The following is a 65,120-nucleotide window of genomic DNA, read 5'->3' as shown; positions in this document are numbered from 1 at the left end:
CAATGCAGGGGCAATCATGGTTTCAAGTTTGTTTATCACACAATGCCAAACGCAATCAGGAGCCATCCTAAACACAATCGGGGGTCATTCCAGGGTTAGATAAAGTTTCACGTTTGTTTATCACATGATGCCAAGGCCTCCAAAGGGGAGTTCACCACTCCCTGAGGCAGTCTATTTCACTTATGAACAGCCCTTGCAATAAAAGTTTCTGCCTGATGTTTAGGTGAAATATCTTATAATTTGAATACATAAGCTCATGTTCTAGTCTCTAAAGCAACAGGAACAAGCTGGCTTCTACATGGCATTCCTTCAGATATTTAAAGATGGCTATCACCTCTCAGTCTTCTCTTCTCCAAGGTAAACACACCCAACTCACTCGGTTGTTCTTCATAAACTTGGTTTCCAGGCCTTCTCTAGATGCGTTCCAGCATGTCAATACCCAAAGACAAGAGATATATATCTGAGTTGCTGTTGGCTTTATGTTTTCAAAAATGGAGACAGGCCATGGTTCTTTGTTCCAGTAAGTGTTGCATTGCTAGGTGTAACCTGATAACTACACAACTACCAATGAATCATTCACCCTGGAATGGAGTTTAACTGCAGACTTCATGGTCACACACCTAGTCAAATTTTTTGACTTTTCTGCTTTTTCCTCTTTTCCCTCCCCTGCTTTTTAACAACTTAGCCTGATTAAGAATCCTGGAGAACTTGAAAGCTTGCCTAGTTTTGTGGCATTTTGGTTGGTTCTAATACAGCTATTGTTCAACTGTGAAAACTGAATGAGCCAACTATTTTAGAATTTGGTTTGTGTGACATTTTAGGAATACCGGTGGGAATCGTGGAAGTGGACTTCAGCTTGTTTTCAATCAGCTAATCCTTTGCTTCAAAAACTATGCAGATCTCATCTTCCTGTCTTCTGCCCATTGCTGCAGGAACAGAACGAAATGGTGGGTTTTGAAATGTAGAATGCAGGCAGTCTTCCCACAAAGGTAGTCAGAGAATTGTAAGTCTCTAAGATTTCACTGCAATTTATACTGAAGTATATACCCACCTTGGACAAGTCACATGCTCTCAGCCTCAGGGGAAGGCAATGGTAAACCTCCCCTAAACAAATCTTGCTACCCTTGTTCTTGTTCTTGTGTGCCTTCAAATCATTTCCGACTTATAGCAACCCTAAGGCAACCGTATTGTGCTGTTTTCTTGGTAAGATTTGTTCAGAGGAGGTTGGCCATTGCCTTCCCCTGAGGCTGAGAGAGTGAGACTTAAACCCAGGGTCACTCAGTGGGTATATACTTGGGTATAAATTGCAGTTAAATCATTGAGACTTACACTTGTCTGACTATCTTTGGTGGTGTGCACTATCTTCAGGACAACTTCATGCTATTTTGTCATATATTTGAGTCCCACGCAACTTCTTTCAGGAAAAGCATGGCAATCCTGATTATTCTGATTTCTCAAAGATCAGCCATGGATTATCATAGAATTCCAGCGGCTGTAAAAGCCACCTGATCCAGTCTCCTGCCATGCAGGAACATACACCTGAAGACTCCCAAAAGATAGCCACTCAATCTCTCTGTGTAAAGGTTTCAAAAGAAAGAAAGTCCACCACTTTCCAAGGTAGTGTATTCCACAGTCAGATTGCTCTCACAGTCAAGAAGTTCTTCCTAGCTGTATTGGCAGAATCTCTTTTCTTATCATTTGAATCCATAGCGCTGCAGAAATTTGAGTTTGGGTCTATGATGAACTGACATTGGAGCCACTCCATGGCATTATGCCTGTGATCCTGTTTCATATAAAATAATAGGCAGACTGTCCAGCCCTATCATTAGGGAGAGTCAGGGAGTAGCCCCTGGTAGCAAGTTTTAGATGTCATTAAAGGGAGACAAATGTAATCGTTTTGTTTGATTTGTTTAATCTAATTTCATTTGTTATTGTATGTTTAGTACCAGTGATGGGAAGAACCTAAATAAATTGGCTCGCTTTGAGTTCTATGCAATCTAGCTTGGATGGGGCAAGATTTGCTCCTCTTCTTTAGGCACCAAATTGTGCTAATCTGTCTGAGACGTGTAGAAAGATGTAACTGTATATAGATTTCTTTTCTTCCTTATTGGCAAGAGTTCTTTGGGCAGTGTTCAATGGAGATGTTCCCAAACTTGAGTGCTCTTGTTCATGACAGGAGGCTAGCACCACGGCCTCATTTAACAAAGCTGTGATCCTCACCCTGACCACAGCTGAGGACCAAAGTAATGGAAACATAAACAGGTATTAAGTTGTCACTCTGATCCCGTTGCTAGCAGCTGGCTACCAGCTCATTCTCTTGCTCTTGTGATTTTTTTTAACTGTGAGGCACTTGGGATAGATTGCCCAATATTAAGCCAATTAGAAATAATCCTTAATTAGGATTCATGAGTTTAAAGGAAGTAATTTAAGGTGGAAGAGCCAGGAAATCAGATTCTTAGTCACAGGTTCCAGGGAAAGAGATGCACTGATTTGTCAGTAAATAAGCTATTAAGATTATGAATAAATTGCTTCAGTGAGGATTGTTGTTTGTCATGACCCACAGCCATGGAACTTTCCAGACACCTAGAAAATTTATATGTTTATATGCATGGTGTTGTTGTTGTTGTTGTTATGTGCCTCCAAGTCTTTTTTTTTTTAATTATTGCAAGCCTAAGGTGAAACTATCATAGGGTTTTCTTGGCAAGCTTCAACTGTCATCATTTGAGGCAGAAAGAATGTGACTTGCCCAAGGTCACCCAGAATGTATGTTTTCAGGTCAACAATGTGATGCAGCAGCTTAAAAAGCCAATATGATTCTAGGCCACATCAATAGCAGTGCAGTGTCTAGAAGACTGAGGAAAGTAATAGTACCACTCAGTTCTGCATTGGTCAGACCTCATCTCGGAAAATGCCTATTCCTGTGCCTTGAGTCTTCCCTTCTCTGCCAACATATTCAGTACGAAGACAACCCAGGAAAAGATAAGTTAATTTATGTCTGGCATTCTGCTATTTAATAGATAGATAGAATAAACTGTATGACGTTAGTGGGATGGGTCTCATTACTGCAGATTACTGAATGCATCTTTTATGGAGTTAGTACAGTTGCCCCTCCATTTGCGCGGACTTCAGATCCGTGACCCTCACCCATGAGGGTTAGAATGGGGCACACCCCCCATTTAAGCCTATGGGGATTGAATATCTGCGAATTTCTGTTTTCCGTGAAAACGGAGGGGTGACTGCATTAGAAAAGTCAATTTTCCCTTTTCACTCTTGCCAAAAGTGGTTTAGTCCCACTTTTACTGAGCCTACATGGTGCTGTGCTTTCAGTTCTGGATTAGGCCTCTGGGAGATCAGAGTCTGAATCCCCGTTGAGCCATGGAAACCCACTGGATAACTTTGGACAAGTCACACTGTCTCAGATTAAAGGAATGCCCAATGTTCTAAAAAAAAAAAATCCTTCCCAAGAAACCCCTATGATAGGATTGCCATAAATCAGTGTCAGTTTGAAGGCACAGAACAACAACTACAGTACTAGATGGCATTGCTGCCTTATTCTGCCACTTTATATGCATCTTCTTGGAGTATGTTGAAGCCTGCCTGAGAGGCTATGTTTCTTTTTTCTTTTTCTTTCTTTCTTTCCTTCTTTCTTTAAAAGAAGCTGCTTATCAGCCGGTTCTTATCTGTGTCTGCCAGTGATAGCTAATGGAATCCATGTTGGGTCTTATCCTGATTTCTGGAAGAACTGTCCAAGGTGTTGAACCTGTTTGGGAGTTGGCATTAAGTTCTTTGGATACTTCCTTTAATGGTCAGACTAAATACTGACATCTTGACATAGATGCCCATGGCTGCCACTGAGCACTGACTGGAGAGCAGAACGTATTGCTGTCATGGAAGTTTGATTGAATGTTCATCCTTAGAACCCATAAGCAAAATGAAAATATTATAATTGCACAGAAACCAAGAACATTATCAGACAAGGGAAATTGGAAGTATAATCCAATGGCAATCCGAAGGCAATCATGGGGTTTCACGTTATTGTGTGATAGACTACCACATGCAAATTCGGGCAATGGCATGCTATCTTCAGGCAATGGGAAGCCAGTTCGAACACAATTCGCATTCACATAAATTCGCTGAACTAACGAATTCACATGAATGCGTCCTGGCCCCACTTTCTTTTCATTCAAAATTAAAAGAAATTCCTCACATGTGATAAAGTCCCAAGGGACCACTAATCCAAAAATACTGCAAATTCAGAAGTAAAATAAAATAGTTCCAGTTAGACTCTGTAGAGTCAGCATAGTGTAGTGGTTTGAGCAATGGACTACGACTCTGGAGAACAAGGTTTGAATTCTCGCTTGGCCATAGAAACCCTCCGGGTGACCCTGGGCAAGTCACATACTCTTAGCCTGAGAAAACCCTGTGCTAAGTCAGAAACAACTTGAAGGTACATAACAGCAACAAAGTTTGAGTTCCATAAAGTAGATATTTCAGGGAATTATTTCAGAGTCTACTCACACGAGATAATCCACTGGAAAATCATGCAACATGCAGGATAAATTATTTAGGGAACCCTTCTGAATAAACTTTTTGAGTTAAGATTATTCACTAGAAGGAGCACATCACCTAAAACCTTTGGAAGAGAGAGGTATTGCTCCTCCTTGTTCGAAAGCTATTATATGATGTGATACTAGCTGATCTCATATAAAGCTTTCAACTCAAGGTATATTAAATCATATTTTATGGTTCATTTGCCAGAACAAGATGTCTGAATATTAATAGTAAATAGATTATGGAGGGCAGGACGTGTATGTGTGTGTGAATGATGACTTTACTAGATTACCAAACTAGGCCAAAACTAACAAAATGAATTTCAACAGAGGCAGAAAAAAATGAAACACATATATAGTATGGGGGACCCCTGTCTTAACAAGTCTACATGTGAAAGGGATCTTGGAGTCCTAGCAGACCACAAGTTGAACATGAGTCAACACTGTGATGTGGCATACAAGTTACTTTACTCACCCTCTCCATATTCCTTTTTTGTCATGCTGCTCTTAGACATGTGTTTAGGTTGTGTGCTCTGGATGCTGTACATTGGGGTAGACAACTTGTGGCCCTTCAAATGTTGTTGGACTTCAGTTCCCACCAGGCCAAGCCAACATAGGCAATGATGAGGAATCATGGAAGTTGCAGACCAATGAGGGTAACAAGTTGCACACTGCTGTTGCATATCTTATTTCCTTTTCTCATTCCCCCATACTTACAAGAAATTATGTGTGTGGGTGCCATGCTAGTGTGGAAACTCTGCTGGGTGGCAAGCAGGTTTCTTTGCCCCAAGCCTGGAATGGAGAGACTGACACCAGAACAGCCTGAAACATCTGCCCATGTATTTCTGTAACCATTTCAGGCCTCCCTCCTGAATAGTTTCAGTCATTCCAAGGCTCTTGAAAATCCACTTCAGTGTTTTCCCCCAAAGAGGGGATGGATAGAAATCAGATGTCTGTTCCAACTGTTTCAGTTTGGCAAGGATTGTCCTGCTGAATCCTCTCTCATCCCACTTTTCTGCTCCTTTTATAATCTCCCAGTTTCTATCTTCTCCTTTCACCTTTCCCATTGGTCCTCAGCTCACTCCTCATGCTGCAAATTGAGTTCAAGGTGCAACAGTGGTTTGCTCTTAATCCAGAAATGGGGAGAGAAAGGGGCAGAATCCTGCCCTTCCCTGTAGACCAGGGAAAAATCCTGCATGCTCTCCTAGCTTGTGTTTACTTCCTTGTTAATAACTCTTGCCATCTTGACCACACTCTGAAGTTACCTAGCCACACATGTCCTGATTTTGATCTATGAAATATTGGGAAGGTATGCAAATAGTGACACCATCAAAGATGAGAAGACATCACAAAGGACAAAGTACTTATACAGTGGTACCTCGGGATACGAAATACCCAGGTTACGAATTTTTCGGGATACGAAAAAATCCCATAGGGATTTATTGTTTCGGGTTACGAACGTTTTTTCGGGTTACGAAAAAACGCCGGCGCTGTTTAAATGGAGCCGCGGCAGAGCCGCGGCTTTTTTCCCCATTAGCGCCTATGGCAATTCGGGTTACGAAGGTTTTTCGGGTTACGAAATTAGCCGCGGAACGAATTAATTTCGTAACCCGAGGCACCACTGTATAGACCAGAGCTGGGAATGATCAGCCCTTCAGATGTTGTTGCATTCATACTGTACCAGTTCTAGGCAGCATTGCCAATGGTGATGGATCCTGGAAATTGTAGTCCAATATTGGATTTCAGTTGATGACATATTCCATTAGCCATTTCTGATGTCGTATAAAGCATTGTTTACGATCAGTGTATGACATCATAGCCACTAAAAATATTTCTGGAAATCAAACCTGCTTTTGACATTGTATTTATTAATTGGTATAATCATTCACTTTTAAATGTAACTGCCACATGTATCCCAGTTTTCATCTGTGAAATGTTACAGGGTATGACTTTACAATTCTCATCCCGTCAATGCAATCTTATCCTGGGAAGCAGAAGTAAATCCTGACACCCCGCCTCCTATTTTTCCATACTGTATTTAAATACTTTCGCTGTCCTACTGATGTTATGAAATAGAGACTAGCTCCCTGCTACGACTGCCAGGTTCCTACAGGTGGAACACTGGATGGATTCTTGCTTAACAAAGAAAGATGTGGCAATGGTCAACTCCATGCCAAGGGTATTCCTTGCTGCTCTTGTAGCACTGGCACAATTTGTAACGGCAATGCTGATGAGTATCTAGCGAGCCTGTATAAACACCTGAGAAACAGAAAAGACTTATACCTATTATTATTTCATCTGACATTAGTGAGCTGTGTTGCTGATGATTTATTTACAAAACAACCACCACGGGAGAGAGAAACATAACCTTTTAAAAAGATGTCTGTTCCCTGCCATGTGGTACTTAGAATTATCTGAAGCATGCTGTTTATACTCATGTATAAGTCTAGAAACAGGTTAAAAAATTGACCAAGAAAACCTGAGTCGACTTAGCCATGAGTCAATGTAAGTACTGTACTTTAACTCTATTTAAAAAAAAAAAAAAAAGGAGCCAAAGCAAGAATGTAATCTGTCCTGGAAGCACTGACTTCCCCATCTCTAATTTTTCATCCATCCAGACTTCAGTGTGAGCACAAACAGTTATGCCTGCCGGAATTTTGTAAGTTCTTTGGCATCGTTTTCCTTTGCTTCGTCTTTTACATCCTTTATTACACGCCCCTAGGTTTTCCCCTCAACTTATTCACGGGTCATATCAAAATCCATAATTTTGGTCATAAACCTGTCCTTGACTTAAACATGAGCTTGACTTATAGTTGAGTATGTATGGTACTTCAGTTAACAATGCCTCTGATAAAGAAGTCCTTTTTATAAAGGCCTCTTAGGCTTGCTTAGACTTCAGTGTGGTGTAATGGTTTGGGTGTTGGTCTGGGGCACTGGAAGACCATGGTTCGAATCCTGGCTCGGCCATGGAAACCCACCAGGTGACCTTAGGCAAGTCACACATTCTCAGCCTCAGAGAATGGCAATGGCAAAACCTCCTCTGAACAAATCTTGCCAAGAAAACTTCATAATAGGGTCACCATAAGCTGGAAATGACTTGAAAGTACACAACAACAATCTGCCTAAAACACTGCCCATAAACTTGAAAACCATGCACCGGCACAGTAGTTATCCCCTCTCCTACCAAACATCCTAGAAAAACCATGGTTCAGAAACCAGGTGAAAATAGAAACCAGAAGTGATATTGTGTTACTTCTAATGTGCAGGTATGGCCCACGAAGGGATGAAAAATAGCCCCTGCCTTTTTACAGTTTCCTACCCCTGCTGTAAACCATCTTGAACTCACTCCTTAAATCATTGCTTTCCCTGCTTCTCAACCAAAGCACCAGAGAACCACCTTAAATCACCTCACTTCCACCACAAGGTTAATGGCTCGGCTAATAGGTGTGCCGTCCTGCAATGACAACATGCATGGAATGCAGCATCCCAGTCCTGCCTTGGGATGCTCCTGCCTTATGATCAGGGTAGGGTTGGGTCCAGGTGATATAAACCCCAGAGCATGGAGGAGGGAGCCACATCCTTCCTTCATCCCAAGGCAGAGTAGTGGAGGAGGGTGGAACAGCTGCTCCTCAGAGGCCTCCAGGATGAACTCTGGTTGCCGTGGCCGATGGCCCTTCCTTGGAGCAACTCCAGTGGTCCTCCTTTTGGTTCTGTGCCTCCATTTGCAAGGTATGTTGCATGGGGAGAGGTGTGGAGGAGAGGCCAGACCTTGATGGATTTTCTAAATTTGGAAAAGTTAGCAGAGCTTGGGAAAGTTGCTTGTTGGACTAGTTTAAAAAGTATATTTTGGACTAGAGTTGCCAGAATTTCAAGGGATTGCCAGGTGATCTTTGAATTTTAGTCTGAAAAGTACCTTTTCTGACTTCTGTTATTTATAAAACCATTTTGGCCCATCTTTTGGCTCAGAGAAAGGCCTTCAAGGTGCTTAAATTTAAAATGTAATGATTATACCACTTAACTAATTTCTACAATAAATACAATACAATATCAAAAGCAGAAGTTTGACTTCTAGAAACACTCTTAGTGGCTGTGATGGTACCACTGATTGTTAACTACTGCTATATATGACATCATAAATAGTGAATGGCTCCACAGTATGAGTTATCAATGGGAATAGTACAGCCCTTATGATGTTGGACTATAGCTCCCAGAATGCTTCACCATTAGCAGTGCTTTCTAGGACTGGTGGGACATGCAGTTCAACAACATCTGAAGGGGGTCATGATTCCCAACCCTGATCTATGTGATTCCATTGCCCTTCATGAAACTTTTCCTTCTCTGATGCCAGTACCATTTGCATACCTTCCAACATTTCACAGATCAAAATCGGGACATTTGTGACCAAGCAACTTCAGAGTGTACAAAAGATGACAAAAATTATTAAAGATGAATAAAATACAAGGTACAAAAAGCTGCAGCAGTTGGCTTTTGTCTGAGCCTACTAGGAAAGGAAAGTCAGCCTCCTTCCATACCATCCAACTGTCCCAATTTGGCAGGAACAATCCTCTGATGAATCCTCTGCCATCCCACTTTTCCTGTTGTTTCTACAATGCCTCAGTTTCTCTCTCCTCCTCCCAGTTTCCTCTTTTGTCTTCAGCTTGAAAAATGAAAGCAAATTGAATAAATAAATAGCAAGAAACGTGCAACTGTTGATTTCCCAATAGTAATTTCTGATCCAACAAGTCTATTATGATGTTTGGGGTGCACTAAATTAAAAATGGAGTGATAGAAGGCTGTCATATGAATTGAAGGTGGAGTAGAGGTGCATTGGCTGGGTGTGAAGAAGATACATTCAAGGTGAGTGAATTCTGCCCCCAATTAAATTTTCCTTCAGTCATCAAATTTCTAGTGTTACAGAGTCCAACACTTAAACCACTGCACCGCACTGGCTACTAATTGAACCTGGATACGTGACAGAAAGTCATGGAGCTGTTTTAACCAGGGAGGTAGACTTTGGCTGCATCTGAACTGCAGAAACAATGCAGTTTGTCAAAACTTTAACTGCCATGGCTTAGTACTGTGGAATCCTGGGATTTGTAGTTTTGTGAGGCACTTGTGCTATCTGACAGAGAAGGAGAAATGTCTTACAAAACTACAAATCCCAGAATTCCAAAGAATTGCACTATGGCAATTAAATTGGTGTCCAGCTGCATTATTTTTGCAGTGCAGAAGCAGCCTTTGGCTCTCCAGATGGTTTGAACTACAATTCTCTCAATCTCAGCAAACTGAGTGTTGACAATAGCAGTTGTAGACTAAAACACCTGGAGCATCCTTTGAGCTGAACATGTGCAACAGAATGGCAAAGGGAGGTTAGTGTGGGAGTGAAAGATAATGGAATCCAATGTTGCTTGCTTCTACAATAGATCTAACTTCCTTCCCAAGGCTGCATATGCAGTGCAGAAATAATCCAGGTGGACAGTGCTTTAACTGCCATGGATCAATGGTATGGCATCCTGGGATTTGTAGTTTTGTGAGCTATTTAATCTTCTCTATCAAATTGCTCTGGTGTCACAACAAACTAATTAAGGTGGTGTCAAACTGGATTATTTCTGAGATGTACAGAGATCTTGTAGCACCTTTCAGACTAACTGAAAGAAAGAAGTTGGTAGCATGAGCTTTTGTAAAGTGTACTTCCCCAGATGCATATCAGACGGATTATTTCTGTAGTGCAGATCAGCCCAAATGATATAATAACCAACAAACAATACTCAGTTTGTGCTCTAGATGAGAAAGAAAGAGAAGTAGAAGCAATGATGTAGATGGGGTGTGGGGGGAGGATTAGAAACTTGATTGCTTGTGCAGAGAGTGGCAGGTTTCCAGTAGGGAGAGTTTCTTCCATCTTATCTTCTCTCTCATTTGCCTTTGCTACAGTTTCTGCTACCCATCTGGACATGTGCGAACTGACACGCCTTGCCTGGACATTGCCAGAGGCAAATGTCCCATCAGAAGAATGAGCCAGGGCCTGCTGGTGGAAGCTTTCTTTCTTTTATTCTTTGCTATCTGGGGAAAAAACATTTTGTCTCACAGAGTCTGAATTCCTAGGTCTTGCTCCAAACACACTCAGAGTTTGGGAATGAGAGGCAGTATCAGGTATCACTTTTGGGTGTGCCAGAAGCAGGAAGAACAAAGGAGGTTATTAAGGATTGTGACATACATGGCAGCTTGGAAGCCCTTTAAGTTCAGTCTGGTGCTGCTGTAGCTACTACTACTTCTCATCACCGGTTTCTTGTTTCAAAAGTATCTACAGGTCCTTCCTCATCATCATTTTACTCCACTCAGCACTGGAGGCATGGTCAGTCTTGGACAGCTATAGCTCAGTGGTGAGCAAATGCCATGCATGTTCATTCCTCTTCATCTCCAAGGAAGGCTAGGAAGGAAAATTTCCTGAAATCTTGGAGAGTGGGTGATTCTTTTCCAAAAATAGAGCTGAAACTGGTTTTTTGTTTTTTTTTTTGAGGTGCAAAATTTCATAAGGGAAATTCTTAGATCTGTCTGATACTTCTGAAACAGACATTTAGAAGTTTCTTCCAGTTTCCCCAAGATCTAGTGTCACATATTTTAGCACAGAATGGAATATAAAATGAACGCTATTGGTTGATTTGTATCTATGCTCTAATGCCCATAGAACATTGTCCTAAGTGGCAGTGAACTTAGGACAGTGAAGAGAGATCTTGTAGCACCTTTGAGACTAACTAAAAAGAAAGAAGTTGGCAGCATGAACTTTGGACAAATGCATCTGAGGAAGCAGACTGAAGTCTATGAAAACTCATGCTGCCAACTTCTTTCTTTTTAGTTAGTCTCAAAGGTGCTACAAGATCTCTCTACATACTTATTCTACAGACTAACATGGCTCTATCTTAGGAATGTGAGTGAATTAGACAGTAACACAGAGGCCTTGAAAGAAGCAGCAGCACTTGCTCTTATGTCTTTTGGTGCTTCTCTTTGTCCTTCCCATCATGTGTCCCTTTCTCCAGCCCATATACAAGGAATGCTGGGACCTGTAGACCCTGATATGATATACAATCAGCCCTCCATATCCATGGATTCTTTATCCACGGATTCAACCACCCACAATTTGAAAACATTTCCAATAATATAAATTCAAAAAAGCAAAGTTTGATTTTACACACAATTTTACGCACCATTGTATTTAATAGGATTTGAGCATCCACAGATTTTGGTATCTATAGGGGATCCTGGAACCAAACGTCAGTAGATATCAAGGGACCACTGCATCATGTAAAACAGAAAACAATATCTAAGTCTTGAACATTCCTAGTTTAACAGTATGAGGGCAGGCTGTCTGTTCCAGAGAAGGGCTGTGCCAGGAGGCAGAACAGATCACAAGGTGGTTTGAACTTGCTTGTGCACTGCTTCTGATTGACTCCAGCTAATCTAACATGGTCTGGACAATTAGTATAAAAATAAGTACGGTATCTATAAATATCATCAAGCATGGTCTATAATTTATGCTCATCTTTCTCTTTGGAGTAATGGAAAACTGTATCTCTCTAAATGAGCAGGTCTGTGCTCTAAAATCTGCAGGGAAAGGCTTTCTTTTGATTCACTACCATCCCAGGCTTTTAATAAGAGGTGTAGTGTTTTTATTTTATTATGTTTTAAATGTCTTCTAATGCTGTGTTTACTTGTTTTTTAAAAAGATTTTTTAAAATTAAGAGTTTTAAAATTTGTATTGTGCTTTAAAAACATTACTTGCTGCCCTGGATCCCAAGCTGCTGAAAAGGCAGATGGATAGCTAGATAGATAGATGGATGTTTCCTCCTGCGTTGGTCTTCCAGGCTCCTCTCGAAATCTCAGTAAAATATATTCTTCCCATATCCTACTGCTGTCCCAGTTCAGCAGGGATAGTTCTGATCAATCCTCTGTCATCCCATTTTCCAGCTTCTTTAAAAATGTCCCAATTTCTCTGTCCTGCTCTCATTTCTCTCCTTTGTTCTCAGCTTACATCAGTTGATACAAATTGAGTGCAAAATGCAAAAGCAGTTTGTACTCATTTGATTCACAAGGACAGGAGAGGAGAGAAGTGGGCAGAAGCTTGCCCTTCCCAACAGACTGGGGCATAAGCAAACTGCGACAGCCTCTCCTACCTTGCGTATTTTTCTTCATTAATAATTTTTGCTATCTTGACCACACTCTGACATTGTTTGGCCCACAGGTCCCAGATTTCATCTTTGAAATCTTGGAAAATACCCAAGAATTTAATGGAGCCAAGGCTCCACGGTTGAATAGCTAGGACTTTTTGATTTGTAAATAGTTTGAATTCGTCTATTATCCCCCTTGGCCAGCCTGCTTCCCTCTGAGTTTAGCTGCATTACCAATAAATGGGAAACTGATTTCCTCTAGTATGTATGGTTATAAGCTATCCCTGCTGTGCTTCAAACTATTTGAGCTTGCCTTAATAAAAGACCTCTTTATGGTAAAAATTGTGCCCCATTTTTAATCTGTGAAATGTTAGAGGGTGTGGATTCCATAAAATCTGTTGTGAGGGATGCAGCCAGGACATCCCAAAAATGCACCTGTCATTTGTAGTTCTCTGAAATTGGTCTCTCTGTCTTCCTTTTTCCAGGCTCAGACTCCCGATGTATTGACGTTGTGCTCGGGCAAGACCTGCAGCCATTGCCTCCTGGTGTGCAAAGGTGTTCCTTGCCTAGTGGGCTCCTCCAACCTGATGTCTCACTGCCTGGGCAAGGAAGAGATGCTCCCGATGGGGGAGACAGTCGTATTGTGGGGGGCAGTCCTGCAACATCTGGGGCGTATGGAGGAGGAGAAGGAGGCAGCACTGGAGGCAGTGGTTCTCCTACATCTCGGCCCCCTTCACAAGGGGACAGACCATTCCAGACTGGGAAGCCAAACAGACCAGGACAGGCTGGCAGACCAGAGGGGGCTGTATTTGGGGGAAGGCCTGGTCAGTACAGTGGGCCAAGACAACCTGGCCCATATGGGAGCGGACCTTCCCAGTATGGTCCAGGTCCTGTGAGGGAAGCGAGGCCAGGGAGTTCTGTTCAATATGGGGGTGTCTCTGAGCAATATGGAGGTGTCTCTTATGAAGGCCCAGCCTCCGGCATCCGGTATAATTACCCCCAGGGTCACCCACGCCCAGAATGGAAGGCCCCTGGCATACCCTATATCCCATCTCCCAAGGAGTGGGGTGGCGGCTACATCCCAATACGAAAAGGCAATCCCAATGCACCATATGAGGTTCCCTATGGTGGTGGAGCAGGTTCATACAACTCTGGTCAACGGTACCCTTCAGCCTATGGTGGTGGTGGTGGTGGATCCATGGACTCAGGGCCAAGGGGCAGGTATGATGGCAGCTATGGACCCATCCCTGAAAGCTTGCAACCTGGTGGTGGGCAGCGTGGCAGAGAGGGTGTGGATCGTGGGCCCCCTTGTGATCCAAACTGTTAAGAGGAGAGAGTGTGCTCTAAATCAGGGTGGACAACCAGATGTTGGGGGCCTAAATCCAATTGCTACCTAGAGTAGACCCACTGGAATCAGTTGTCGGATGATGTATCAGCACTTATATAAATCTCATTGCATCCATGGAGCAGCAAATGGATTTAGGCCACAGGTGACAACTCCCATAATTCTTGAATATTCGCCATGCCAGCTGAGAATGATGGGGTTCGTAGTGTAGCTGGGCTGGGCTGTCTGTTCCTGATTTTGACTCTGAGCCCTTAAGGCAGATAGGGGACGTTCCCACTTATGTTTGGTTTCATTGTTTGGGAAGGAACTATGGGTCCAGGTACACTACACAATTATAGTGCTATGATTCCACTTTAACTGCCATGACTAAATGCTGGGACTGGCAGCTGAGGAAGACACTTACAGGAGCTCTCTGGCTGAGAATCTTAATTATTCCTTCCTAAACGGCAACTCTCAGGATTCCTCAGGACAGAAACAGGGCAGTTAAAGGGCTTAATGCTATAACTGAGACAGAAGCTAGAAGCAAACAGTAACTTGTTGGATTATTACTTCCAGTATCAACCAACCAGCATGGCCACACTGGACTAAGGTTATATATGCTCAGCTGTTCTGTAAAAGGCTATTTTTTCCAAGCTGTGAAAACCTGGTAATTTAACTACCCTGGGAAGGGTGCAACCGTGAACAGTATTTTTTCAAAATTTAGGAAATCAAACCTTTCAGTCTACTTTAACCCCCCCCCCGCCCCCCGCCCCCTGCTCCAAGTTGGATCTAGTGCTACTAAAAAAATAGCCAAAGTTCACATCTGGAAATGTTCGTTCATGAAGGACAAACTAACCCTGCCTCATGAAAATACCCTGCAATGTTATAAAACTATAGTTCCCAGATTTCTTTGAGACGTGACACTGAAGTTTAAAATTTGCATTTTAACTATATCCTAGTGTCCCTTTCAAGAAATTTGTTGTATTGAAAAACTTAGATCTACACCACCTATTTCATTTTCTCTTCTCTACCCATCTAGCTGTTACAGCATTTCTTCAGCACCCTCTCAATCTCTTGTACCTGCCTTCCCTCAATCCCTACCCCCCAAAATATGCTTCTGCACTTCTTCTGCTTGGCAGCCTTGCCCACAACTGTCATGAACGTCTTCCTTCCAGCTATATTCTTTGGGAAACCACCTTGTGCACTGATGGCCTCACAGGTTTAATCCTTCTGTAGTTTGGGCAATATGATCTTGGAACAGGGATGGGGGTAGGGAATATGTGGCCTTCCTGATGCCATTGGACTACATCTCCCAGCAGCCTGTGTGAGATGATGGAAGTTGCAATCCAAGATGTGGATTGCTTTTGGTTCCCTGTCTGTAGTCTAGTAGGCAAAAGGTATAACATTTAAAATGAGCTTGCTGATGTTCAGGTTTTCTGAGTTCTTTGTTCAAAAGTTAGACAACTGCTGGTTCATTGTGACTTTTAAAGAACCAGTTCACCCAGCCCACCTAGGGTTGCCATATTCAAGTGCCTCATATCTGGGCATCTGATCTGCATATTATGCAAATTATTATAACTATGCATATTATTAGTTTGCATTCTGATTGTGCAAATTCAGCACATTAATTATTGCGCTTTTTCTACCATTATGTTTCAGCCTTAGCACTAGTACCAAGCTAAGATCTCTTTTTTCTTCTTCCCCTTGCAAGGCTGTTTAGAAGTGAAGTTCCACCTTGCTGCCCAGCCCTAGGGTCAAGCCCCAGACACAATCACCACACAACACAAGGCCATCTCTGCTTGCCTCCTTTCCTTTCCTGCCTTCTGGGGCTGTTGGGGGAAGTGGGGATGGAATGGAAAACTAAGGTGGCAATGCTACAACTGTGCAGCAGCAACTGTAGCCTGCAGAGAGGGCTGAGGTTCCTGCCAGTGCCAGTCTTCTTGAATAGTTTCTTGCTTCAGCACCACTGTCACATTTTAACCTACCCGTCAGCCTGTGACGAAGGAGAAATCAGGGATTTACTGCTTTAACTGGTGCAGATGGCTGGGAGGTTTTCTTAGTCCCTTCAAACTGGGACTTTTCAGGTTTTTCGGGACAGATGGCAACCTTAAGTTGGCCTAAAATGTTTAGTGAAGGTGAGCATGTCCATTACTCACACCCTAGACTGGATCACCAAGCCTACCTGCACAGAGTGGTTTATCAAGACAAATTCAACCCATCAGCCAAAGAGAGAGTTCAGCTTGCCCCATGGGTTAAGGGCTGTCAATCCACCAGACTTTGGCCACTGCTAGCTCCCATGTCAGACAAAAATAATGTGTGCATTGACTCTAAATCATGAACTTTCTCCTCCTCCCCAACTTTCATGTTTGTATTTTATAATTGTTGTCATGTCAGCCTGATTGCTTTGTGTATATCTCTTTCTGAAGAACTCAAATGTATTCACTATGAACTTCTGCCATTTGTCTCCATGGCCCCATCTCTGCCACCTGGATTGTTACAGTGCAGCATCTTTTTGTAACCAGAAGCAGCAAAACCATCTACATTCTTGTTCAGCCACCACATTTGTATTAAAAGCCTTTGTACTGTAACACTGAGTATTGTTCTCTTTTTTGCTTCGTAATACACTTCTTTTGGGGGTTCAGATCATCAAATCCAAGCTTCCAATAGATGCATTTGGTTCCTTTGGTGGGCAAAGTGTCACCCGGGGACCATTTTTGTGCCCCTTGCTCCTCAGGTGCTAAAAACATTTGCATTTTAAAAAACACTCATGTAAAGGTAAATTCATGCTTCTTAGTCATGCTCAAAATGAAGGACATGTTGGAATTTCTCTGGGGCAGAAAGTTGAAATGTAGAACATATCCTGGAAAAGAAGGATGTCTGGTCACCCTGCCTGGAGGCAGTTTGACCATGGTCTCCCCCAGGCATTTAGGGGCAGGAAACACCTTTAAAAAACAAAAATTAAACAGGCATCCATAGTTTTTTGTGGGTTTTTTGGGCTATGTGTCCATGTGCTAGAAGAGTTTATTCCTGATGTTTTGCCAGCATCTCTGGCTGGCATCTTTAGAGAATGCTGGTATGGAAGAGAGTGGAGTATATATATATCCTGGGCATAAAATGCTATTTGAAAACACTGAAATTCTGGACCATGCCAACAGCTATCAGGTCAGAATGCACAGGGAAGCCATTGAAATACACAAGCACCTGGACAACTTCAACAGGAAAGAAGAAACCTTTAAAGTTAGCAAAGTTTGGCTACCAGTCCTGAAAAACACAAAAATCAAGACCCAGCAAAATGCAAATGAGAACCACCCAGGGTCAGGGGTTTTCCCAGCAGACAATGGATCTCTAATTAAACAGACACTAATCCTCTTTGCATACCCTGAGGCTATGCCACTTGGATTAATGCAATTTAACCAGTATGATATAGTGGGCAGAGTGCTGACCTGGGACTTGGGAGAGCCGGTTCTAGTCCTCACTGAGTCCAGAAACTCACAAAGCAACCATCTTGGGCCAGTCAGTCTCTATACAACAACATCTGTCACAGGACTGCTGAAAGGAAAACATGAGTAGAATGAGGATCATGCCCATCATCTTTAACTCCTTGGAGGAAATGTGTAATAGAAAAAGCAAACCAGCAAATCCATCCATCCATCAGCTTATAGTTGGGAAAGGAAACAGGTGTTGTTGCCTGGCTACATTCCTCCACACCTCTGAACCAAATCATGCGGTTCCCATGCCACTTTTTCACAATAGGAAGTTGTTAAAGCTAGCAGCTTGTTTTACTTAAATACAAGGGTAAAAAACAGTAGAATAATCAACAGCTATTGACTGAAATGAATAGGCAATGCCACCCAACAGTGGTCAGAATGTCTCTAAACCTGACTGCCAGAAAATTGAAATGAACCACAACAAATTATTCATCTCATAATTGATGGCTTCAGATGAAGACAGGATGTTGGGTTGTCCCCAGAACAGACTATTTGTTTGACTCAATTAGTGTGTTTGTGAATTAGTCTTTATGGTTTCCCAAAGGCCAGGAACTAATGCCCCAAAGCAGCTTCCCCTGTGTTGCTAACCACCATTAGGTCAACTTCAGCCTATGGCAACCCACCCCATGGATGAGAGACCTCCAAGTCACCCTATCTTCAGCAGCCCTGTTCAGGTCTTGCAGAGTCATGGCTGTGGCTTCCTTGACTGAGTCCATCCATCTAAGAGGATCTTCCTCTTCTCCTATTATCTTTACCTTCTCAGGTATGACTGTCTTTTCTGCTGCATGGCAGTCTCAGTTTAGTCATTTTGGCTTCTAGGAAGAGATCAGGCTTGATTTGTTCCAGTCCTGTTTATTTGTCTTTTTTAGCAGTCCACAGTATCCATAGAACTCTTTCCACATTTCAGATGAGCTGATTTTCTTCCTGTCTGCTTTTTCCAGTCTAACTTTCACAACCATACCTAGAAACTGGAAATACGAATGCATGGGCCATCCTAACTTCAATATTCACTTATATATCTATACACTTCATGATCTTGTCTAGTTCTTTCATAGCTGCCCTTCCAAGTCCTAGTCTTCCCTTGATTCTTGACTGCACTCTCTGTTCTGGTTAATGATTTAGCCAAGGTATGGAAAAACTTTAACTATTTAAATGTCTTCATTGTCTAAAGTTAAGTAAATCATCTTTGGTCATTATATGTTTTCTTAATGCTTAATTGTAAACCTGCCTTTGCACTTTCTTCCTTGACTTTCTTCAGTAACATCAATAACTTGACATTCTTCAGCCAGGACTAGGCTGGAAACTGTCAGCCAGAGGACTTTTTCTTCAGCTACCCCTAGACTGTGAAATGACCGGCTGGAAGAGATTCAATAGCTGAACACACTGTCTGAATTTCAAACAGCATTAAAGTCTAGTCTGTTCCAGCAGGCTTATCCAGATGATTTTTAAATTGTGATTTCAAATGATAAATTTTAAATGTGGTTTGTTTTAATATGTGTACATTTTATTTGTCCTTTAAATTGCTGTGTGTTGCAACTGATGTGTTTTTAATTCATGTTGTGTTTTTGTTAGTTGTCGTTATCCCCTGCCTCAATTCATGGGGAGAGACAGGTAAGAAATAATAATAATAATAATAATAATAATAATAATAATAATAATACCAAGTCTTTGCTATTTTGTCAGTAGTGTGGTCTCATCTGCTTATCTTAAACTGTGGATGTTTCTTCCTCTAGTTTTCACACCTCCTTCCTTCAGGTCTAATCCTGCTGTACATATGATAAGCCTACTAGAATAGATAATTAAATAGAGAGTCTGTGAACATTTAGAAGCAAATGCCATAACCACAAAAGGTCAACGTGGGTTTCTGAAAAAAAGTCATGCCAGACAAATTGGATATCTTTTTTTTTTGATAAAATTACAAGCTTGGTAGATGAAGGGAATGTTGTGCAAATAGCATATCTTGATTTTAGTAAGGCCTTTGATTTTCTTTTGATAAGTTCCCCATGATATTCTTGCAACAAGCTAGTAAACTGTGGACTAGACAATGCAACTGTTAAATGGATTTGTGATTGGTTGACCGGCAGAATCCAAAGGGTGGCTCAGCAATGGCTCCTTTTCATCCTGGAAAAAAAGTGACCAGTGGGGTGCCACAGGGTTCTGTCCTGGGCCCAGTGCTATTCAACGTCTTTATCAATGACTTGGATGAAAGAATAGAGGGCATGCTTATCAAATTTGCAGATGACACCAAATTAGGAGTAGTAGTTAGTACACCAGAAAAGAGGAGTAAAATAAAAAATGACCTTAATAGATTAGAAAACTGGGCCAAAACTAACAAAATTAATTTTAGCAGAGAGAAATGTATGGTACTTCAATTAGTTAGAAAAACTGAAATGAAGATATAGGATGGGGCAGGGTGGGGGGAACACCTGGTTTAACAAGACTACACATGAAAGGAATCGGAGCCCTACTAGACCACAAGATGTACATGAGTCAACAGTGTGATGCAGCAGCTAAAAAGGCCAATGAGATTGTAAGGTGCATCAATAGAAGTACAGTGTCTAGATCAAGGGAAGTAATAGTGCCACTGTATTCTGCTTTGGTCAGGCCTCACCTGGAATACTGTGTCCAGTTCTGGGCACAAATCAAAATGGATGTTGAGAAGCTGGAGTGTGTCCAAAGAAGGACAACCAAAATGGTGAAGGGTCTGGAAACCATGCCCTATGAGGAGAGAATCAGGGAGCTGGGATGTTTAGCTTGGAGAAGAGAAGGTTAAGAGGTGATATGATAGCCCTGTTTAAGTGTTTGAAGGGATGCCATGCTGAGAATGGAGCAAGCTTGTTTTATGCTGCTCCAGAGAACAGGACCCGGAACAATGGATGCAAGCTACAGGAAAAGAGATTCCACCTGAACATTAGGAGGAACTTCCTGACAGTAAGGGCTGTTCGACAGTGGAACACACTTCCTTGGAGGGTAGTGGTGTCTCCTTCTTTGGAGGTCTTTAAACAGAGGTTGGATGGCCATCTGTCAGGGGTATTTAATTGTGAGTTCCTGTATGGCAGAACAGGGGTTGGACTGGATGACCCTTGAGATCTCTCCCAGCTCTATGATTCTTGGTTAAACAGATAGGGTGATAAAATGCAGCCTTGCCTGACCCCCCTTACCAATTGGAAATCATTCTGTTTCTCAGGACAATCAAATCTTGTGGCATACCCATTTCTTTAAGAGTGCTCCATAGTTTTTCATGAACACAAAGGCTTTGCTATAATCTATAACACAGAGACTGATTTTCTTCTGACATTCTTCCCCTACTAGATTAAAAATTATATCTTGGCAGTAACCCAGTTTGAAGCCCAGTCTGTAGTTCTATTATATACATATTTCCATAAGAAAACAATGTGTTACACCCTAATTGCTATGCAGAAAGAGATCAAGAGAGAACAGACAAACACCTGTAAGAAGGAGATCTTGGACTAACCGCTGGAGGAAGAATTCTTCATTGCTCAAATGAACATTTGCTCATTCTTCCATCTATATTTTCTTAGCACTTTAATATTGTTAAGCTAAATCATCTTTTTTACCTATGTGTTTATACATGTTGGGTTGAAAGGCATTTTATTTATTTATTTATTAATTTATATATCATGTTCCTCCCAAAATGGGATTTGAGTGGTGAGGGAAGTTAGAATCAGTGTCAGAGTTAGCTAGGAGATGAGTATGTTAGAGAAAGTAAGAGATAGGATTTATTTATATTAAATAAGTAATTTGTAATACTGGGTTCAATTTCTATTTAATGCATCATTATTTTTGTACTGTACGCTTTTGCTTCCAGGAACGCTACATATGGGAAAGTAGAGTTCAGACATGATGTCTGTTGTGGCAACAATTAATAAAGAGTGGTGGTGCCTGGTGGGGATTGAAGATAAATAAAAGATTCTACGGGAACATAAGGACATTTTGGAGCTCTTATAGTTGGTAGCCATAGCAATAGATAGAAGGAGATCCTCACACTAGTGGCAATGTTTGGAAGACATGGAAGTCCACACACTTAATGGTAGTAGAGGGATAAGTAGTACCCCCACAGGCATCTTCCTCTAAAACAGTGTTCATTGGGCTATTTGACGTGAGGGACCAGCAAATATCCCCCCCCCCCCCAGTATGCCAGGGACCAGCAATGTGGTGTGTCCATTGGGTACAATTGTTTGTTTCTTTTCTGGAAACTTGATAGAGACCAGTTACTAATATTGCAGGGACCAGCAATGGTCCAGGGGCCACCACTGAGTAGCACTGCTTTACAACATCCCTCCCACCTCAAGGGAAGGGAAAATCTCCGCACCACATATGGTCTGGGATTAGGCAAAATAGTCTTTTTATCACTCTAAAGTCTGAATGGCTATAGGATATGGTGAAAGTGTCCTCCTCTTGTGCTGTCCACATCCGACCTGGGGTTCCACTTCGTTTTAGCAATTCAACCAACTCCTGACCCAGGAAGCCTCCTTCTAACCATCCATCAAGAAGCCAAGCCCTTCCTCCAGTCCATCTGCCTTGGTCCAGGCCTCGGAGGTGGAGAAGAACTGCTGGACCTGATCCTATTCCCCACCACCACTCCCTTCTCCTTTTGTGTCGTGTCTTTTAGATTGTAAGCCTGAGGGCAGGGAACCGTGTGACTAAAAAATTGATGTACAGCGCTGTGTAAACTTACAGTGCTTTATAAATAAAGGTTAATAATAATAATAAATAATAGTACAACGGCTGGATTTTCTGCAAGTTGATAGTATCTGACTTATCTCACCTCGGTGCCTTTTCACACTGCTAAAAGGCTGCTGTTGCATATTGAGTTGGCAGCAGAATTTGGAGTGATATGAATGACTCTGAAATTTTCATACATGGTTAGAGTGCCATCCTGTGGTTTCTTAATAGTTTATCACATGGGGGACAATTGGAAGTACAAATGGTGATTAATCCGTGATAATCTTACAATTGTGCTAATGGTTTTCACATGTATTAATCTCATTTTAATCATGTTTTAATGTCAATTGCATGATTTTCTCAGCTTAATCACTGTTTAAAGTCCCAATTTTCCCCGTGTGATAAACTCTGTAGAACATTTTATTCCCCACAGTTGAAGAGTTTACTTCAGTGTGATTTGAGAAATACTTATTTGTGTCTGCCTCCTATCTTACTGTACCTATAAAGCCCTATATGGTTTAGGCCTAGGCTATCTGAAAGACTGTATTTCTCCATACAAACATGCCAGTTTAAAGATCTACAGGGGAGGGCTTTCCTTCAGTCCCACCACAATCACAGGCTCACTTGGTGAGCACATGAGAAAGAGCCTTCTCAGTGGCATCACTATGGTTGGTGTCATCTCAATGCAGTATATCACGTTGTTACGTCTAGGCAAGCAGCCATCCCAGGCACAGGGACGTAGCTAGGATTTTAGGAAGGGGGGGGGGTTTCCAGACTAAGTGCCACCATTATAATGGGGCTTGGGTGCGTCGGTGCAGCAGCACACACCATTCATTTTTCTAATGGAGGGGGGGTCCGGACCCCAAGAACACCCCCCCCTTGGCTACGTCCCTGCCAGGGAAGACAACGTGGGGAGAGAGCAGGAAGGGAGGGAATGGTGGAAGGAAAAGTGGCAGAAGGCAGGGAAGGACACTTACCATTCAACCTGCCCTGCTGGCCACCTCTCTGCCCTCCTGGCCAAACTGCCTGGCACCTCCACCCCTAGGGCACCTCAACCGTCTGTTTGCTATGGGCACTGGAGAGAGTGGGGTGCTGCCACCTCCTGGAAGCCCCTTCTGGGCCTGTTGTGTAGGTCAGGAAAGGGAAGTGCCAACTATGAGAGCAGTAGAAGACTCTTCCCTTTCCCCCAAACAAAGGAATCTGTGGTTACTCCTGACACCATTGCCACCTTTCTCACTCGGCCAACAGCCCCACCAAACCCGTAAGGGGCTGCCGTTCAGCAGAAGCACTTTTCCCAGATGCCTGGCACACTGCTGGACATCTTGTCTTCCCTCTCCTCCTGTTAGCCTGCCCTGCACTTCCCTCTGTGGCAGGCAGCAGAGGGCAGTGGGTTGGAATGGAGGGCAAGGTGCTCCACTGTGGCCACTGGATGGTGAGGTGGACTGGTGGGTATGGATGCAGCTGTGGCCTCAGGCAACTCCCCTTTCCTTGCCACCATCACCTCCTTTTCTTGCCAGGCAGGCAGCCTTGCCAGACCTGGAAGGGGTTGCCAGGCGGCAGCAGCACCTCGCTCCCAACAGCAGCTACACTGGACCAGCTTGCCCTCCATGTCTGCCCATTTCTGTTTCTGTGCTCTGGAAGGCATAACTGTGAAGCATTTAATATAATATTAAATTCCTTAGGTTTCCCACAGTACTACACACTTAACAGATTCATGTCATACCAACTGGAAACCCCTACGTACACAGATGCTTGGTCCCACAGGTGTAACTGGTGAGAACACAGGAAAGGGCCTTCTCAGTGGCTGTTCCCAGGCTCTGGAACTTCCTTTGAGAGTCTAGATAAGCACCTTCCTTGCTATTTTTCCACAAGCAGTTCAAATCTTTTTTTTTAAATGTTTTATTCTGGCATGTCTTTCAAGGAGAAAAAGGCCTTGTATGATGTGCTGGACCTTTATTTGTTGTGGTTGTTTCTAAAGATTTTTTGGAGTAGTTTATTGACGGATTATTCAGATTGACAGTTTATTCAGATATCTGGGCATAGTTTTCAGAGAGTCCCTTTCTTGCTTTTTAACTTATTTAGTTATGAATTTTATTGCTTTTTAACGTGTGGTTTTAAAACTACGTTTCTTGTAAGCTGCCTTGAGTCTACAAAAAGGCAGAAAATAAATAAATAAATGCTGATGATGCCAGTGTCATGACTTTTGCTGTTGTCATAAGATTGTACAAGAGTTTAAAATATAAATGTTACATGGCTCCTGCCTTTTGAAATGGCACTTCCATGAAAATTCAAGACCTTTGAATTAATTTTCAGCCATTTTTTACACATTTAATTGTTCTGCCACAAAGTAGGACCACCACTTATTGACAGGTTTTCTCCATCAATGAAAAGGTGCACTCCACCAATGATTTAAATGCAAACCAGCAACAGAAGAGTCACAATACTGTGTGAGAAGTACCAGTCAAAGCCCCTTTTATCCTGTTAAAATTCTGCTTTTTATCCTTATGTGGTAAAGTCCTTAGTCCAGCTGTTTGGTAGCATCATCAGGAAAATCTGACATGGCTTTTAAGAACAACCCTATTTTTATAAAGACAAGAGAGGTGACTTTAAAGTTTGAATGCAGAACAGAATACTGAATTTTATTGTAGTAGTGCTGTACAGCAGATTTCTCAAGTCACATCCATAACCCAGGCAATGGTCTAAGGGGTACATGGCACTGTTACATTATGAAAGCAATACCTGTTTCAGCTGACTGGGACATCCCCAGATAAATGTATACTACTTTTATGCAGACAGAAGAGAACAAGAAAACTAACTTGGTTCATTTTCATTTTTAACAAAAAAACTTTGTTATTTCGTGTATATTGTATGGCTTTCTTTGGTAAAACTAAAATGAAGGGCTAGAATAAGGGCAAAGATGACCTTACTGTTTAAAAACAATTAACATACTTTTAAAAACTGTAAATATATCTATTTCTTCAAAGCAGGACTGGAACCATAATGCATGACAAATTTTAACCAACCTCCCCCATGCTAAGATTCCACTGAAATTGGTGCCATGTCTTGGGAAGGATAGATGATCTAATGGATCATTAGAATCATTGCAGTTCTAATCCTCCCCAACCTCTCTGTGAGACTGCTATTTATATGATGCAGTTGATTGCTCCAACAAGACTAGCATCGAAAACAAGGAACTAAGATACTATAGATGTGACTTCCTGTTTTATGGTGTAGAGATTTGTGAGAGTAAAAAAACAAAAACAAAAGCATGAAACAAAGTGAATCTAAGAAGATTTAGAAGGGCTGTGATCCTAACCAACGATCACCAGTGTCCAAGGATTCAACCAATAAAACTGACCCACAGCACTTCATCTTACCCCAGGTCTCTGTAAATTATAACAAAAATTACAAGTAGATCTTATAAGGCAGAGCAGAGAGCTTCTTAATTGAAAATATCACAGGTTGTGAATTGAAGATGCTGGGTTGGTGAGACGCTCCCTAGTTCCTACACAAGGGAGCAGGTAACTTATTTCAGAAAGGGAGTGATGGCTGGTTCCAGTCCAATCCCCAAAAAGACAAGAATAGTGATGATAATTTATGAGTCCTTCATACTAGCAACCTTTCCTTGTCCCGTGCTGGAGTCTGGAGCAGTATTCTTTTGTTGCAAATCAAAAGATTTTTCTTTTTCACTCCTTCCTCGCTGTCCTAGGAAGAGAAAGGGTTTATGAGACACAATGCTTTGGTGATATCATCTAGTAAAATTTCATATTTGGCAACATGGGAAGCTGCTTTATATTGAGTCAGACCATTTATCTAACCCAGAGTATGGAAATGTTTCTGGTTGTTATGGCTGGGGGATTCTGGTTGTAGCCTCATCCCCAAATTTCAAGTTCTTTTCAATCTAACAGCTGTTCTCCAGGGTGTCAGGCACAGTCCCTCACCCTATTATCTGCTTCCCAATTCTTTTACCTGGGAAAAGGAATGAATGTGGAATGGATTGCTTGCATATGCTCTACCACTGAGCTAAAGTCCAGCTCTTGAGTATTTATATCCAGGTGCAAATGTGCTGCCTGATTCTTTGCTGTTGTGTTTTCAAGTCATTTCCAACTTATGGTGACCCTAAGGAAGCCCTATCATGGGGGTTTCTTACCAAGATTTCTTCAGAAAGAGTTTGCTTTTGCCTTTCTCTGAGGCTGAGAGAGCATGACTTACCCAAGATCACCCAGTGGGTTTCTATGGATTCAAACCCTGTTCTTCAAAGTCATAGTCCAAACCACTCAACCACTACACCACACTGGCTCCACTGCGTGATTCTACACAACATTAAAGGTACTACAGACACACTCTATATGTTCAGAATTTGTAGAAGCGAAGATAGGAGCCAGCGTGGTATAGTGGTCTGAGTCTTGGACTATGATTCTGCAGACCAGGGTTTGATTCCCAGCTTGGGCATTGGGTGACCTTGGGCAAGTCACATGCTCTCAGCCTCAGTGGAAGGCAATGGCAAACTGCCTCTGACAAATCTTGCCAAGAAAACCCTATGATAGAATTGCCTTAAGGTCACCATAAACTGAAAATTACATCATTATCAACAAGGAGTTTTATACTGGAAACAGATTCACCATGCTGAGAATCTCAGGCCCGTTACAGACGAGCCTAAAAGTGCACGCTCCGCGCATGCTAGGTTAGAAAAGGGCGTCCTTTCTGGACGCCCTCAACCCTAGCACGCGCGGAGCACGCACAAAATGGCGGCGGCTGTTCCACATGGCCGCCTCCAAACGGACGTGACGTCTTTGCGCCTCACAAGGGTGCCTAGAGCACCCTTTCTACGGTGCAAGAAGGAGCTTCGAAATGGAGCTCCTTCTGGGGTTTGCATCACTGGGCGCAGCCTTTACATGGCTGCACCCAGCGACGCAGAGGAGAAAGGGGCCTAGCGGCCCCTTTCTCCTCCTCCCTGCCGTCGCCGGGTGTCCTTGGGGCTTGAAGCCCCAAGGACACCCCTTTCCAGGCCGCGGGGAAGTGGCCTTTGCTGCTTCCCCGTGGCCTGCAAAGCGGTAGATTGGGGCCTCGGAGGCTGCCATTCTGGCAGCTGAGGCCCCGATACAGCGGGGAAAGGGGCAGGTGCAGGCTGCCCCAAATGGGCAGTCTGTAACCCGCCCCAGTTTCCTAACATCTTCTGTATCATTTTAAAAAAAGCTTCTAGCCATTCTAGACTCCAGTAGAATGGCAGTGAAGATAGCTGGAATAGTGTGCAAATCAATGAAACCCTAAAACTGGGGAGCAGAGCTAAATAAGGCTTCCAGTAATTAGTCAGGGATAGGACTCTAGTGTTGTGCGCAGCTTTCAGCATATCCTCATTGCTAAGTTAAATTATGTAAAATGAGCAAACATAAGGAAATTATTTTAATTTGCAATTTTTTATACAGATTAGAGTACAGAAGGAATTGCTTTTAGTCCTGTTCTAATTCTGTTACTTATCTGGGCCTGCTTCCAAAGACATTCTTCTTTTGGTTTCATGGATTTATTTGCCCTTCTAAGAAAGCATTGCTAGGAGTTCCTTCACGAGCTTGAGCTGTCACCATACTTAAGGCGTGTACACAACATACAAGGAGTAGTTACTGTGCTCATGACAACTCCTGTCATTTTCTGCTTAGAAACCTATTTCACCCAGTGACTGCTCAGATGAAAACAGTTGGGTGGATGGGTGCACAGTGTTCATTAAATCCATATAGGATTTAATCATTAATATATGTATGTGCATGTATGTCCGTGTGTATGCATGATTTCAAGTCACTTATTGACTTAAGGTGACCTACAGATTTCATAGGGTTTTCTTAGACAAAGTGTTTTTCCCAATTCCTTCCTCTGAAATAGCGCCTACAGCACCTGGTATTCATTGGCGGCCTCCCATTCAAATACTAACCAGGGCTAACCCAGCTTAGCTTCAAGGATCAGACAGGATTGGGTGCTTTTCAGGTATTTACATTTGCCACACTCAGGATACATCTTCCATTATTCAATTACTTAAGACCTCAAAACCCTTTCAATAGTTGAACACAAATCATACAGATGTCTGTTTTGTACAAATGCTCATTTAGATATTTAGTTGCCTATTGAAAGCTACACTTAGACATGTTTTTTCTTTTTTTTTTAAAATGTCTGCTTTCTCTTTGACAGTATTTATATGGATTTTTGCAAAACAGAAATTAAAAAAACACACATTGCCAATCAGGTGACAAGACTGTGTTGTGTTGTCTCTGTGTTGTGCATGTGCCTACTTTTCTTAATTTTAATTTTTAACGTATTGTTCTGCAGAATAGTTCATACAAATATACAGTGGACCCTTGTTATACATTGGGGTTTGGTTCCAAGATCCCTGTGTATAACAAAATCCGTGTATACTCAAGTCCCATTCAATATACAGTGAGCCCTTGCCTTACGCAGGGGATCCGTTCCGGACCCCCCGCGTAAGGTGAATTCCACCTATGTTCAAGCCCCATTCATTTGAATGGGGCTCGTGCGCGGTGGCGCGGTGGCGTGGGAGCACGCGGGGCACCACGAGCGCGTGCCCCATTCATTTGACTCTTGATTATATCTATTATGCAGCATTACATTTGGGGGAAAAGTTATACTATGCCTCTGCTATTTCATCTTTGACATCTATACAAGAGAGCTATTCCCACTGGTGATGAAGAACATGTTGGGATAACAGCCAGAGGCAACAGGTGCAGTCAACTGCTGTGACAAAACTACTAAGCACTCAAAGGAAAAGTTGCTTATATCCATTCAGAACATCTCACTCCTGTTATTATAGAGTCTAGGAAAACTTCCAAAGGTTTATCTTGTTAGGTTGGTTGTGATTAGTTTCAGCCTGATATGAACAAAACACTTGAATCAGTTGAGTCCACCACATGTAAGCTTGACCCCTTGGGTGTCTGGGCTAGTAAGATCTAGTAGCAATGAACTGATGAAGCAGAGTCAAGGGGTGGCCAATGTCTCACTTAGTCAGTGGGTGGCACCTGCTATTTTGAAAGAGGCTGTAGGGTGCTTTTAACTGAAGATGACCTCCTTAGACCAAGAGAATGACCGTCCCATTGCTAATGTCCCTTTTGGGAGCAAGGTGCTTGAGCATTAATATGTTTATTTGTCCAAAACGGGTGCATAACCTGAACTTCTCCAAAGTCTTGTGTGACATCTTGGCATTTATCACTTTAGTGGTGGAGGTTTCTGCTGCTCTCATCACCTCTTCCTCACCTCCAATTTCAACCAATTTTACAAGCTGATAACCCCCTGCAGAAAATTTTGATGGGCAGGACTTCATCAATGCAGTTGCTATAATAATTCTCTAAAGAGTCCAAAATGCAGGTGACTCTATTGATAATTTTAAAAAAAATATAGCAGTTTATATCTCAACCAGGAGTAGGTCATTTGTAAAGTTAATGAGCCTTGCCAACTCAAGAGAAAATTACCCCAAAATATTTTGGATTATATCAGGGATAAGTCTTAACAAACTAATTCTGCTAAGAAACTCTGTTTTTCCCACCAGATGCTGTAGGAATTGCAGCTAAATAGAAGGTGAGCAGAAGAGTTCAATGAGGTTGGTAGATGATGGCCTACTTCCTGCTGGTAAAAAAAAAAGTCATAGGGTTTTGATCCTGCAATCCCTTGGTTCTGCTATACCACTAGTTGCACTTCTCACTGGGAAGACACTCTACCAGCAATTTCACAAATATCTTTGATCCCAGCCCTCCAAGAAGGGCTTGGAAGAATGCTCTGGCAGTAATTAAAAGGAAAAGAATATTGCAAGAGAAAGGAAATGAAGTGGAAGGGCTGAGACATAAAGAGTAGAATGCATAAAAACTGAAAGTGACTCTGGACGGTTCACCTCTTTTTCAACTGCCCTTCTGGGTGTGCAGCCCCAATAGGTCCCCATGGGAGCCTGCATCCAAACAAGGTTGTGCACTGTGGTTGGAATAATAGCAAGCATTGAAGATTCAAGTCCTGAGACAGCTCTTTTTCCACCAGCTGTAAATTGATTTGCATTTGTTTCAGTCAAACAAACCACATATTTTACCCTTTTATAAATGTATACCAATGAAAACATGCTCCATCCTTCAATCCTGCAATGATAAAATAAGGTCTTCTACTTACTCTGGCTCACAGAGGGGGAATCACCTGTTCCCTGAAGCTCCTGGATGATCTCCTGAAGAAGGTCAAGCCTGTGGTGACATGAGAAAAATACATTTTAAATACAGTCTGTGTTGTATTGTATTTTAAGGCATTAATTAGTGGACGAAAAGATTACAAAAACTTCAGATATCTGTATAAACAGTTTTTTTTTAAAAAAAGTCTTCAAACAGTAATTATCAAATCAAATCAAAAGAAGCATGGACTTCTGGATAGTCTACTAAAATGTTTTGTTAGTGTTGAAGAGTTTTCCCATAGAAACAGGACCAGAGATGTGGGAAGAGAGAATCAGGATTTTTAAAGATGGTATGTTGTGCATTAGCTTGAGGTGGTTGTAGGGAAGGAGCTTGGCTAACAGCGAATAATAATAATAATAATAATAATTATAAAATTTATTTGTATTTTCCCGCCTCTCCTGGGTAGATCGAGGCGGGATCACAACCAAATTTAAGAAACAATACAGAACAACACACAACAATTTAATAAAATACATAACAATTAGCAATTAAAAACAAGATATCACAGACGACACTGGAGTTGAGGGAGGTGGATTTGTGTCTTACCAAAAATCAGGTGGGTATGCTTGCCGGAAGAGCTCCGTCTTAACTGTCTTCCTGAAGGTTTCCAGGGAGCTGGTAAGACGGATCTCTTCTGGGAGACTATTCCACAGTCTTGGAGCAGCTATCGTAAAAGCTCTTTGGGAAGTTGAAACATATTTGGTTGCTGTTACCCAAGGTCTCTTCCAGAAAATATTTAATGAAATACAGCTGTTTTACCATGAATGCAAATGTCCATGTGAAATCTACTACATACGTGTGCATGCAACAAAAAGGCCCTTCCATGGTATTTTCCCACCTTCGGCAAACCTCAGCTGAGACAGGATTCCTCTGCGGACAGAAAAATGGTTCAGAACAGGATTAGCACCAGTTGAGTAAATGGCACAGGAAAATGATGGCAGCTTCCTTTTTAGAAAACATTTGCTATTATTGTTATTTACCATCAAGTCAACTTCAACGTATGGTGACCCTATGGATGAGAGCCATAGAGAGCCTATGGGGCCATCATGGAGTAGTGGTTTGAATGTAAGACTACGAGCGACCCTGGAGACCACTCACTCATGAGAAAGCACTGGGTGAACTTGGGCAACTCACACTCTCTCAGCCCTAGAAAAACCCATGATAGGTTTGCCTTAGAGTCATCATCAGTTGGAAATGACTTGAAGGCACATAACAACAACAACAACAACAACAACAACAACATGGATGAGACACCGTCAAGAACTCTGGCCATCAACTGCCAAGATTGTTGCTTCCTTGATTGAGCAAATCCATTTGGAACGTGGAGCATTAGTATTTATTTCCCAGTGTAATCCCTAGTATATTACCTGGACTTTTTTCCTGGCATTGGCTGATAAATCAATGAGGGTTTGAAGAGAGCGATTTGAGATATGTTCCTTGCAATTTTCTGTGGATGGAGACAGAATGTCATTAACAGTAATTCAAGGATGCAAGCAAGAAGGATAGAAACATGTTTGGCTTCAAGCAGAAAAAACCTGTCTGGTTAATGAGAAACCTTTCAGCATTTTCAAAAACATGCCAGTGACCATAATTTTCATTGCAAGGCATTACACGCACCTTCATGAAGACTTTAATTACTATTTCCATTGCATAGACGAACTAACATGATTAAGGTTCAGCAATGACAGAGCTGGAAATCTGAACCTTTATCTTCAAGGTTAGGTTGTCAGAATTATGGGGTTAGAAGCCCCACAAAAACTAATTTACTCCAACCATTCCCTGAGGCAGAATATCCTTTATTAAAGAGCCCACAAAGACTTCAGTAAAGTATCTCAATCTGCTTGAAAATATTAGAAAGGTCTTCTGAAGCTCAAATCCTAAATAGGATTTTGGTGGACAAATGTTCATATTGGAGGAATTCCATTTAAAAGAAAAGCCTAGCAAAATGTTAGGTGAGAAGAATAAAAATGCTGATTCTGAAATGGAATTATGTAAAACATTATACTCTTCTTTATATGATGGTTTTCAGATAATAACACTACTTTTCTTGAACAGCTAATGCTTTTGTTGGTTAGCACTTTGGGTTAACCAAGGGCCAGAACAGATTGGCAGCTTCAACTGGCTTCAAGCCAGCTTGGGGGTATGGCATTTACACACACCATGCCCCCAAGTTACCCGGAAGTCATGCCATCAATTACATGCTTGGTGGCTTCCGGGCAACTTGGGGGCATGGCATTTAGATTCCCCACACCACCAAACCAGCTGGAAGCCGGCTGAAGCTGCGGTAAGGCAGCTGCAATTCATCCCAAATAGGAGTGGCTCTTTGCTGCTCCTATTTGGGCCCTATTCTGGCTGGACTGAGGCCATGGTGTGTGCTTGCTGTGGCCCCAATTGGGCTTTGTCAGGGGTGGCTTGAAGCTGTCCCTTCTGGGCTCTCTGTTCAGCCCTCAAGCTGAATAAGATTCCTTCCTTGTTGGAATGGAAGGTATTGGCAATGATTTTTACGTGTTGTAAGCCACTTTGATTGTCTTGTCACAGAAAAGCGGGATATAAATAAAGGTTTTATTTATTTATTTTATTATTACCTTGCTTCTGGGAAAGCTTTGGTTGAGTGTGATAGAAAGTGGGTTTTTGTTTTTAATGAAGGGGCAATAATACTGGATAAGAAAAATGTAAACACTTGTATTAACCAAAAACCTAGGGTCCTTGGAGGCCACCCACAAACTGAATTCAATGGGTAAATTAGTTTAGCTCAATAGGCAGCACTGAGAGGGCCATGGTAACTAGCTGGGACACAAGCCTGTGTTTAACAGTTCTGAAAAACTAGAACCCCAGAGTGTTAAGTACAACTCAGTTTTATTATTTGAACAACAGGAGGGATGTCAACATTCACACGAAGCACTCATACATACACACAACACACACTAATGAAGATATAAAAGGTGGTAGCGGATACCAAATTAAAGGGTTACGATGAGCAATGCTTACCAGATCCTTAAGCCAGGCTCCAATCTGGAGGAAAGCTGGGAGCTGAATGGGTACTCACTACTCACTACTCTGCTTTGTGGTATAGCCAGAAGTATTGAGGGGTCTAAGGTTGAATCTGACAGGGGTTCTGCCTAATTCCAAACTGGACCAAAGTGAGAGTGCTTAAGTGGGCATATTTATGGGCCGAACTTTGTCTTGAGGCAGTTTAAGTTGATTTTTCAGGAATCCCAGAAACAATGGGATTTCCAGCTTGTTGACAAAAGGAATATATTTGGTTGATGGCGATGGCATTGATTGTGATAAAATCAGAACATCCCCAGGGAATTTGGGTCAGGATGAGGTGTTGGGAAAGACAGCGGAGGCTAGCAGGGAGATTGGCTTACTGCTTCAGGCTGACAGACTTCTTTGTGAAGTCAAAGACTTTCACGGCCAGCATCCATAGTTTTTTTGTGGGTTTTTTGGGCATCTTCAGAGAATGCCTGCCTGGAAAAAAATTGGCTATATATATACTGTGCGTACCCAATTTTTTCCAGGTAAGCATTCTCTGAAGATGCCAGCCATAGATGTTGGCAAAACGTCAGGAAGAAACTCTCCTAGAACATGGCTACATAGCCCGAAAAACCCACAAAAAACTATAGACTCCTTTGTCTTTGCCCTTTCTGCAAGGCAACATATAGTACTGTCCTTGGCTTCCCATGGCCTCTGGACCATATTTGGGCTGAGGCCATTGCCGTATACTACAATTCTCACAGTCACCGAGCTAACATGAATCAGTGGCTGTGCAGGATAGGGATTTTGGGAGATGTAGTTCATCAAAAAGAAAGGGAAGGGGAAAAAAAGTAACTGCTAAGTTCTCTAAATGGAATACCCCCTATAATTTTTTTCATTCATGCAAGTTGCACCTTCTATTCTGGCATTCTCACTGCAGACTCAAACAGATGTATCTGTAAATCCCTTTGAACTAATTGCAAGTTGTCTTTGCTTTCCTCTGAGGGAGTGTGACTTTCCCAGGCTGCCCTGCTTCACATTGCAGTACAATACAATCCTTAAAAGGTGTATTCAGAAATAAGCAAAGTCCAGTGGTTTTATTCTGAGTGCAGCATGCAGCCAGGTTTTTGTAATGTTTACTCACAAGTAATGCCTGCTATGAGGTTTACTTTGGAAAAACAGGGACTATTAGCTACACACCCTTTCAGTTTAGGGCTTTCCAGACAGTCATAAGGGAACTTTTAAAAGGAGGATCTGAGGAACTGCTTTGTAAAGTGGAACTTTACAGTGGAACTGATTTCCCTGCTGTCAAGTGTGGAGGAGATTTTCTCTGTATGTACTCCAGACTCGAGACCCAACGGAAAAGGGTAACATAGTGATCAGCAAAGCAGAATTAACAGCAGAGCTGCTCTTGATTTTAAGATCCAGTCTGAATGGTTGTTTACATTAGGTATGTAACTCTGCACATCAAATTTCCCTTTGAAGTCTTTGTCCTGTCACTTCATTTACAAATGATGTAAAATTAAAGTTCTCACACCCTGGTTGAAAAAGTTTTACAGTTTATAAAAAACTTTACTGAAACATCAAGAAACATAAATCCTGTATGTTTAATGAACAGTGATGAGACTTTGTGACATCCCTGCTTAGGACTTTATCACACCAGCTGGCTGTCATGTCACAATTGTCCTAGTTTAAGAATGGAGGCATACTTGGTTTGGCACAATTTCTTATTACACTTTCCCCCACAATAGTGCTTTGGCGATCTATGGCCATGTGATCTGTTTTCTGCACTGCCAAATGCCACCTTCTGGGAGGAAGGGGGTGAATGAGAGATCATGGCTGCTAACCATCTCACAAAGCTGGCTGCTATGTGAATGTGCACACAGCAGCTGACTTCAGGGACACTGTAAGGGACAAGGGAGAGAGGAACAGAATCACCCCTGCACACACCATTTAATTGCCTGAGAAATGAAACTGCAGCAGACGTGACTTATCACACGAACACAGTAACAGAATAGCAGCAAGACTGAAGGCCTATTGATGGGTTTTGCCTGTCAATGAAAAGTTGTACTATAGTAACAAATAAAATGCAAGACAGCAGCAGGATCGACACAACGTCATGTGATAGGTACCAGACAAAGATACTTTTATCCTGTTAAAATTTTGCTTTTATAGCTGGTGTAATGAAAATCCTTAGATTTGCTCAGAAGTGATGTCACAGGTAGCACCCAGTAAGTGCTATGAGTCACATGCAGTAACTGCTAAAGTGAAAATTTGCAATTTTCCAGTGTGAATGTGGATAAGCAGCGATTCCCTACAATGAAGTGCTCACTGTGATGAGACAGTTGTGATGGGGACAGAGACCCCCTCCTCTAATAAATCACAGTATTCGGAAAAGCTTGTATTGGCACTGTTTCCAAGGTTTGTGAAAAAGAAAGGTATGCCATTGGCTATGGTGAGATATTATTTCACAGAATCATAGAGTTGGAAGAGACCGCACGGGCCATCCAGTCCAACCCCCTGCCATGCAGGAAATCCAAATCAAAGCATCCCTGACAGATGGCCATCCAGCCTCTGCTTAAAGAGCTCCAAGGAAGGAGACTCCACTACACTCCGAGGGAGTTTGTTCCACTGTCAAACAGCCCTTACTGTCAGGAAGTTCTTCCTAATGGTGAGGTGGAATCTCTTTTCCTGTAGCTTGCATCCATTTTTCCGGGTCCTGTTCTCTGGAGCAGCAGAAAACAAGCTTGCTCTCTCCTCAATATGACATCCCTTCAAATATTTAAACAGGGCTATCATATCACCTCTTAACCTTCTCTTCTCCAGGCTAAACATCCCCAGCTCCCTGAGTCATTCCTCATAGGGCAAGGTTTCCAGACCTTTCACCATTTTAGTCACCCTCCTTTGTACATGCTCCAGTTTCTCAGTGTCCTTTTTGAATTGTGGTGCCCAGAAATGGACACAATATTCCAGGTGGGGCCTGACCAGAGCAGAATACAGTGGCACTATTACTTCTCTTGATCTAGACACTATACTTTTATTGATGCAGCCTAAAATTTCATTGGTCTTTTTAGCTGCCGCATCGCACTGTTGACTCATGTTCAACTTGTGGTCTACTTGGACTCCTAGATCCCTTTCACATGTAGTTTCATTCAGTCAGGTGTCCCCCATCATATATCTGTGCATTTCTTTTTTCTGTCCTAAGTGCAGTACCGTACATTTCTCTGTGTTGAATTTCATTTTGTTAGCTTTGGCCCAGCTTTCTAGTCTATTCAGATCATTTTGAATGTTGATCCTGTCCTCTGGAGTATTAGCTATTCCTCCTAATTTGGTGTCATCTGCAAATTTGATAAGTATGCTCCCAATTCTTTCATCCAGGTCATTGATAAAGATGTTGAATAACACTGGCCCCAGGACAGAGCCCTATGGGACCCCACTGGTTACTTCTCTCCAGGCTGAAAAAGAGCCATTGTTGAGCCCCCTTTGGGTTCAGCAAGTCAACCAATTACAAATCCATGTAACAGTTACTTTATCTAGCCCACATTTTACAAGCTTGTTTGCAAGAATGTCATGGGAAACCTTGTCAAAGGCCTTACTGGAATCAAGATATACTATATCCACAGCATTCCCTTCATCTACCAAGCTGGTAATTTTATCAAAGAAAGAGATCAGATTTGTCTGGCATGACTTGTTTCTCTGAAACCCATGTTGACTTTTTGTGATTATGGCATTGCCTTCTAGATGTTCACAGACTCTCTGTTTAATGATCTGCTCCAGAATCTTTCCTGGTATTGATATCAGACTAACTGGACGATAATTGTTGGGATCCTCTTTCTTCCCCTTTTTGAAGATTGGGACAACGTTTGCCCTCCTCCAGTCTGCTGGGACTTCTCCTGTTCTCCAGGAGTTCTCAAAGATTATTGCCAATGGTTTCAATATTACATTTGCCAGTACTTTTAATGCCCTTGGATGTAGTTCATCTGGTCCTGGAGACTTAAATTCATTTAGATTAACAAGGTGTTCCTCTACTATCTCTTTACTTATTCTATGCTGAAATTCCCCTATTCTGCCCTCTCCGCCATTATCCTCAGGTTGAGCACCCTTTGCCTTTTCTGAGAAGACTGAGGCAAAGAAGGTGTTTACTTTGTTATTACATCAAAATCATAAGGGGACTCACCTCGTCTCAGCAGGGTTTCATCGCTGTGGCTGCTTCGACCTGGCATCCCTTGCTGGCTGACGAATGACTCTAACATGTGGATGCCAGACGTAAAACGTTTCTCCAGGTTTTCTAAGGAGGCTTGGGCTTTTGCCAAGAGACAGGCTGAGTCCTCCAGACTGTTCACAAACACTGCCTCCTGCTTGACAATGTTATCTCCCTAAAGGAGAAACAAGAATTGTGAGGAGAACACAATTACAGTAAAGCTTGAGTATCCCTTATTTGAAATGCTTGGGACCAGAAGCGTTCAGTATTTTGAATTTTGGAATACCTGTACTTACATATACAACTGGCCCTCCATATCCATGGATTCTGTATCCACAAATTCAACTATCCATGGCTTGAAAATATTATTTTTTAAAAAAAAAATCCAAAAAGCAGTACAAAATTCCTATCAATTTTTGCATTGAGACAAAAAAAAAAATCACACTGTGTCGACTAAAAAAAAGATGTAGTCTTTAAATAGGGCCTCATTTGCTGACAAATGTAATCCTTGCATTCCAGCCTCTTTAAATAAAGTATGAAATGAGTTAGAAAGTCCTTGTTGGCTTGATGCTTCCCATAAAACAAATAGGCATGCCAACCAAAGCGTAAATCCTTCTTCTAAGTCAAGGGTTTGTTGGTCAATTAACTTAAACCAGTTCTGCATCCACTGGAAGCAGACTGCATCATAATAAAGACTGAGGTTTGGATTTTGTACTGCAGGTCTTCAAACCTAAATTTAACGATTTATTTCAAGAGACTAGTGGAAGAAATTTAGATTTGCTGAAGATCAGAAAGAACTCCAAGGAGTCACTTTTATGTATATTGTTGTTGTGTTATGTTATTGTTTGTCTCTTTTTCCTTTGTCTTTGTTATATATGTAAGGTTTGGCTTTTATTAATAATATATTTTATTAATAACAATTTTTAAAAAATCCAAAAAGCAAAGTTGAATTTTACCATTTTATATAAAGGCACCATTTTACTATGCCATTTAATTGCACCTGAGCAGCCACAAACTTTGGTAACTATGGGGGGAGGGGGGCTGGAACCAACCCCAGCAGATACCAAAGGCCCACTGTACATGAGACATTATGAGGCTGGAGAGAGATTGGTAATCTGTAAAATGGCAAGAATAAGTGTAGCACTTGGCATGAATCCACACCTACCACCATTTTACAAATCATCATTTCTCTCTCCAACCATGTCTCTTTCTAGCCATGCAAATACATGTATGTAGCTCAAAAAGCTTTGGACTTTGGAGTATTTTGGATTTCAGAATTCTAGATAAGGGAAACTCAACCTGTATCAGGAAAGATAACTTAGCACTGGAGGTCTGGGTGCTGTCCTCCAAAGAGCAATTTTTCCAAGGTTTTGGGAAGACGATGTAGGGATGCCCATTAACGAACCGAGGGATAGGATTGACAGCACATTTGTAGTGGGTAGAAGCGGAGGGAATACTTCATGAAATACCAGAGAAATGCAGAATAGGTTAGCTTTACAGTGTAGCACTAGAGAAGTGTGGTCATCATCACAAACGAGAGGAATCTGCCTTATGAAGGAGACTCCTAGGAAAGATATAGTGATAGGACTACTAAATGGGTGGGAGTTAAAAGGATGAGGAATGACTGTCCCAATAAAATGGTATATTGGACATAACAGTTCCTCTCCTTAAATTTGGAATTAAGGTCACAGAACAAGACTGACAGGCTTGAGGCATGAGAGAACCATACCATGCCCGCAGACACTAGGCTCCTGTTATCAGACACAGATGATTCTTCTTCTCCACTGCTCCCTGGTTCACATGTGCTGTCAGAGTTGGATCTCTGGTGCTTCTCCATAGAAGATTTGCAAGGACTACTTGTCTCTTGTTCTCCACTTTTCTGTAAGAAAGAAAGAACTGAACCATGGTGGAAATTCACATTGTTTAATGCAAAGAGTCTAACTGAATGTGTATTACAGTCGGTCCTCCGTTTTCGCAGGGGATCCAAGCAGTTTGACACCACTTTAATTGCCATGCCTCTATCTCGGGGAATCCTGAGATCCGTAGTTTGGTGAGGATCAGAGTTCTCTGACAGACAAGGCTGAATGCCTCACCAAAAATAAATCCCAGGATTTCATAGGATGGAGCAATGATAGTTAAAGTGGTATTAAACTGCTTTATTTCTGCAATGTGGATACATCCCATATTACAAGAGTAGCTCTTGCAAGGACATATTTCTCCAATGAAAAAGAAAAAAAAGGTTAATGAAGATGAACCTACCCCCACTAACGCAATATGCCACGAGTATTGCATTGTGCTTGTCCGTCTTACCTGCTCTTGTCCAATTGTCTGGCTCTCAGGCTGGGTGTTGGATGTGCTTTGTTCTGCACTTCTGCCACTAGACTCCACCTCAAAGTAAGGTGGTTCTGAAGAACAAGAATATAGACCAGAAAGGATCATATAGTCAAGGCATGCTTTCATCTATATTTATCCATTTATTGTTTCTTAGGCCCTGTAGTAAACTATTGCTCCATCCTGTCCTATGAAGGTTCTTCCATATCTTCATTCTCCTGCCAATCAACTGGGCACCCCAACTTACAACCTTACATCTCCTTTTCTTCACTCAGGACACCAGCCTGCTGTCCTGTCACAATCGTGCAAGTTTAAGAATGGAAGCATACTGGTTTGGCATCATTTCTTATCATACTTTCCCTTACAATAGCACTTTGGCACTACTTTGGTCACCCATGGTCATGCGATCTGTTTTTTGCACTGCCAACCACCATCGTCTGGGAGGCAGGAGGGGAACGAGTGATCACCACTGAGCTAACCACCTCCAGAAGTCAGTTGCTGTGTGAATGTGCACACAGCAGCTGGCTGCTGAAAGCTGTTGGTGGCAGGCCCGTAGCTAGGCTGGGACAACCGGGACACTGCCCCATGGCCCCCAGCCAAAGGGCCCCCCAAACAGTGGTGCACCAAGATGGCACCATGGTGTGCGGTAGGACTCGGGAGTGTGTGAATGCTCTGCCCTACCGAGCCCTACTTTTTGCCCCAGGGTCCCTAAAGGCCTAGCTACGGGCCTGGTGGCCATGATCACTGGTCCTCCCCACTCCTGAGGTTTGATACACAGCAGCCCTGCATGCAATACGTACTGGCCAAAGATGCTTTTATCAAGTTAAAATCCTGTTTTTGTAGCCTTGTGTGACAAAGCCAATAGTATTATCACTAATTGTGATCACCAAAATGCTTCTGACATTACAAAGTGTATTAGCAAATTTTTGTCATATTAACCCATGTTAGTAACCCTTGTTAGTACAGATCTTATGTTCACATAGGACTGGATCTGAACCTGTATTTTCTATACCTATATTATATGAACTAATCCTCAAATTTTATCTTTGTTTGAATCCTGTTTGAAAGGTCCATCCCCTATTCCTACTACTCAGCATCAAATTGACCTTCTGGAATGACTGGGAGGGATGATTCATCTGTCTCGGTCTGTCCTGCCCACAGAGAGAGCTTCTTTGCTGACGATGCAACTGATGAAATCAGAGGAGACCCCCCTTTGGCATCCTGGGATGACAAAATAATATGACAGATACTTATGATACCCATAACGAAAAAATAAGAAGAGCTACAACAGCAGCTAGAGAAACATTTGAGCCACTGCACATGATAAGGCTTCAGAAACCAGCTTTGACTTGAACTCAGTTCACACTCACCCCACTGTCGAGGGGGAATGATAATAAGTCTGAGTATATTTGAAGCAGAGAAGAGATCATGCAGCCCTCCATTTGTTGTTAGATTGCAAATCCAAGCAGTCTTAGCCAGTACAGTCAAAGGTGAGGAATGCTGAGTATTACAGTTCAACAGCATCTGGAAGGCTGTACGATTCCTATCTGATTCAAGATAACATCCAAAGAGGGATTGGATGAGCTCAAAGTTCAATCCAGCTAAACTCCTCACCTGTCGGACCGTCCGTAACAAATAGCGTAAGTTTGGGAAGGTTCCCTTCCGGTCTCGTTCCTTTAAGGCAGTGCCATCTTTGATCACTTCATAAAAAGGCTGAGGAACACGAGCATCAATAAAGAGAGATTGTCCTGCTTCCATCTTCTCCTTCACAGTGGAGCCATCCAATCCAACCCAAGGGATTTCACCTGGAAAATACACATTGATTATCATGTGGGGTTAGAAATCAGTGGGTTAGGCAGACTTCCTGAATGTAACCTACTTTGTAGCTCCCAACCCATCTTCTATCTTTCTTCTAAGACAATGTACTATTTCTGGTTATTGAATCTCATTTTGAAGCCATCTGAAGTTCATGCCTATCAACACACCTTGGACACCACATTCTGTATACTATCTGTTGTGGGAAGAGGTACTTTCTTCTACAGCCAGTCAACGTCTTTGGGTGTCTCTGATTCCTAGGGTGTATCCACACTGTAGAAATGATGCACTTAGACAATACTTAACTGCCATGGCTCTACCTGACAGATCCCGGGATTTGTAGTTTTGTGAAGTACCAGTGCTCTTTGGCAGAGGAGGCTAAAGACCCTGTAAAAATATACTTAAAGTGGTGTCATACTGCATTATTTCTACAATGCAGATGCACTTCTAGTACTGCAAATGTAGAAGAAAAATGTGTCTTTGTATGGTATTATTATTATTATACTTTATTGATATAGAGCTGTAGATAATAACATCATGAATATGCTATTTTTAAAATCATCTTCTTCCTCCTAAACAGAACAGTACTAAATATGTTATCTTTTCCTCTTAGAATGGGACTACAAAACCTTCATGATTTTGGTTACCCAGTTCATTCTATAGACTTACTCCAAATGGAACTGAGAACTGGATTTAGCCCACAGTCTAAAAATTATGAAATTACTTTTTAATTCCTCCAAAAATGACATATTTTTCTCCAGTTTTTTTGGTACCAAAGCTATCACTGCAGCTTATTTGAGCATTCTCTAAAAATAACTTTTAAATATTGCAGAACTCAGAAGTGAATGTTGAAACCTAAAAAAGGCATGTGCTAGATTAATATTTAGTCCTATTTACTTAGATTTTGTTGATATTCTGGGTCTTCCAGTTGTTTCTGACTTTTGGGGCCCTAAGGTGGGGTCATAGGGGTTTCTGGGCAATATTTATTTACATTATCTATTTATTTATTTATTTATAGGATTTATATCCCACCTTTTTCCCACAATGGGATTCAGGATTTGTTCAGAATGGGTTTGCATTTACCTCCCTTTGAACCAAGAGTGTGTGATTTGTCCAAGGTCACCCAGTGGGTTTCCATGTCTGAGCAGGAAATTGAACCCTGGTCTCCTAAGTTGTAATCCAATTCTCAAGCCACTATACCATGCTGAATCAGTTACATATCACTAACTGAAATCCCATTACAGGTTGAGTCTCCCTTGTCGAATTTCAAAATCCAACCAAACCTTTCTTCAGGGGTAGATGATATAGTGACACCTTTGCTTTCTGATGGTTCAGTGTACACAAACTTAGTTGCATGCACAATATTATTTAAAATGTTGTACAAAATTACCTTCAGGCTATGCGTATTAGGTGTATATAAAAGATAATGTGCATAGACTTGGATTCTATCTCCAAGACACCTCATTATGTACATATATGCAAACATAGGTATTCCTAAATCCAACACACACACCCCTCCCGAAATCCAAAACACCTCTGGTCCTAAGCATTTAGGTTAAGGGAGACACAATCTGTTGTTCTTATTTATACCCTCTTCTGTATCCAACCCAATATTTCCAGAGAATATCATTTCAAAATGATTGTTTGCTTCTCTTCTGCCACCACATCCATCTGCCATTTTTTTCCAGCAACAGAACTGCACTTGGAGTTCAGGGGCAACTCAGGTTGGGCATATGGGCCAGGTACCCCCTGCCTACCCCTTTATACTTTGCCCAGAAACCAACCTGTGAAGATCTCCTGGATCACTGTGCAGAAGCTGTAGAGGTCAGAGTTCACTGAGGCTGGACGCTCCCTAATGACTTCCAAGGGTAGCCAGTTGTAGAGAGGAAGAGGCGGCTGAATAGGCCAGGTTAAATTGTCTTTCTCTGTGCTGAAACATAATCCATGCAGTCAGGCTTCCTCAGATACTTGTCAGGGTCTCCTTATGATATTGCAACTGCTTCTACCAACCTTTTTTGCATGTACTCGAGGTTGCTGAGCTTGGCAAGTCCGGGCCTTACTAGCTGAATTGCATGAGAGGTCACAGCACGATGGATATGCCCCCAAGAATGTAGAAATGACAGAGCTTCAGAAACCTGCAGCAGCAGTCGCAGAGTTGCTGAGGGTGCTGGGGAGCTGGAATTCTACAGAAATAGGAAGAACAAGAGGAGTAAAAAAGGACCCTCACTTTCTCACTTGAGATCTAGTGTGGTACCAGTGGTTCCACTGTTGGAGGTCTGAGTCCCCAGGGAGCCATACGGGAAGACATTTTCTCTCAGTGTGAGCTATCTCTCAGGAGTTCTGTGAGGAAAGAGTAAGGAGGAGAAGAGCCACATGCATCACCTTGAGCTTCTTGGAGGAAAGGCAGGATACAAATATTAACTCCTAGAATCATAAGAGTTGGAAGAGATCACAAAGGCCACCTAGTCCAGTCCCCTGCCGGTTACAACACTCCTAAAAGATGCCTATCCAACGTGTGTTTAAAGAACTCCAAAGATGGAGAGTCCACCACTCACCAACGCAAACTATTCCACTGTTGAACCATTCTTAACTGTTCTTCCTAATGTTCAGTTTGTAATCTCTTTTCTTATAATTTGATTCCATTTTGAACCTATTTCTTGTAATCTGAACTAATACCTTCACTGACAGCTGAACTTACCTCACAGTGCAAGGCATAGTAGAGGGAGCACATCTCTACTCTCTCAAAGACAAGTTGGAGATTTTGGAGATCCAGGGATAAACTCACAGCTAGGAGAAGCAGCAGATGGGGATGATGGAGCTGACTACAGGAAACAGGGAAGCCATACTGAATATTCAATGTGAACCTCCACATAACACAGTCTGTCTCCCTCAATAACAACAGCAACAACAAATATTTATTTGTATCCTGCCTCTCCCTTTTGAGGATTGGGGCAGGTAACAGCAGAAGTTAATACAAATACAAAACAACAACAAAACAACAGCTAAGAAAAACAATCCCCTAAATCCCCAACCCTTCAACTCTCCCCCCTTCAGTATAAAATTACAACAATAAAAACCATATAACTACAGAACAATTAAAACAATTCAATAAAGTGGCAATACCAAGGGGGATAATAACCATGACCAAACAGGTTCCAAAAGCCCACCAGCTGGCATCATTACCTGCAGTATTCTTGTTCAGCTAGGAGCACGTCCATGGCACCCCGCATTTTACTACAGTTGGGGTGAGCTTCTGGCTTTAAGCTTCGCACAGTGACAAATTGTCCATTCCATAGCAAGCTAGAAACAATGGTGTCAGAGACAATGGTGTTAGAGCTAGCTTTTGGATCCAAGCTATTTTTTGCACAAAGTTGTAATTCTAGAATTGTGCCCTACACATAAATGTCATAAATTGGAAACATGAAGGCACACAAGAACCACCACCCCCTGCTTCACTGAACAGAGAGGAAAAAAATATGCCATGCCCAGAGGGAGAGTTTGAAAAAGTCCCTTTTCTAGACTACAACATCTATATGCTGTATAATATGCTGGCTGGAGAATTTTGAGTGGTGCAGTCTAATGCAGAACCATTTCCAAGCTCTACCAAAGGCCAGTGCTGTTCATTTTCCTCCTAATGAAATCAATTGGGATGGGGAATGAGAAAGAAAATGGCTAGAAACAAAGCGCCCGTACACTTGGAGGTATGCTGTTTAAATGATGCATGCATCCTAAGAAGCCAGAAGCTGTGCCAAAGCTGTAGTCCAGTCCTTAGGACTGGAGCATGGCTTTGCGGTGTCTTCTGGCCTTTTAGGACGTGTATATCATTTAAACAGCATACCTCCAAAGTGGCCCGAAGCAGCTTTATTTTGGCTTGTCTGTACGGGCCCAAAGCTAGCCCCTTGGAAAGGATGCATCAACATTCTTAAAGCTTAGCTGTTTGTGTGTGTACATGTATGGACACAACTGTTATGTTTACTGCATGGTTTTGGGCCAGTAACCTTTTTGCCTCAACCTAGAATACCTAAACTGGTAGGACTTCAGAAGGGCAAATTAATTTTTTTAAAAAGAGGTTTGCCTAGAAATGGAAGTACTGTAGGTGACAAGATGACCAGAGGCCTTCCCTATAGTCAGCTGCCTCCCCAGATTTGGGTCTTGTAGTTTCTTCTAATGTGAGATCAATCAGTTATTAGTGTCAGAGATGGGATGTTGGCAGGTATAGGCCACAAAGAGAGAAAAATACAAATAATTTTTATGGCTTTACTTTCTCATGAGTGTGTATGGTCCATTCTCGTAGCTCCAGTCTGGCTCTCCTTGGCCCCTGATGAGGTTACTGCTGTCTACAATGAATATGAAGGCAGCCAACCCTGGCGGCTGGTATCTGCTTGGCCAGAGCTGAAAAAAGACAAAAATGAGTTATGAGCCAAGAGATTATGATTCATAATGAACTCCACCCTCCCAAGAAGCTTTCTTACTTGTCCATATCCTATAGCTGGCTCTTTAATGCTTCCAAACATTTTAGGGCTGTCTAGACTCCTGCAGCAAGAGAAATAAATAAAAGTAGGAGGGAAAAATATCTGCTGTACTTTCAGTCAAAGAGAAGATATTGTGGACAGTTTCTCTTCAGGCATCAAGCTCCTCACTTAAATGTACAGTAAAGGCTACAACCCAGAATCCATTTGCAGTTCTATTAACAGGCTTTGCATTTCAGTAGTTTCCAAATAACTGGTTCTTGATAAAGGCCAAGGAGCAAAAGAGAGTATCACACAATATTCAGCATTAGTAAAGACCATTTGGCTGTCTGTCTGCAACTTTCTTGTAAACTGAAATGCTCTGAAATATAACAAGGGGATATAGAGTTGCATAGGCATTTGATGTGATGACTTCCAGAAATGTTTCAGTGGAAGAAAATTACCTTGTCCATTTGTTCCATACATTTACCCTAATTCTATAAATAAATATCTGCTTGTGGGATTACAATGTTCAGGATTCACTGTGCCTTGAGAACATTTACTGTACTCTTCTTTTCTTATTGGCATACAAAACAAAAACTCTCTGAAGGGACATGAGTATTATTATGTCAAACTGATTCTTTTAGTATGCAGTCTTCTGTCTTAGCAGAATTTGATCAGAATCAAGAGAGAATTAATAGAGTGCGAACACTACACCATAACATAGATGGGCACTGGACAGATTTTTACCAGGAGGAAGATAAGAGCGATGACAAAGAAGAACGCAGGCTGCGTGGAGATGCTGCTAGAGCTTTTGAGTAGAGTGACTGGTCCACATGCTGTACTAGCATAGCCATCTGGCCACAACATTGCTGTATGAAGTCTATGACCTGGAAGCAACAAAAAGGAAAATGAATGAGATAGTAGGACAGCTCTTTACAACAGCCTTTAATTTAGTCGGCATTCTATATAACCATGGTAACCACAGGCAACAAGGAGATGTATGCAGACAAGTAAGCAGCTTGTTGGACAGAGAAAATACTCCATCCTTCCTTTGCCATCAGCCCAGAAGCTAAGAGGACTCTGAAGAAAGGACACCATGCTCCTTCACATGCTGCATGAAATGGGAAATGAAAGCAGGACTGAACTCTCCACTTCCAGCTCCTACCAGATTATTGTATATGAAATAAAATAAATTTTGTAAATTTATTTGCAAAGCTGTCTTATCAGTGATTGGTATCAATCTGATGGTCTCAGATTGATTTTGCTCACCTCAGTATTTTGCTCACTCCCATTTTGCTGGGCCCACTCTTTAGGTGTCCGGCCTTTTTGGTCATGGCATCGTAAATCACCCCCCGCTTGCAGAATGCTGCCAAGAAGCCTTTGGTGGCCAGAGAAAGCTGCTGCATGGACTGGGGTACTACCATCGTAGCAGCGGCTTGAGGAAAAGAATGGGAGAAAGAAGACATGTCAGGATGCACACAATAGTAAACAAGCAAAGTTCAGACAACTCTGATTTAGTGGAACCAGAAGAAGTGTTCTAGCTGAGTTTGCCACTGCACAAGAGTATCAATTCAACAAAGATTAAAGAGAGAGCAATTTGGACCCGGTGGCTTCCAATACTGGGACAACTTCTCCCAGTCACAATTTCTCTCATGTCCTTTTTTATGCTACAGAGCCCCAGTTAGAAGGACAGGACACTCCCTGTCTCCCTATGAACTGTAGAATATGACTTACAGTATACCTTCATAGACAACGCCTTTTTGCCTGGAAAAATTAACTGATTCAGGGCTGACGATTATATGATTTGAGGCATTCTCTCCTTAAAGGACCATCACTTTTGACTGAATTGACTAATCTGAAATGGCTTGTTTAGTACTTCAAAAGACCTTTCATTTTTGGAGAGATGCTGATACACTTGTAATTCTTCATTTGCTAAAGTTACTTTCCTCCAGGTCTGGAATTCATTCAAACTGCAATTGGAAATATCTGGTGGAAGAAACCTCTCCCCTTTCTTAAGGTGAGTAAAACTGTGTATAAAACAGCTGAGTCCTTGAAGCATGGCTGTCTGACTAGTGTGTACGCTTATTTGATAATGTGTGGCCTCAGAGGGAGATAAGCACAGGCATGCACAACTCCATCAATTGATGAACAGCCCCTCCTCCATCCCAACTGCCACTGTCCTGGCCTCAGAGGGAGAGAAAAGCAGCCAGCATCTGCTGGACTTAATTCCCCAACTGCTGTCCCATTTTGCTTGTGTGTCCAATATTTTTAGAGTGTAAGCCTGACAGCAGGGAACTGTCATATTAACAACTGTAAATTATATGATAATGATGATCATAATTGTGAAATACAGTATTTCAGGGAAATACTGGGGGTAATCCCATAGTCCGGAATACTAAAATATAAGCAAGCTCAGGATGGATGGGAGTTTCTGAAAAGGGAGATACTGAAGGCGCAATTTCAAACCGTTCCAGCAAGGAGGAAAAATGGGAGGTGTCTCAAGAAACCAGGATGGATGACTAGGGAACTTTAAACTGAACAAAGTTTTAAACACAGTATGTATAAGAAATGGGAAAAGGGGGAAATCACTAGGGAGGAATTCAAAAAAAAAGCTAGCACATATAGGGGTAAAGTCAGAAAAGCAAGAACCCAGCATGAGCTCAGGCTTGCTAGAGAGGTTAAAAACAATAAAAAGGGCTTCTTTGGGTATGTCTGTAGCAAAAGCAAGAAGGAAATGGTAAGGTTACTATGTAGAGAAGATGGCGAAATGCTAACGGGACAGACAAAAGGCACAAGGGATTTTCTGAGGCTGAGAGTGTGTGACTTGTCCAAAGTCATCTAGTAGTTTCCATGGCCGAGTAGGGATTTGAACCCTTGCCTCCAGAGTAATTGTCCTTCTAGTATATCTTCTCTTTATTAAAAGGGGATAAATAATCCTTGCTTTATCAAAGCTAATCTCCTTACAGCATTTAATTGTTTCTCCTCTCTATTACACTTGTCATGCTATGGCTGAAATCCAACATCCCCTCAGCATACCATAAATATCTGCATGTGAAGATACACTACAAGCACCCAATTGCTCCTATGCAGAATAACGATACTGCACAACACATATCAATGAGTAGATGTTGTTCCACAGTGCAGAACAGCAACACCACACAGCACATGTCAATCATTAGGTGCCATTGCATGATACATCACACAGTCATGATGCACAATATACAATGCACAACATGCAATGTACAGTGAATAACTGCAACACACAACTGCAACGTTGAAAGACAAGCTGCACTTTCACTGCTATCAGCAGGATATGTCTGTTGTACAATGGTGACTTTTTGGCCTCACATGTGTAGTGTGACTTATGCACGTGTATGACCCTAACTTGATAGCCAGCCAGCCTATAACTATAGAAGAAAGGAAAGTATGTGATAGAAGAAAGTGATAGTATTTCTCTTTAAAATTAATTTATGCATAAATCTGATGGGATATATGTGCTTGAATGGAAAAACAAAGGCCTTCTGTTTTAGGAAGTGCTAGAATGGACTTAACAGACTGCTTGAAGAACAGCTATTATTTAAACCCCTATTCTAGGAATTCTGTACCACTCACTGGTTGGGATTGGCACCAAAACTGAGAAATAGTCGGACAACAGCAGCACGTCCCAGTAGGGCAGCAAGATACAAACCGGTCTGTCCAGCGGTGTTGTGGCAATCCACATCCACACCTGAAGAAAATACATTAATTATAGATGAAAACTAGCAAGAAGTTTTTGTGGAAAGGATACAACGTAAAACCACATGTACAGTAGAGGCTGCGTCTCCCTTATCCTGAATTTAAAAAATCAGAAATATTCCAAAAACCAATACTTTTTTCATGGGTGGCTAAGATAAATGACACCTTTGTTTTCTGATGGCTCAATGTACATAAATTTTATTTCGTGCACAAAGCTATTAAAAATATTGTATAAAATTACCTATAGGGTATGTATGTAAGGTATATATGAAACGTAAATTAATTGCATATTTAGACTTGGGTGCGATCTCCAAGATTTCTCATTATGTATGTATATGCAAATACAGGTATTTCAAAATCTAAAAAAATAAAAAAAATCCTAAACATCTCTGGTCCCAAGCATTTCAGGTAAGGGAGACTCAACCTGTAGGTTCAATTTCAGTCAAGAGCAAATATCCATCTCTCCTGCTATACATGGAACGTAAAACATACACAGGGATGCAAATCTAAACTTTGCGCGCTTCCCCTCATTACTTATTTATTTATTTATGGTCATGTTGCAGACCAGTCAGCCCCCAAGATAGAAGATACCCATATTGAGATTACATTTTTTTGCCTTTACCTCTTTTCAGTAGCATCTTGGCCTTTTTGCTCTTTCCCTCCGTCGTGTGCCTGAGTAACTGTCCCTCCAGAGATTCAGGATCAGCTAAATAGCCCAAACCTACAGGGCAGTTTGGCGGAAGCACTGGCATCACACTAGAAAGAAACAATTTTTTTTTAATATAGAGAAAAGGTGGAAAATAATGTTGAAAAAAACAAACCAACAAACCAAAGAAACTCAAATTCTCAGCCTTGTTTGGCATAACCACTAGAGGCCCTTTCACACTACAGAATTATAGCATTACGATTCTACTTGATCTGCCATGGATCCAACCAAATGAATTGAAGTTTAGGGAGGAATGTTTTGAATTCTCAGGCAGAGCTCCTTCTAATGGCTCAATAAACTACAGATCCCATGATTACATAGGATATTGCCATGACAATTATTAAAGGGAAACCATAGTGCAATAATCCTGTAGTGTGAAAGGGCCCTAGAAGTGTCTGTACTCAGTTAAAGGGACAGAGAAGTGAAGTCAGGAAAGGTTCATCCATGTCTGTCTGTCTCTCATGGAAATCATAGCAGATTAATCATATAAAGCAAAGGTGGGCAAAATGGAGTCTTGGGGCCACATGTGTCTGTGTCCCCCAAAGATACTTTTGCAGTCCCCAACCCTCCATACTCTCAGGGTTGCATCTACATGTTACAGGAAAAAAATGCAGTTTGACACTTTAACTGACATGGCTCAATGCTATAGAATTCTGGGATCTGTAGTTTTGTGAGATGTTTAGCCTTCTCTGTCAGAGAGCTCTAGTGACACAACAGACTACAAATCCCAGGATTCTATTGCATTGAGCCACAACAATTAAAGCTGTATTAAACTGCATTAATTTTGCAGCGTGGCAGCAGCTCAGGTGTGGTCATTTACTTTCTAAATAGGTTGAGACTTCTACTTCCACCATTTAACACCAACAATTAGTCATTTTTCAAAACTAGAAGTGGACTTGCATCTAATTCCAAGGGATCTATTTTGTTATTTTAGGCGGCAAAACATCAACCCTTCAACCAACTTGCTACAGTTAACCATTCCTAATATAGACATTAAATAATTAAATAATTGGGGGGGGGGGAATTCTACAGAAAAAGCCAGCCTTTTGTATTTCATGAAAAGTTGTATTCCATGAAAACAAAAATGCATCCTCCTGATTCTATATGATCTTTGCAAGGCATGCCATTCAATCGTCTCTCTTTCACGACTTAGTAGCCCATTATAACCTTTAAAAATAATATAGGAATAGATCATTGTACATCATGGCTATTTAAAGAAAATAATTCTGGATATTCAAAATTCCTTGCCTCCTCCTTCTCCCTAGCTTATTTTTTTTAGCATTTTACATTAAGAGGAAATATATTGGGAACTACACCAGGTGCTGACTGCGGAACAGATCATTAGCTACTTATATCAAAAATTAGAGTAAAGCTGAAGAAAAACACAAAATTGTTCATCATAACAACATATGATCTGAACCTTCTCTCAAGAGAATGTACAGAAAATGTAAGAAATGGATTTGCATTATTAAGTATTAAGACTGGGAACCAAAAGCACTATGGTCAGAAGCCAGGGACATAACCAAGGAAGAATGTAAGAATGGACAAAAAGAAAAAGAAGGAACAATGGATAAGAGATGGAATGCTTCAAGCACTAAAGGAGAGAAACAAAAGGAGACAGAAATAAAATCAGAACCACGAACACAATTGTTCAATAACTAGTGTGCAAAGATAAAGAGAACTACTATAATAATGCAGAGAGATAGAAGACAGTAACAAATAAGGAAGGTCTCTTCCACAAGATCCAGGAACTCAAAGGAAAGTTCAAACCAAGGATGGGGATGCTATACTATCAGAAGAAGAACACATCACACAATCAAGAAGATATAAAAAGGTGGTTGAAGAGCTATATGGCTTGCATCCTTCTGAGGTCACTAAAATGAGTACTCAGCTTGTTGGGAGCAATTGGCCTACACCCTTAAACTGCTTAGGGAGTGCTTTAGTGCACTGAAAAGCGGTATAGAAATGTACTTGCTATTGTTATATTAAAGAGATGATGAAATTGATGACACATTGAATGAAGAACCATATGAAGGAAATAATATACAGAAGAGCTATATAAAAGTGATGAACAAATGAATGATACATGGAATGAAGAACAATTTGAAGATGAACCCCAAAATCTAGAAAGTGAGGTGGAACCTGCACAATGAGGGGAAGAATAAATCATCAGGAACAGATAATATTCCAAAAGCAGTACAGGATAGGTTTTTTTGGAGATGTCTCATCCATAGGGTTGCCATAAGTCGGGGTTGACTTAAAGGTAGTAAACAACAACATATTGGAAAGTGGGGTGGGATGCCCTTCTCTTGAACTCAGGGCAAGCCTTACAGAAGAATCCAATTTATATTTAGAATTGGCCCTCCATATCCATGCATTTTTTATCCATGGCTTCAAGCATATACTGTATATAAAAATGTTAAAAACCAAACCTTGATTTTGCCATTTTATATAAGGGATGCCATTTTATTGTCCATTGTATTTAATGAGACTTGAGCATCCACAAATTTTGGTACCCACAGGAGGTTCTGGAATCAAACCCCAGCGGATACCAAGGGCCCATTGTACCCAGAAGAAAATCTTATGGCTTTCATTGACATATATTCCCAAGTAAGTGGACATGGAGGTGCAAACCTATGGATACTTATATGGGAGCTTATTGCATTAATTCTGTGTAATCGTGGGTAGGATTATGCTGTAACTTCCTTCGTTCCAATGACAGGTCTGTTCATTAATCAGTTTGTCAGGCAGAAGAGCATAGCTTCTCACCAGGTATGGGTGCATCTACTTTAGAAATAATGCAGTTTGACACCATCTTAACTGCCAGAATTCTGGTATTTGTAGTTTTGTGAGGCACCAGCATTCTTTGGCAGCGCAGGCTAAAAACCTTGTAAAACTACAAATCCCAGGATTACAAATCCCAGAATGGAACTACAAAATTTCATTATATCTGCAGTGTACATGCACCAATGTTGTCATGCTGAATTGCACTGTGTCTTGGATGTGCATGTGTGCACTGTGTGCCTTCAACTAATTTCTTATGGCGACTCTATGGAGTTTATCACACTGGGGCTAATATTGGCATTAAAGAGAGATTAAAGTGCATTAAAAGAATCCCACAAATAAAGTGAAAATGGCAAGTAATCGCACAAATGAGTGTCACATGCAATTGTGCAAATAAAGTGATATCAAAAATGCATTGTTGCTGAAATCCTGAAAGTAAAAATATGTGTTTTAATGTTTCTTTGTGACCACTTTAATAGCGGGTCTTGTGCAATGTCATGTGAAATCATTTCATGTAATTATGCGATTTTCCTGGGATATTCCCGGGATAAACTTCCAATCTCCTTCGTGTGATAAACTCGTAAGACTCTATCATGGTTTTTTGTGACATGATGTGTTCAGAAGAGGTGTGCCAGTGCCTTTCCTTGAAGCTGAGAGAATGTGACTTGCCCAAGGTCACCCAGTGAGTTTCTACAGTCAAATAGGAATCAAACTCTGGTTCAACATTCAAGCCATTACAGAACACAGGCCAAGGGTGAAATGTAACATACTGCTTTCTCTCTGGCCTTTTTTATAGGACTACAAATGGGCTTGGTTTTATGTATTCCACTCTACATTTCTAATACAAATTCAAAACCTGCCGGAATGCTCTACTTGCAAATACTGAGCGCTAAGAGCAATGTTCTTCACATGCACACAGAGGTCTTTTTTTATTGGGAGGGGGGATAATTTCTTCTTTGAATTAAAATCTCTGTATGCCCTGGAGCTGCCAGTTTACAAGAGGGAGTGTGGGAATCTACAAACGGCAGAGGTTTCAAGATAGGTTCAGGGCAAAAGACAAAATGTGAATGCACTAAAATCAATGGCTCCCAAACTTTGGCCCTTCAGATATCTTGGACCAAAACCCCTGGAGGACCAAAGTTTGCAAATCACTGCACTAAACCGTAGTCTGAATGTGATAAACTTTATTATTTATTTATGAAATTAATTAAATTAATTAAATCTGCACCCCACCTTTGTCCCAAAATGGGATTCGAAGTAGGTTACTCTCTTTCTTTCAAATACTGTATATATATGTAAGGCTGGTAACTATATATGTGTGTGTGTGTATCTATAGTCCAGCCTAACTTTTATCCAAAACCCCTAGAGGACAAAGTTTGCGAATCACTGCACTAAATCACAGCTTGAATGTGAGAAGCTTTTTATTATTTATTTATGTAATTAATTAAATTATTAAATTAATTAAATCTGCACCCCACCTTTGTCCCAAAATGAGATTCGAAACAGGTTACTCTCTTTCTTTCAAATATATATATGTAAGGCAGGTAACTGTCTAATTTACCATTTTGTATGCCGCTCTGAGAGCCTTTCTAGCTGAAGAGCAGGGTATACCCTAAATAATAGTAATAATAATAATAATAATAATAATAATAATAATAATAATAATAATGTGTATATGTATGTGTATATAGCCCAGCTAAACTTTTATCCAAAACCCCTAGAGGACCAAAGTTTGAGAATCGCTGCACTAAATCATAACCTGAATGTGATAAAACTTTTATTATTTATTTATGAAATTAATTAAATCTGCAACCCACATTTGTCCCAAAATGGCACTCAAAGCAGGTTACTCTCTTTCTTTCATATATATATATATATATATATAATATAATATGTGTGTGGTTGTGTGTGTATATAAAATATCTAGCTAAATTTTTATCCAAAACCCCTAAACTACCAAGTTTCTGAACCACTGTGCTAAATCATAACCTGAATGTGATAAACTGTTTATTTATTCACTTAACTATACTTGTTAAATTTGCATCCCACCTTTGTCCCAAATGGGACTTGAAGCAGGTTACTCTCTTTCTTTCAAATATATATGTAAAGCAGGTAACTCTCTCTCTTCATTATATTATAATTATATCTATATATATAGTCTAAAACTTTTATCCAAAAAACTCCTGGAAGACCAACATTTGCGAATCAATGATGTGATTAAATGTTTAATTTATTCATTAACTAATTAACTAACTTGTTAAATTTGCACCCCCTTTGTCCCCAAAATGGGATCTGAGGCAGGCTACACACCTATATAAATTATTATATATAAAACTATGTGTGTGTATGTGCGCGCATAATGCGCGCACACTACACACCACTATTTTTTATATATAATAATTTATATGTTGTAGCCTGCCTCAGATCCCATTTGGGGACATTATATATATTATATTTAAAGTCCAGCTAAACTTCTATCCTTTCAGCCAGGCTTTATAATAGATTTGCACAAAGAAGCTTGCAGCCCTGGAGCCAACAACTGGAAGGCAACATTCACACCCAAGAGCAGAATGTCTACTTCAGACTCATTGTCTACCTCTCCAGATTTAAGACCCTTTTTTTATTTCATTTCATTTCAAGGCATTTCGCCTTATTATTGGAGGAGGAGGAGGACTGAAAGGCAGAGCACAACAAACAACAACACTGAACCCAGCTGCTGCTGCCACCTCTTGGATTTGAAATAAACCATGCGCTATGGCGGCGAATCTGATGGCTGGCCGGAAACGGCCAACGAGGGGAGGGGGAGCCCAACGGCGTCGCAAGGGAAAGTCTGTCAGTTAAAAAGGCGATGCGCCGTGCAAGGTTCCTCCAGGCATTTTTTTAAGGTTTTATCTCTATATAATTCAGAATTAATATATAGTGGTTAGACTCAGCTTTAACTGCCAGGGTTCTGTGCTATGGAATTCTGGGAGTTGTAGTTCTGCCTTCTCTGGTCCAAAACACATTGCAGAAATAGCCCACTTTGAGACAGCTTCAACCTGCCCTGGCTCAGTGCTATTAGGGATCCTGGGAATTGTAGTGTATTGTGACAGAGCCCTCTCTAAACAGAGAACGGCTCAATGGCTCTCACACAAGTACACTTCCCAGGATTCCTTAGTACTGAGCCAGGGTTTCAAACCAGGTTATTTCTGGGGTGTTTGGACCAGAGAAGGCTAAATGTCTTGCAGAACTACAAATCTCAGAATTTCCATAGCATGGAGCCATGGCAGTTAAAGCCTGTCAAGCTGCATTAATACTGCAGTGTGGTGGCATCGACTGCAGAAATAATTCAGTTTGAGACTGCTTTAAACTGCCCTAGCTCAACTGCTAGGGAATCCTGGATAGTGTAGTTTATTGTGGCACCAGAGCTCTCTCTGACAGAGGAGGCTAGATGTCTCAAACACTACGGTTCCCAGTTTCCTAGCACTGAACCAGAACATTTACAGCAGTCTGTATTTCTGCAGTGTGTTTTGAGTCATCCCCATCAAAATGTGCTTGAGATGGTTGTTAGGACTGAGAAAAGTAACTACCCATAGATCTTAAAAATCTAAGTCTTCTCATATGGGCAAATGAAGCAGCCTGGTCCTTCAGTATTGTTTTCTTAACTTTTGTTTACTGACATATGGCAACCCTAAGGCAAACCTTTCTTGGTAAGTTGCTAGAGGAGTTTGCCACTGCCATCCTCTGAGGCTGAGAAGTGTGACTTGCCCAAGGTCACCCAATGTGTTTACATGGTCAAGCCAGGAGCTGCCTCTGTCTTCAGAGTCATAGTCTAACGCTCAAACTATCGCCCACACACATCATCATCCTCATCATCCCACCCTTCTCCCAAGACTCGGACTCAGGGCAGCTTATAACATTAAAAAGACAATACCAGTAACAAAAATTGTGGACCGCTCAAGTCCATTAATATAATTGGCATAGCAAATGGTGTCCTTATAAAAAATGGAAAATCAAGGATTGATATTTGAACTTTATACTTTTTTGGAACATTTTAAACCGTGGATGCTTGAATCCATGTATAAAAAAATCTGTGTATAAGAAGGCCAAACTGTAGAAAAAAACCCGCAAATGTGGAAGTTTTTCACACGCATTTCTGCAAAACAGAAATAACGCAAAATAAAGCAAATGTAAAGGGGGCAAAAATGACACCTTTTACTTTCAGAACTTCCCAACAGAAAAAGGTGTTCATTTTTGTCCCTTTTACATTCGCTTTATTTCCCATTATTTCTGTTTTGCACGAGAAACTTGTGAAAACCTCCTGTATTTGCGGGCTTTTCTACTTTAAATCTACTTTAAATCCCATTTTTGAGCGGGATTCCTCTAGTATGATAAGGTCCTAAATCAGGCAACAGAGAAAAAGAGAAAGAGAAAGGCACTAACTAGGCAGTTAATTCGACCTTTGTTGAAGATAGGTATTTCCAAGAAGATGGTTGCTCCAATTCATTGTCGCAAGATGGGCCAAGGTTCAAATGAGATTAATTAGCACACAAAGTATGTCTCTCTTCAGGCTACTGCGATGGATCTCCAGGGTTACAGGGAAAACAGTGCAGTTATCTCTGGGTAGCAGACGAATGCTGGCAAGAGAACACTCCATCTTGTAGAATGTGATGAAGCAGCTTCACATTATATGTCCCCCCATTTGCCCCTCACACCCTCCTCCTAATATGCATTATATGGGTATCCCTCATCAGGAGGAGGGAAAAGCTTGTCCTGGCAGCTATTATAAAGGGATGGCCCCTGATTTGAGGCAGGAAAGCCTTTCCTTTTATATAGACTGAACAAGAGGACCAAACAAACAAGCAAAACAAAAAGAAAAATCCTGTATTTTGGGTGTGTGGGTCCTTCTTAAAGACAGAAACGTGTCATTGTGTAATGTACGAAATATGGACAATAAGCTACATTAACGGAGAAGCACATATATTATGTTCCAAAACACACTGCGCAGAAATAATCCAGTTAAGACCGCTTTAACTGCCCTGGCTCACTGTGCTAGTGCTAGGTTCCTGGGAATTGTAGTTTATGTGGCACCAGAGCTCTCTCTGACAGAGAGGCTAAACTGTCTCACAAACACTACACGTTCAAAGAATCCCTAGCAATTAGTTCAGGGCAGTTAAAGTGGCCTTCAACGGGGATTGTTTCTGCAGTGTGTTTTGGAACAGTTGATACGTAGAGAGATCTTGTAGCACCTTTGAGACTAATCAAAAGAAGGAAATTGGCAGCATGAGCTTTCGTTAGACTTCAGTCTACTACCTCAGATGCATTTGGGGAATGTATCTAAGAAAGGAGACTGAAGTCTAAAAGCTCATGCTGCCAATTCTTTCTTTCAGTTAGTCTCAAAAGTGCTACAAGACAAGATCTCTCTACATACGTGATTTCACAGACTAACATGGCTATGTCTTTCAATATGTTGAGCCTCCCTACCGGAATCTTGAAATATTCCAAAATGTCCTCATGGCTGGGTTGAGATAGTGACATCTTGCTTTTCTGATGTTCAGTGTTACACAAACTTTGTTTCATGACCATAACTATTGAAAATTACTGTGTGTCAAATTAGCGAGGCTTTTATAGGTGATATGAAACATAAAGAATGTTATGTTTAAGCTGGTTGGGTCCCATCTCCAAGATATATCTTTATGTATATTCATGTATTCAATGTCTGAGAAACTCCGAAATTCAAAAACCTTTTGGTCCTAAGCATTTTGGGGAAGACTAGAGAGATCAGCCTTTCTTTCATTTGGTGTTGAGGTAGAAACACAAAATTTGTCACATAATTGATTTCTAATCGTCACTCTTCCGAATATTTCATGATTTTTCTACTGTCCCTTACTGCTTTTTTGAAAACCTGGCACAACTAGGTAGTATCAATATGATGGAGAAGTATGGGAAAACAAGAATGCAAAGACCGGTTTGCTTCCTGAACCCCTCACCAGTGACACAATGAAGCCCATTTTAGACCTTCGCCCTTTCCAATAACATTTCTCCTGAATCTGTTTTATAATTTACCTATCCTCTTCCCATGTTTTCATCTATACGGGTGTTTCTAGCTGAGGATTAATTGTCCCATCCACCGTCTGGTTTACTGTGTATGTAGGTGAAACATCTAGATATCAGAAGAAGACAAACTCAGTTATAAATTAATTAGATGAGTAAATTAAAGATTATCTGGGGTTTTAGGGCATACATCTCACCAAGCAGGTAATCCTGAGCATTTCATATCTCTGAGCATGAAAAGGAGATCCGGTTTGTAGTTCAGTGCAATTTTCAAGCAGTATCTTTAATTTGTCTGTGGCTTTACTTCAAAGGCTAACTGCTCTCAAAAAGGGCAATGTGGTAGTGAAGTAAAAACAGGATTGCAAATTATGTTCTTTAATTATGTTCCCAGCTTTAGATTGGAATCTTTACAATTAACCAAGTAATTGGATATTTTTTTCTGTGCCTTCCCAATAGCTGGTTATTACAGTATAGGGCCATGGTCCCTACTTACTACGCTGTGAACTGAAGAAATTAAAAAACATACAATCTGAACATCCTACTGTATGCATGTTTATCTAAACATTTAGTTCCACTGATTTTATGAACAATTCCTTATGTGTGAATATGATTGCAATCTGAATTTTCTACGTTTCATTCCCTTGACTAAAATTTGCAGCCTGAAATTCAACTGAAACTAAAGAAACTGGGTAGTTCACTTTGTGAATTCCCCAAAGGATTCTGCTTTTTTTGTAAAGCCAATATATTTATACAAGGTTATTATTTATAACAGACAAACTATTAGGACAGCATTGATTGTGCTTACATTTAAAGGAGAGCAGCCATGCCATCTATAGCAGAAAAAAGTCATTGTGACTTACGTTAAATATGGAGATCCCAATACAATATGGGATATTCAGAAGTATACTAAACATCCACCATACGTCAGAAATGACTGAAGACACACAATAGCAAAAATCAGATGGTACTATGTGCACCTGGATAGAAATACTCCAGAGAGGAATTTTAGCTCAACAGCCGCGACTACAAGAGGTCCCGGACGGTTCATTTCTTATCTTTAGTAAAAGAATAGATCACACAAAACCTGCCCATTCACAGCCTCTACGTCCTTTGGGAAGCAGATAAGACACATCTGAATTAGGAGGGAGCCTGATTGTATTATCAGGAGGGCACCTCTGTGAATGGCTTCCCTTGTGCTTTTTGGAGTTGTGATTTATTATATATTTTGCAGGCAGTTATAACAGATTTATTGGCCCACACAAATGTTTCCTTGGTCTATAGCTTGTTCCCTTATAGTCAGGAGGCCATGTAAAAAACACACAAACTTGTGTTCTTTTCTTCTTACTTCTTATTCGTTGAATTTTGTTATTGTTAGACTTGCTCTACTCCTCTAACCTGGTGAGACATGCCAGCTCGGCCACTACTTACCGGGTTGGATTGCCTTGGATGAGGTTACTAGAGATGCTATGACACTTTAATACTGGAGTTCACTTACCAACATGGGGGAAGGATCGCTTAATTCTTCTGACAGGAAGCCAAATCTGTTGCTTCACACCAGATCTTCATAGCCTTTCTCGAGTTTACTCCCTTCTGTTGTCTTTCCTCAGGGTGGCCCCATGAAAATGAGGAATGGGATCTGTCTTTAATGGCTGCGCAGACGCGGGAATTACTAAGGTTCACAGTTGCTTGAAATTTCCTCTTCATTGTTGTTATTGCTTTCAGGTCAACCTCAAGCTATGGTGACCCTATGAATGAAAGACCTCCAAGCCACCCTATCCTCAGCCGCCCCTACTCAGCTCTTTCAGATTCATGACCATTACTTCTCAGAGTCCTAAAACCAGGAATGCTGTCTTCTAGCCTTTCTAGTGAGACTATTTTTCTCACGACTACAGTGTATCCACACTGCAGAAATAATCCAGTTTGGCCCACTTTAACTGCCATGGCTATGGAATTCTGGAACCATAGTTCTGTGGGACATTTAGCCTTCTCTGCCAGAGAACTTTGGTGCCAAAACATACTTCAGTCCTCAGAATTCTATAGCTCTGAACCATAGAATCATAGAGTTGGAGAGACCGCAGGGCCATTCAGTCCAACCCCCTGCCATGCAGGATCCAGATCCAAGCATCCCCGACTAGATGGCCATCCAGCCTCCGTTTGAAGACCTCCAAGGAAGGAGACTCCACTACACTCCGAGGAAGGTGTTCTCCCGCCGAACAGCCCTTACTGTCAGAAATTCCTCCTAATGTTGAGGTGGAATCTCTTTCCTGGAGCTTGCATCCATTGCTCGGGTCCTAGTCTCTGGGCAGCAGAAAACAGTTGCTCCCTCCTCATATGACAATCCCTCACAATATTATAGGGCTATCATTCACCTCTTAACCTTCTTCTTTTCTCCGGCTAAACATACCCAGCTCCCTGAAGGCGTCCTCACATGGAGTTAAACGTGTATCAAACTGGATTTACTTAAGCAGTGTGGATGCAGCCTACACAACTATTAAAAGTGAAAGGATCCCTGTCTGCTGTTTTCAGTGTGCCCATCCTGTATCATCTCTTAATGAAAACAATAAGAGATGTCTCCAAAATATTCCATTGATTTTTCTACTCACACTTACTGACTTGCCTCGTCCGCATGGACTGAAACTGGATTATTTCTGCAGTGTGTTTTGGACCTAGTAGCTAGTAAAAAAATACTGGGCCTTGTTTGATTTATTCAGTGGCTACTTAGCCATCTTGGGTTGTTAGCCATGGAAAGTTGCTTGTATTTTCCTAGTCCTTAATATATTGTTCAGGATAAGTTTCCAAAACAATGAAAACTCATAGAAACCACATACGTATATTCACACCGTACTTGGGAAAGGCAGCGGTGGAAAGAAAGCAGTGTTTACTTATGTGTTGATTACTGTTGTCCTATTTTTCCCCTTTATCGGTGTGTCATCATTTTTTACAGGGCGTATGCAAAGCTTCTGCAGGACTGAAGATGGAAAACAAATGAAGATGATAAAATTCTGCTGAAACAAAAGATTAACAGCTGGCAAGAGTTGTATTACTTGTTGTCCCAAATTACATCACAACAGGATCTCTGGGACATTTATGCAACCAAATTCCATGAAGCAATTTAATGGCCATGTATGCACTATTTTGGAGCAGTTTGGTCTATATCTCCCTTAACAAAATCATCATGAAGAAACCTAAACAAGGGTTTTTTTCCCTTTCCTTTTTCTTCTCTCAAAAAACTTCCAAAGACCCTGAAAGTTATGAGAGACTTAGGAGTTTATCACACAAAAGAGTTGTGTTTATCCTAAGATATCCTGGAAAATTTGCAGACATACACAAAATTGATTTTCACACAACGCACCCGAAAACAAAACCCAACCATTAAGTGGTCACAAAGAAGCACTAACCCTCACATCTTTTAAACTATTCAGGATTTCAGTGACATTGGATTTTCACGAATATCACTTTTAATTTGTTGCAATGACATGTGATAATCTTCGCCACCAACTACTTGCCATTTCGCTTTATATGCGGGATGCTTTAAATGCGCTTTTAATTTCTCTTTAATGCTGAAATTCAGCTCCATGTTGATAACTCCTACACTTGTTTTGCCAGAGCAGAGTAATGTAATCTCTCCAGTAGCCAACAAGTTCTGATGCCTTTCTCTCCACCAGGAGTATTTGCCCTCCATGCCTCTTAGAACAGTTGCCACTAGCCCAAACCCTCCACACATTAGCACAAAAACAACTCCAAAAAATGAACTGTTGCAAGTCTATTTCATCCAGAGCTATAATTCAATGTAACAATAATTTTTTAAAAATCCAATAGGCAATACATCATGAATAGTCCAAAAACATTTAACCAACATGAACTTACACTTTTAGGGATGTGAGAAATAACCTTGTTCTGCCACAGGTAACAAAATTTCTGAAAGCAATTTAATTATGGGGGCTCTGCTGAGAAGCCAGAAGCAGAGCAAATTAGATCCACCAAATACATTCATTTGGCAATTTTTAAAGAGCAATGCTACATATACACAACTTACAAGGAACTGGAAAATGCTAAAATGTAGAACTCCTAAGAAGTGCATTGCCCAACCAACGATCCTGTTTGTCAAGGACAGTCCCCAGTAATCTTCTGTAATCTAATTTTTTCAGGATGGTTTCAAATAATTCCATCCAGCTCTTCTATTTTTTTCCTGTCCCTCATGTCCATTGAGACTTACTTCAATTGCTGCAAATGAGTTTAAAGTGCAACAGTCAGTGTATTGACACTTTGCTTGAGGATGGAAGGGAGAGTAGATAGGGCAGAATCTTGCCTTTCCCAGTCAGCCTCAGGCTCAAAGCAAACTGCTTCACTGTATCCTAGCTTGTCCAGTTCTCCCGTATTAATAAAAACATTTTACCATCTTGGCCAACACTCTGATAATTACAAAAGGTAATATCATTAGACAAGTGAATTTGCCGGGACAGCAGGGTTCAAATTCACCCTGGTTTAACAATAGAAAACCCACTCTGAAACGGCTTTTGGTCAAGTGACAGTCACACACACTCTCAGCCAAAGCAATAACAAAACACTTCTGAATAAATTTTGCCAAGCAAACCTTGTGATAGGTTCACTATCCTAGGTTTTGTCAAAACTGGAAGTGGCTTGTGAAAAACAAACACACTTTCCAAGTGCGATTCCGTTAACTGTCTGTCTATCTATCTATCCTATCTACCTCTATCTATACAAATATCTATCTACTATCATCTATCCTATCTCCTCCGATGGGTAACTCTTAGGAGTTTTTTGTGGGTTTTTTGGGCTATGTGGGGACCAGGTTCTCAGACGAGTTTATTCCTGAATGTTTCGCCCGACATCTGTGGCTGCCATCTTCAGAGAATGCTGCATGGAAGCAGAATGGGCTAATGTTGTGTGTGTTGTGTGTGTTTGTGTGTGGCATTTATACCCTGCCTTTCAGCCCTAACGTCTCTCAGGAGCAGCTTACAGGCAATGGTTATATCAAGAGATGCTTCGCCTGCCCTCCTGTGTACCAAGTTATATATATAAATAACCCAACTCTCTCTCCATGCCCAGACATTCTCTTGAAGATATGCCAGCACACAGGTGCAGGCGAAACATCCGAGAATAAACTTTTCTAAAAGAACAATGCCACATAGCCCAACAAAAACCCACCAAAAACTATGGATGCCAGGCCATAGAACGCCTTACGACTCACCCTCTTAGGCAGTTATCACCATTGGGATTTTTCCCAATGCAGAAACGGGATTTTAACACACAGGGACAATCTCACAAAAGCGGGCATGTTTCTAACCATGGATGTTGTGGGCCATATGGCGCACATTCCAACGTGCACCTCAAAACCGCATTAGCCCAAAGTGGACACAAAATTGGGTAGCTTTTCCTCCCAACAAGTAAAAAAATGCCGATTTTGGTCCATTTTCTGTTTGGTTTTATTTTCACGTAATCCTCGTTACCAATGCCCACTCACATGCAGTGTGACCCAAACGATCTCGCTTTTGTGGGATTTTCCTATATCCAATCCCGTTCATGCTCCAGGGCATTTCAGGCCCTAGCGTTCTGGTGCCTCTCCCCTTTTCTTCTTGCTCCCCCTTCCCACCCTTTGGTGCTCTTTCTTCTCCCTTCGCGGGTTTCCCGGCCCGCCGGGTGTTCACCGCGT

The 65,120-nt window shown here is 41.3% G+C and overlaps 2 protein-coding genes across 6 annotated transcripts; one reads left to right on the top strand and one right to left on the bottom strand.

Annotated features, from left to right (window-relative positions):
• Positions 1–8,194: 8,194 nt before the first annotated feature.
• On the top strand, positions 8,195–14,618 carry LOC121920290 (cuticle collagen 2-like). The gene is made up of 2 exons (XM_042447420.1): positions 8,195–8,279; positions 13,198–14,618. The coding sequence occupies exons 1-2, from the start codon at positions 8,195–8,197 to the stop codon at positions 14,037–14,039; spliced, it is 927 nt and encodes a 308-aa protein (XP_042303354.1). The 3' UTR covers positions 14,040–14,618.
• A 10,220-nt stretch (positions 14,619–24,838) lies between these two features.
• Positions 24,839–57,962, bottom strand: LOC121920241 (inactive serine/threonine-protein kinase TEX14-like). Of its 5 annotated transcripts, none has more exons than XM_042447334.1 (20): positions 57,853–57,962; positions 50,546–50,679; positions 49,801–49,915; positions 47,458–47,623; positions 46,936–47,075; positions 46,210–46,270; positions 45,999–46,129; positions 44,921–45,037; positions 44,436–44,559; positions 43,748–43,920; positions 43,522–43,667; positions 41,537–41,727; positions 41,029–41,143; positions 39,902–39,996; positions 39,321–39,470; positions 37,568–37,766; positions 31,782–31,861; positions 31,211–31,284; positions 30,362–30,429; positions 24,839–25,915 (listed from the first exon to the last, which is right to left on the bottom strand). In XM_042447334.1, exons 1-20 carry the CDS (start codon positions 57,897–57,899, stop codon positions 25,806–25,808), a joined length of 2,436 nt encoding a protein of 811 aa, XP_042303268.1. In that variant the 5' UTR covers positions 57,900–57,962; the 3' UTR covers positions 24,839–25,805. The 5 variants fall into 5 exon arrangements, with proteins under 5 accessions (XP_042303268.1, XP_042303269.1, XP_042303270.1 ...); XM_042447335.1 differs by lacking the exon at positions 57,853–57,962 and adding an exon at positions 53,062–53,089; XM_042447336.1 differs by lacking the exon at positions 57,853–57,962 and adding an exon at positions 56,010–56,145 and having other exon boundaries at positions 24,840–25,915.
• Between the last annotated feature and the right edge of the window lie 7,158 nt (positions 57,963–65,120).

Source organism: Sceloporus undulatus, chromosome 2 (assembly GCF_019175285.1).
Source record: "Sceloporus undulatus isolate JIND9_A2432 ecotype Alabama chromosome 2, SceUnd_v1.1, whole genome shotgun sequence".
In the NCBI taxonomy this organism is placed as follows: Eukaryota; Metazoa; Chordata; class Lepidosauria; order Squamata; family Phrynosomatidae; genus Sceloporus; species Sceloporus undulatus.
Note: the sequence above shows the minus strand (reverse complement) of the source record. Positions and strands in the feature narration are given on the sequence as shown.

Bases quoted from the DNA above. Each gene is read 5' to 3' on its own strand.
- LOC121920290 (XM_042447420.1), top strand. From the start codon at position 8,195: ATGAACTCTGGTTGCCGTGGCCGATGGCCCTTCCTTGGAGCAACTCCA. The intron at 8,280-13,197 runs GTATGTTGCATG...TCCTTTTTCCAG, and splicing joins TCTGTGCCTCCATTTGCAAG to GCTCAGACTCCCGATGTATT.
- LOC121920241 (XM_042447334.1), bottom strand. From the start codon at position 57,899: ATGAATTGGAGCAACCATCTTCTTGGAAATACCTATCTTCAACAAAG. The intron at 31,862-37,567 runs GTGAGTCCCCTT...CTCCATCCACAG, and splicing joins TGAAACCCTGCTGAGACGAG to AAAATTGCAAGGAACATATC. The intron at 31,285-31,781 runs GTAATATACTAG...TTCTGTCCGCAG, and splicing joins ATGCCAGGAAAAAAGTCCAG to AGGAATCCTGTCTCAGCTGA.